The following is a 71016-nucleotide window of genomic DNA, read 5'->3' on the forward strand; positions in this document are numbered from 1 at the left end:
GCTGAGATGTCTATTCAGATGTTTTTGCCCAGTATTAGTTTAGATACGTATTTTTATGCTTAGAATTTTGTTTTCTTTATACATGTTTGATAACATCCAGTTGTCACTCATAATACACTCAAATTTTCAAACAGTTTTGGTTTTGAGAGAGACAGAGTATCACTCTGCCACCCAGGCTGGAGCCCAATGGCACCTCACACGAACATGCATTTTGGATATCTACAGCTTTGGGATGTAATTTGCTATCAAGGATTGTAAGCTCTCCAACTTAGTTTGTGTTTCTCAGGATACCTCAGATATTCAGGGCCGTTTGTGGTTTCATGTGAATATTAGCATTGTGTATTCAGATTTCTTAATTTTTTTGTGCATAATGAAGTACATTATTAGAGGGCATGCTGAGACATTTTGTTCCTCTGGGATATATTGATATATGTGTATTTTGAGTAGTGATCAAACTAGGGTACTTAGCATATCTGTTTCCAAAGATCAGGTATTATTTCTCTGTTGAGAGAACAAATTGTTCCGTTCTAGCTTTTTTGAAAAATACAACACAGTATTTTGTTAACCAGTCACCGAGCTGTGGTATAGAACACCAGAATGTATTTGTCATCTAACTGCAACTGTGTTTCCAAAATGAATCTTTCACATCCCCCTCATTCCCCCCTGCTCAGCAAACCACTACTGTACTTCTACTTCTTGAACGTAAAGATTTTGGATTCCATATAAGTGAGATGATGCTGTGCTTGTCTTTCTATGCCTGGCTTATTTTACTTAACATAATATTTTCCAGGTTCATCCATGTTGTTCGAAACGAGAAGGACATGATTTGCATGTGGCTGAGGAGTATTGTGTTGTGCGGATATCCCACTGTTTCCTCCTCCCTTTGCCTGTGGATGATCAGGTAGCTTGATTCCCTATCTTGGGTATCATGAATTGTGCTTCATTAAACACAGGAAGGCAGGTAACTCTTTAAGGGACAGGTTTCCTTTGCTGTAAATGAAAAACCGAGTATGGGAATGACTAGATGAACTGGAAGTGGTAATTTTAATTTTTTGAGGAAACTCCAACTTTTTTTCACAGTATATACACTAATTTTCAATGCCACCAATAGCATATAAGAGTTTCCATTTGCATGAATCTACATAGGTCCCTGCCTTCCAAAACTTCTATTGCTCCTTTGAGTAATGCTCATTCTCAGTGGAGTTTGACGGTATCTTAGTGTGTGTTTGGCATGAGAGTGATGAGGTGCCACTCTTCTCATAGCTGTGAGTCAATTTCATGTTTTCTTTGCAGAAGTGGCTACCGCAGGTCCTTTGCACATTTGTTGCTTGTGTATTTGTTTGTATCCTTTCCCCCCATTTAGTAGTTTTAGTTTCTTGAATAGGTTTGAAATTTATGATTTTCCGTAATTTTCTCCCAATCACCTTTTCCCCCAAGGTAGGATGCCTTCTCTTTGGGTTCGTTGTTTTCTCTCCCATGTAGAGAGGTCTAAAATGTTTCTTAGTCTCAAACGCTGATATTTGCTTTTGTTAGCAGTGATTTCTGTGTCCCACTGAGGGGGAGGTGAAGCCGTGGTATTTGTCTATGGGTACACAGATTAAAGTTTTCCCACAAAGAAACGCTGATCCTGTGTTTTCCCCTTGGAGTTTTTTGGTTTCAGGATTGAATTTGGGTGTTCAGTTGGTTTTGCATTGATTTTTTTTTTTTTTTTTTGAGACAGAGTCTTGCTCTGTTGCCCAGGCTGGAGTGCAGTGGCGCAATCTTGGCTCACTGCAAGTTCCGCCTCCCGGGTTCACGCCATTCTCATGCCTCAGCCTCCCGAATAGCTGGGACTACAGGCGCCCGCCACCACGCCCGGCTATTTTTTTTTTTTTTTTTGTATTTTTAGTGCAGATGGGGTTTCACCATGGTCTCAATCTCCTGACCTCGTGATCGGCCTGCCTCAGCCTCCCAAAGTGCTGGGATTACAGGTGTGAGCCACCGTGCCCGGCCGCATTGATTTTTATGTATTGCGCAACATAAGGGAACTGTTTCAATCTTTAGCACATGAATACCCAGTTTTCTCAACAGTTATGCCTTTGGTGAGCTTTTGCAGACTATGTTTTCACTGTGTAAAATTTTAGGTTGATTATTTGGCTCCCCAGTTTTGTCCATTCAGTGTCTTTCTCTGTTTATGCCAGTAACGAATTGTTTGGATCACTATAGGTTTCCTCTTTTCCTTTATTAAGAATTTATTTTCAGCTCCTAGCCTTGCTTTCTAAAGTGACACCTCCTTGTATTGTGAGTAAAGGGTGCAGTTTGCAGCTGGGGCATGTGGTGTATAGCAGGGAGCTGAAGCTTGGGTTCCCAGTGAACCCCATCACCCAGGCAGTGAGCACAGTAGCAGTCGAGTGGTTCTACTGCCAAGTCTCCCTGTCTTCCTCCTTTTTCCATCTGCTTGGCCTAGTGTCTGGGTTTTTGTTTTTGGTGTTCTGTCCTTGTTTTAGCTTGCTTAGCATAGTGGCCTCCAGGTCCATCCTTGTTGCTGCTGAGGGCATGATTTCTTTTTAAATCTACATAGAATTTTGCGGTGTCTATGTACCAAACTTAAAAAATAATGTAATCCACTGTTGATTTGCACATAGCTCCATCTCAGGATTTAGTTCTTGTGAATAGCACTTCTGAGAACATAGGAGTGCATGTGTCCTTTTGTTAGAAGCATTTGTTTTCCTTTGGGTAGATACCCAGTGGTGGGATTGCTGGGTCAGAGGATAGTTCTTTTGTAAGTACCCTGAGTAATCTCCAGGCCACTTCCCACATTGTGAGAGCTAGTTTGCATTCACACTGAGAGTGCAGCAGCCTTCCCTGTCCTCTGCTACCTCACCAGCATGTTATGTTTTTACTTGGATGAAGGGCCATTCTGAGTGGCATCAGATGGTGTCTCATTGTGCTTGTGAGTTGCGTTTCTCTGGTGATTAGTGATGTTGAGCGTTTTTTCATGCCTGTCGGTCACTTGTCTGTCCTGCCTTGACAAGTGTGCGTTTATGGTTTTTGCCCATTTTTAAAATTGAATTATTTGCTTTTCTGCTTTTTGATTTAAGGTCATGGTAGATTCTGGCTATAAGACCTTGGTCAGAAATAGTTTGGGAACAATTAATCGATCCTGTAGCCTGTGTATTCACCATGATGGTGATTTCTTTTGCTGTGCTGCAGATGTTTCGTTTCTTAGGCCTGACTAGTTCATTTTGGTTTTTCTTGCCATTGCTTTTGGGGACTAAGCCATGTAAATGGTTTACCAAAGCCTGTGTTGAGAAAGGTATTTCCTAGGTTTTCTGGTAGGACTTTCATAGTTTGAGGTCTTCTTCTGAAATCTTTCATTCACCTTGAGTTAGGTTTTGCATATGGTGAGAGGTAGGGCTCCAGCGTTACTCTTCTGCTAGCCACTCATCCCAGCAGCATTCATTGCACAGCGAGTCCTTCGTCCATTGCTTATTTTTGTGGATTTTGTTGAAAGCCAGATGATTGTCGTTGTGCAGGGTTACTTCTGGGTTCTCTGCTCTGTCTAGGTGGAAGTGGGTCTGTAGCTTTGGGATGAAATTGGAAAGTGGAGAATGTACTGTGTCTGACATAGTTTGGATTTCTCAGCCTGGCTTTGGAATTTCAGGGCATTTTGTGGTTGCATGAGAATTTTCACATTGTTTCTTTACATTTCTTTAAAAACAAACTTGGGGCTGGGCGCGGTGGCTCACGCCTGTAATCCCAGCACTTTGAGAGGCCGAGGTGGGTGGATCACGAGGTCAGGAAATGGAGACCATCCTGGCTTACATGGTGAAACCCTGTCTCTACTAAAAATACAAAAAATTAGCCGGGCGCGGTGGCAGGCATGTGTGTTCCCAGCTACTCAGGAGGCTGAGGCAGGAGAATGGCATGAACCCAGGAGGTGGAGCTTGCAGTGAGCCGAGATGGTGCCACTGCACTCCAGCCTGGGTGACAGAGCGAGACTCCGTCTCAAAAAACAAACAAACAAACTTGCTCCGTAGTAAAGGTGCACAACTAGAGGGTAGAGTGGGACGTTTTGGTCCACACATGCATTGTGTCATGGTGGAATCGGGATACTTAGCATTTCTTTTGCCTCATAGAGTTATTTCTTTGAGGGGAGGACATTCGGAATCCTCCTTGTTAGCTGTCCTGAAAATTATCCTCTGATAATATTATCCCTAGTCACCCTGCTGAGGAATAGAACTATGGGTTTTATTCTTCTCATAAAATGTGGAACTTTGTATCCATTTTGATTCCCTGCCCAAGGCCCACCTTCCCCCCAAACCCTGGTAAGCACTAGGGTGCTTTCTAGGTCTATGAGATAAAGATTTTTAGATGCCTCATGAGTGAAGTGATGCAATGTTTGTCTTTCTCAGTGTAGCTGATTTCATTTACTATCATTTCCTCCAGGTTCAACCATGTGGCTCTCGATGACATGATTTCAGTATCTGTGTCTGGCTGAAGAGTGTCCACGGTGAATGGACACTGTGGTTTCTGTATCCCATCATCTGTGGATGGATAGGTAGGTTGATTTCTCATCTTAGCTATTGTGAATAGTGCCACAGTCAGATGGGAAGGCAGATACCTCTTCCACAGACTGATTTCTTTTGCTTTGAATGTATACCCAGCAGTACCGTGGCTAAATGAAATGGTAGTTCTTTTTTTCAGTGTTTTGAGGAACCTCCAACTGATTCTTGTAGTGTGTATACCAAAATATTCCTACCAGCTGTGGATAAGATTTCCCCTCTCTGGAAACCCACACCAGCATTTGTCTTGTATATATATGTTCCCTTTTGGTATTTATTTCAATTAGAGTGACATGGTATCTGAGTGTTTTTTGGATTTCCATTTTTTCATAACTAGTGATGTTAACCAAGTGTTTGTAAACTTGTTTTCAATTTTATGTGTTCTTTGAAGAAAAGTTAATATTCAGGTTCTTGGCCCATTTGCAATGGTTTGGTTATCAGTTTCTCTGTTTTTTTGTTTTGTTCTTTGCTAGTTAGTGGTGTCAGTACTGTACCTTGTACCTTTTCCGAAGCAACCCCTTATCAGCTGTGTGTTTCCCCAAACCTTTCTTCTCATCTTCAGGTGCTTTTTGTTTTCTTGTTTCCTTTGTGAGTACAGGGTCTTCATTTTGATATAGTCCCACATGTGTATAATTCCCTGGTTGCCTGTGATGTTGGTGATTAATCAAGACAAAACATACTCACTACTAAGGCAATCTTTTGTCAATGATTTTTCTCCCATATTTTTGTGGTTTTCTGTTTTCAAGCTCTAAACATCCATATGCGTTGTTCTAAGTATACACACATGCCAGGTTGTCTTTTGTTTTTTTATTTTTATTTTTTTGTTGTTGTTTTTTTTAGAAGGAGTCTGGCTTTGTCGTCACCTCAACTGCCAGAATGGAGTGCAGTGGCGCGATCTCAGCTAACCTCAACCTCCACCTCCTGGATTCAAGTGATTCTCCAGCCTCAGCCTCCCGATTAGCTGAGATTACAGGCGGCATGCCACTGCGTCTGGCTAATTTTTGTATTTTTAGTAGAGAGCGGGTTTCACCATGTTGGCCAGGCTGGTCTCGAACTCCTGACCTCAGTTGACTCGCCCACCTCAACCTCCCAAAGTGCTGGGATTACAGGTATGAGCCACTGCCCTTGGCCAGGTTTTTTTTTAATAGCTTAATGATTTCAAGTTTTGTGTATATTCTGTCATCCGTTTCAAATTGTTTATGGTGTATTTTGTACCACAGGTGTCCTATCTCATTCTTTTGCATATGGATATCCAGTTTTCAGTACCATATATTGAACAGACTCTCCCTTCCCCATTGTGTTTCCTGGCATTTTTTTTAAATGTGTTTACTGTAGATGAATTTGGGTTTATTATTTGGCTCCCTCATTTTGCCCATTGCCCTGTGTTTCTGTGGGCATGCCTGTAACATATTGGTTGCGTCACTATAGCTTTGAGATGTAAATAGGAATGAGGTCTATGATGCATCCAACATAGTTTGGATTTGTAAAGATGGCTTTGGAAACCCAGGGCATTTTATGATTCCATGGGAATTTTGGTAGTGTTTATTCAAACTTTGTTGTAATTGCTGTATAGTATATGTATACAACTAGAGGATGCGAGGGACATTTTGACATAGGTATACACATTGTAATGAACAAATAGCGGGATTTAACATTCCTGTTACCTAGTATAGTTATTAGTTATTAGTGGAGAAAAAATTCAGTCTTCTCTACCTGCTATTTTAAAGATTATTCTACGATATTGTGAACCTATGAACCCTGCTCTGCAATAGAACACTGGAATTCCATCCTCTCATCTAAGTGTATCTCTATACTCATTTCAGCAGGTGTGTCTCTCTGAACACCTGCTTTGCCCTTCTGCTTGCTGCCATGCCTCAGCCTCAGTGGCATTCTGCTCACCCTTGCCATGCTCCTTTGAGCCATGGGAGGCTGCACAAGCTGTGGCCTCAGACTGGAACTCTCTTCTCCCGGCCTTTCCCACATGATTCCAATTCTCCTTCACATCCCTCCTCACATGTCGCTTCCTCAAGGAAGCTTATCCCAGATCTCTTTCACTAGATCAAATTCCCATTTCTCAATTGCATCTGGCTGACTGTGCTTCCTAACACTTGTCACTGTGACAAATTCATAGATGTGTGTGGTTATATAGCTAACCTCTGACTGTAAGATGACAGAAGTTGTGTCTGTGTTGCCTCACCATTGTATCTCCAATGCCTGGCAAGTAGTTGAAGCTTAGTGAATCTTTATAAGTATGTAACTCTCTTCAGATACCTCTACTTAAAATTGCAATTCACCATAAAGCCACGGGAAAGAAGGATTGATTGCATGGAAGGTGAATCTGCTTTAAACAGTTATCTCTCTTATAAATTCATGGGTCTCTTTCCTGTAATTCCGTGACCCCAACTAGTAGGGAGACAATGAAGCCAGAGAGTATCACAGTGGCTTCCTCCAAGGCTCTGAACTGCAGACCTGGACATACAGAAGCCAGAGTTTAAGGCAGGCCCTGAGCTCAGACTTTGGGTCTATTTCCCACCTTACTATATATATATATATATATTTTTTGAGACAGGATCTCATTCTGTCATCCAGGCTGAAGTACAGTGGTGCAATCATAGCTCCCCAAAGCCTCAAATTGCTGGGCTCAAGTGATCATCCTATCTCAGCATCCTGAGTAGCTGGGACTACAGGTCCCTGCCACAACACCCAGCCTTATTTTTTTTTGTAGACATGAGGGCTCACTCTGTTGCCCAGGCTGGTCTTGAACTCCTGGCTTCAAGCTATCCTACCACCTTGGCCTCCCAAAGTGCTGGGATTACAGGAGTGAGTTACCATGCTGGCCAGGAGTTCTGTGTATATTCTACATATAAGTCTCCTTTCAAATATTTGACTCTCAAAAATATTCTCTCCTTCTATGGTTTGTCATTTCACTTTCTTGATGATGTTCTCTGAAGCAGGAAAGTTTTGAGTTTTGTTGTAGTACAATTTATATATTTTTCTTTGTAGCTTATGCTTTTCTTGTCACATCTAAGAAAATATTGCCTGATCTAAGGTCACAAAGATTTGCACCCGTTTTTTTCAGAGTTTTATTTATTTATTTATTTATTTATTTATTTATTTATTGATTGAATGGAGTCTTGCTCTGTTGCCCAGGCTGGAGTGCAGTGGCCCAGTCTCAGCTCAGTGCAGCCTCTGTATCATGGCTTCCAGTGATTCTCCTGCCTCAGCCTCCTGGGTAGCTGGGATTATAGCCACATGCCACCACGCCCAGCTAATTTTTATATTTTTAGTAGAGACAGGATTTTGCCATGTTGGCTAGGCTGGCCTCAAACTCCTGACTTCAGGTGATCCACCTGCCTCAGCCTCCTGAAGTTCTGGGATTACAGGTGTGAGCCACTGCACCCGGCCTCTTCTTAGAGTTTTAGCTCATAATTTAGTCTATAATCCATTTTAAGTCACTTTTTGCATATGATGAGGTAGAGGTTCAACCTTATCGTCTTGTATGCGAATATCTAGTTTTCCAAGCATCATATATGGAAAAGACTATTCTTTTCCCATTTGATTGTCTCAGTTGACCATTGTTGAAAATCAATTGACCATATAAGTGAGGCTTTATTACGGGACTCTGAGTTCTCCATTGATCCATGTCTATCCTCATGCCAGCACCACATTGTCTTGGTTACTGTAGCTTTGTAGAAAGTTTTGCAATCCAGAAGTGTGAGTCCTCCACCACTGTTCTTCCTTTCAAGATTGTTTTGGCTATTTTGGGTCCTTGCATCTGTATGAATTTTTTTTTTTTTTTTTTTTTTTGAGACAGTGTAGCTGTGTCACCCAGGCTGGAGTGCAGTGGTACAATCTCAGCTCACTGCAATCTCTGCCTCCAGGGTTCAAGCAATTCTCCTGCCTCAGCCTCCTGGGTAGCTGGGATTACACATGGCCCCCACTATGCCCAGCTAATTTTTTGTATTTTTAGTAAAGACAGGGTTTCACCAGGTTTGCTGGTCTCAAACTTCTGACCCCAGGTAGTCCGTCTGCCTTGACCTCCCAAAGTGCTGGGATTACAGGTGTGAACCACTGTGCCTGTCCTCAAGTTTGTTGAGTATGTTTATCATGAAGGGGTGTTGAATTTTATCAAATGCTTTTTCTGCATCTATTGAGATTACCATGTGGCTTTTCTTCTTTATTCTGTTGATAATGGTATATTGCATAAATTGTTTTTCAGATGTTAAAGCAACCTTGCATTTCTGGGATAAATCCCATTTGGTCGTGGTGTAAAATCCTTTTTATACATTGCTGCATTCAGTTTGCCAGTGTTATGTTGAGGATTTTTGCGTATGTGTTTGTAAGAGATAATGGTCTGTGGTTTTGATGTAGTGTCTTAGATTTTGGTGTCAGGGAATACTGGCTTCACAGAATGAGTCAGGAAATGTTCATTTTTCTGGAAGAGTTTGTGAAGAATTGCTATTTTTGAGCTTGGGCTTTTTTTGTGTTTAAAATTTTAAAATTACAAATTCAATATTTTTACTTGTTATATTTCTAGTCAAGTTTTCTTTTTATTCTTGAATCAGTTTTGGTAGTTTGTGTCTTTCTAGGAATTTGTCCATTTCATCTAAATTATCTAATTTGTTGGCATGTGGTTCACAGTATTTGCTTACAATTATTATAATTATTAATGCCCTCTCTCTTATTCCTGATTTTGTTCATTGAACTCTCTCTCCTCCCCCCACTGTTTCTGATCACCTAGACTTGGTTATTGTGCTGGGCTTGTGAAAGAACAAAGTTTCCGCTTTATTAATTTTTTCCATTTCTCCTCTTTACATCACTTACTTTTGTTCTAATCCTTATTATTTTCTTCCTTCTCCTTGCTTTTGGTTTGGTCTGCTCTTCTTTTTTTCCGAAATCTTCACGTGTAAAGTTAGGTTATTGACTTTATCTTTCTTCCTTTCTGAGGTTGGTGGTTACAGCTGTAGTTTTCCTCTAAGCACTGCTTTGACTCTAGCCTATAAATTTTGATATGTTGTGTTTTCTCTATTGCTCTAGCAAAGTATTTTCTAATTTCTTTTGTGTTTTTGTCTCTGACTGGTTGGTTTTTGTTTGTTTGTTTGTTTGTTTGTTTTTTCTTGAGACAGAGTCTCGCTCTGTCACCCAGGCTGGAGTGCAGTGGCGCGATCTCAGCTCACTGCAGGCTCCGCCTCCCGGGTTCACGCCATTCTCCTACCTCAGCCTCCCGAGTAGCTGGGACTACAGGCGCCCGACACCACGCCCGGCTAATTTTTTGTATTTTTAGTAGAGACGGGGTTTCACCATGTTAGCCAGGATGGTCTCAACCTCTTGACTTACTGATCTGCCTGCCTCGGCTTCCCAGAGTGCTGGGATTACGGGCGTGAGCCACTGCGCCCGGCCATGAAGTCCTTGTTTAATGTTCAAATATCCAACATCCTCATGAGGCCCTAAGCTCCTGAGACCAAGGTAGGTATCTCTACCACCTGGGACTGTGCCAGCCATAGAGTGGGAACTTGGAAGATGTTTTCTGAATGAACAAATTCATCAGAAGAATACTTGCAAAAGAGGAAGAATACAGTGGCAAACTAATTTTAAGAAAAATGGGCTAGGCGTGGTGGCTCACACCTATAATCTTGGCACTTTCGGAGGCCAAGGTGGGAGGATCACTTTTGTCCAGGAGTTCGAGACCAGCTTGGGCAACATAGCAAGACCCTGCCTCTGAGACAAAATGTGAAGGAAAAATAGCCAGGCATGGTGATGCACACCTGTAGTCTCACCTGCTCTGGAGGCTGCGGTGGGAGGATCCCTTGAGCCCGGGAAATTGAGGCTGCAGTGAGCTGAGATCATACTATGGCACTCCAGCCCGGGCAACTGAGTGACACGCTGTCTTAAAAAAAAAGCGAGGGGGTCAAGTGGGTGGCTCATGCGTGTAATCCCAGCACTTTGGAAGGCTGAACCAGGAGGATCATTTAAACCACCTGCTACAGGATATAAGCCTGGTCATGTTTCTCAATTCCTGTGAACTTTAGTTTTCTCTTTTATAGTAGATAATATCCATCCTACAAGTTAGTTGTGTGAGTTATAAACAGTCTGGCACACAGTAGGCATTCAATAAATATTACCATAATTCTCACCATTATTATTTTAGAAGCCTGTTTCCACTCACATTGTAAGATTATCCTGGTAAAAGCAAACAGTATTGCTTTCCTTTGTGTATAAATATTGTAACCAAGAGTGAAACACATTGAACAAAAGACAATGCTTTGCCCCATATCAATTAATCCATTGAGGGCTGTCCAGCAATTTATATATAATGGTCACGTACATAGCAAGCTCTGATGTGACTTATGTGAGCACAGGTACAGAGGCATTTGGTCTGAGGGATAGGGCAAGATAATCTAGGCAGTGGTGCTTTGGTTTATTTATTCAACGAATATTTTCTTTTTTGTACTAGAGAAAACTTTTTTTCATCGCCCAGGCTGGAGTGCAGTGGCGCAATCTCTGTTCACTGCAACCTGCACCTCCCAGGCTCAGTGATTCTTGAGTCTCAGCCTCCTGAGTAGCTGAGATTACAGGTGTGTGCCACCACGCCCAGCTAATTTTTTTGTACTTGTAGCAGAGACACAGTTTCAACATGTTGGCCAGGCTGGTCCCGAAGTCCTGACCTCAGGTGATCCACCAGCCTCGGCCTCCCAAAGTGCTGAGATTACAGGCATGAGCCACCGCGCCTGGCCGAGAAACACGTTGCTGCTATTCTTACATAAAATTGGAAGGCTGCAAGACAGCTTTTCAACGAGTCTTTTCTGACCCTTACTCTGTGCCAGGTATTTTCTTAGGACATTAGATATAGTGGTAAATAACACAGTTCCTACTTCCTTTTTTTTTTTGAGACAGAGTTTCATTCTTGTTGTCCAGGCTGGAGTACAATGGCGCTAACTCAGTTCACTGCAACTTCTGCCTCCTGAGTTCAAGCAATTCTCCTGTTTCAGCCTCCCAAGTAGCTGGAATTACAGACGCCGGCCACCACACCTGGCTAATTTTTGTATTTTTGTACAGACGGGGTTTCATCATGTTGGTCAGGGTGGTCTCAAACTCCTGATCTCAAGTGATCCACCTGCCTCAGCCTCGCAAAGTACTGGGATTACAGGCATCAGCCACCATGCCTGGCTGACAGTTGCTTCCTTCAAGGAGCTCAGTCTAATGATGGGGAGGCAGAGAGCATTTTAACCCACTTACTGGTGGATTGTTAAGAGTCAGTTCCAGGACGTCAGGTGGCAACTGTTGCTCGGTTCATGGTTTAAACGTTTGCATCCCTGACCTCACGTTCTTCCTTGAACACCTTCCCCTCTCCCCTTTAGCCTGGCTGGCTCCTATTTCAAGACTCAGTGCAGATGTCACCTCCTCTTGAAGCATTCCCCATCTCCCGGCCCACCACGGGAGGCTCGCATTTCCCCTTATGCTTCTAGTATTCTGATGCTTTCCATGGATTTCATGATTGTCTGTTTAGATGTCTATCTGCCTTCTACACTAGCAATTCCTCCAGTGCAAGGAAGATCAGCTTTTTCTTTAAAACCCCAATAGCAGCCACCCTGGCCTCATGAAATTGCTAGTCCCCACCCACTCCCTGAGGCCATTTTGCAATGCTGCCCCTACTCTCTTCATCCCGTTTTGCCCGAATATGGGCAAATATAGATCAGAAGAAGACATGATATGGAATCAAACTTTATTGAAGACTTCAAATAGTGGAAGCGACTTTCAGCGAGGCAAACAAGAACAAAAATAAGAACATAGGTATCCATTATTTCATTCACATGTTTTCAAAACTTCTGTGTCATGCATGATTCCATACCTTGGTAATACTGCTGCAGTAAATGAGACGAAGTCCCTGCCTTCAGGTGCTTGCGTTCTTGTGAAGAGACCAGAGCGAATGGGTACATCTGACATTGATTGAAATGAAATGTGATTTCAGTAAGTGATAAGAGCTGTGGTTATGATCAATTAGGTTGATGAAATGGAGAGGTTCAGAAATGGGATCTTCAGTGGAGTGGGAGGAAAGATATTTGGCCAGATTTCCCTTAAACCAGGGTTTGCAGCCTGCTTTGCCAGATAGTAGTAGCTCCCGTCTCCCCCACCCCCACAGGAATTTACCTGCCTTACAAATTTTTTAGGCAAACTCCTGTGAGGGTGGGGGAAGCAGGAGCAAATGTGGGAAAAGAGGGGGTGGGCAGTGGAAATTTCACCTCACCTGCTGCCCAGATGGGTGTGAAGGAAGGTGTGGGTGCAACTTGCTAGAGTGCGGAGCATGGGGCCGCTAGACAGCTGGAGCCGGGGGGTCTGAATCACCCATCTTGCCTCACCTTTCCTGCTGAAGTGCACAAAACACCTCACACACAAGCTGCCCGGTCAGCTCCTCCCCACCACCCTGGAGGGGTCAGTGAGGGTTTTTTTTTTTTTTTTCCTTAGATGGACTCTTGCTCTGTCTCCAGGCTGGAGTGCAGTGACATGATCTTGGTTCACTGCAACCTCTGCCTCCCGGGTTCAAGTGATTCCCCTGCCTCAGCCTCCCCTGTAGCTGGGACTAGAGGCACGCGCCACCAAGCCTGGCTAATTTTTTCTATTTTAGTAGAGAAGGAGTTTCACCATGTTGGCCATGCTGGTCTCAATCTCCTGACCTGGTGATTTGCCTGCCTTGGCCTCCCAATGTTCTGGGATTACAGACGTGAGCCACCGCGCCTGGCCCACTGAGGGTTTCTTTGGGCTGTAACAGGAGATCTTGTTCTAATTAAGTATTACCTGTACGTTAATTAAAATTCTCCTTCCCCAAGAATTCGACACAGAGGGACAGAGGAAATGAGCTGGTTTTGTTCTGTTCACTATTTATGCACTGTTCCACTTAGGCAAATTGCAGTGTTTTCGCTTATAAAAATATCTTATTCTTCTGATGCCTCCAAAAATGATCCGGCCAACATTTTGCAAGGTAATATGCTTCTTACACTCAAGTCAATGATGCACCTGTGACTGTTTTTTTTTCTAATGAGAGAGAACTTTGCATTTTCTATTATTGAGGAAGGAGGGTGGACTGAGTTTGTAATCCCAGCTACTGGGGAGGCTGAGGCAGGAGGATTGTTTGAGCCCAGAGTTTGAGATCAGTCTGGGCAAGAGGGAAACCATGAACGAAAGAGAGAAAGGAAGAAATGAGAGAAATAAAGAACTAGAGGCTGGGCACGGCGGCTCACACCTGTAATCCCAGCACTTGGGGAAGCCGAGGTGGGCGGATCACGAGGTCAGGAGATCGAGACCATCCTGGCTAACACGGTGAAACCCTGTCTCTACTAAAAATACAAAAAAAATTAGCCGGACGTGGTGGTGGGTAACTAGTCCCAGCTACTCGGGAGGCTGAGGCAGGAGAATGGTGTGAACCCAGGAGCAGAGCTTGCAGTGAGAGGAGATCACGCCGCTGCACTCCAGCCTGGGGGACAGAGCGAGACTCTGTCTCAAAAAAAATAAAAAGAGGAGGAGGAGTGAAAGAAAAAGAAGAAAGAGGAAGGGAAGGAGGGAGGAAAGAAGGGAGGGGAAGAGGAAGGGGAATGGAAAGGAAAGGAAAGGGAAGGAAAGAAAAAAAAAAAAAAGAAAGTAATACCAGCCTGGACTGCAAAAGAGGATGGGTCTCTTGAGATTCAGGAATTTAGGTGTTTAACCGCTGGATCTCAAGTTGCCTCCTTTCCGCGTTAGAGAAAACAGCAGCTCTCAGAGTTTTGAGGATTAGGTGAGATACCTACCATATGGAAATTGTACCTAATGATGGCAGTGAGCTCAGAGAGTCCTGTTTATTCTACAGAAAGGATTGAGCCCCTATATACAATATAAAGTGAAATGGAGTTAGTTTTTCCAGCGACTTCCATTTATTTATTTATTTATTTATTTATTTATTTATTTATTTTTTTTTTTTTTTTTTTGAGATGGAGTGTTGCTCTGTTGCCCAGGCTGGAGTGCAGTGGCTCGATCCTGGCTCACTGCAAACTCTGCCTCCCGGGTTCACGCCAGTCTCCTGCCTCAGCCTCCCGAGTAGCTGGGACTACAGGTGCCTGCCACCACACCCGGCTAATTTTTTGTATTTTTAGTAAAGACAGGGTTTCACTGTGTTAGCTAGGATGGTCTTGATCTCCTGACCTCGTGGTCCGCCCGTCTCGGCCTCCCAGAGTGCTGGGATTACAGGCATGAGCCACCGTGCCTGGCCCTCTCCAGTGACTTCAAAAGAAAAAAGGAAGAGGTTTCTTAAAAAACTAAACACATGACCGGGTGCAGTGGCTCACACCTGTAATCCCAGCACTTTGGGAGGCCAAGGTGGGCGGATCATGAGGTCAGGAGTTGGAGACTAGCCTGGCCAACATGGTGAAACCCCATCTCTACAAAAAATAGAAAAATTAGCTGGATATGGCGACGCACACCTGTAATCCCAGCTACTTGGGAGGCTGAAGATGGAGAATCACTTGAACCCAGGAAGTAGAGGTTGCAGTGAGCTGAGATTGTACCATTGCACTCCAGCCTGACCAACAGAGTGAGACCCTGTCTCAAAAAAAAAAGAAAGAATAATATACAATTCAATATTTTAAAATATATTTAGAGTTTTATAACCATCACCAAATCTAATTGTGGAACCCTTTTATCACCCCCAAAAGAAACCTTTTATCCATCAGCAGTCACTCTGATTTTCTCACCCTCATCTTTCCTAATAATCTGTCTTATGTCCATTCATAGAAATGGAATCACACAATATGCAGGGTCTTTGCAACTGGCTTGTTTGACTTAGCAGGTTTTGAAGGCTCATTGATGCTGTAGCGCACCTCACTACTCCGTTCCTTCCTGCTACCTGAATAACGCAGTCTGTCTCCCTTATTCGTGGTTTTGTTTTCTGCAGTTTCAGTTATGCACAGTCAACAGTGGTCTCAAAATACTACAGAAGTTTCAGAAATAAAAACAATTCCAGAAATAAACAATTCGCAAGTTTTATCTTATTTATTTTGAGATGGAGTCTTGCTCTGTTGCCCAGGCTGGAGTTCAGTGGCATGATCTTGGCTCACTGCCACCTCTGCCTCCTGGGTTCAAGCAATTCTCCTGCCTCAGCCTCCAGAGTAGCTGGGATTACAGGCACATGCTACCAGGCCTGGCTAATTTTTGTATTTCCGTAGAGATGGGGTTTCACCATGTTGGTGAGGCTGGTCTTGAACTCTTGGCCTCAAGTGATCTGCCCACTTCGGCCCCCCAAAGTGCTGGGGTTACAAGCATGAGCCACTGTGCGTGGCCGCAATTCATAAGTGTTAAATTGCCCAGTGTTCTGAGGAACCTGATGAAACCTCACACCATCCTGCTTTCTCCTGTCCACGTGAGTCTTGCCTCTGTCCAGCACATCCATGCTATAAGCACTCCCTGCCATTAATCACTGAGCAGCCATCTGGGACATCAGATCGGTTGCCACGTACTATAGGGCTTGTGTTCACGACATTCTTATTTTACCTAACAGTGGCCCTAAAGCGCAAGAATAGTGATGATGTCATATTGTTGTAACTGTTCTATTTTAGTATTAGCCATTATTGTTAATCTCTTACTGTGCCCGATTTGTAAGTTAAACTTTTTCAGAGGTACGTATGTGTAGGAGAAAACAGTACAGTCACTCACTGCTTAGTGACAGGGACGCGTTCTGAGATATGTGGTCCACTGTTGACCAGAATGCCCTTATGTGGCACCTGACTGTATATATAGGGTTGGTACTGTCTGTGGTTTCAGGCATCCACTGGGGGTCTGGGAATGTATCCTCTGATGATAAGGGGGAGCTACTGTATTCGGTTGTATGGATTCACACCACATTTTATTTATTCCTTCATCCATTGATGAATATTTGGGTTCACAAAGCTTTGTGAATAGTGCTGCTATGAACATGTGTGTACATGTTTGAACACTTGTTGTCAGCACTCTTGGGTATATACCTAGGAGTGGAATTGGTGGGTCATAATGGGAGTTTTATTTATTTTTAAAATTGTGTTTATTTATTTATTTATTTATTTATTTTTGAGGCAGAGTTTCATTTCACCCTTTGGCCCAATCTGGAGGCAGTGGCGCAATTTTGCCTCATTGCAACCTCTGCCCCCACAGGTTCAAGCTATTCTTCTGCCTCAGTCTCCCGAGTGGCTGAGATTACAGGCATGCACCACCATGCCTGGCTAATTTTTGTATTTTTAGTAGAGTTGGGGTTTCGCCGTGTTGGCCAGGCTGGTCTGGAACTCCTGACCTCAGGCGATCTACTCACCTTGGCCTCCCAAAATGCTAGGATTACAGGCGTGAGTCCAGCCAAGAGTTTTATCTTTTAATTTCTAAGGAACCGCCAAATTGTTTTCCAAGAGGCTGCACCATTTTACATTCTCACCAGCAACATATGAGGATTCCAGTCTCTCCACATCCTTGCCACAGTTTGCTCTTACATCTTTTTGATTATAGCCATCCTACTGTGTGTGAAGTGGTATCTTATTGTGGCTTTGATTTGCAGTTCCTTAATGACTTCATGATGTTGAGCGACTTTTCATGTGCTTATCAGCAGTTTGTGTATCTTCTTCAGAGAAATATCTGTTTAAGTCTTTTGCCTATTTTTAATTTAGATTGTTTTTATTATTAAGTTGTAAGTGTTCTTTATGTATTCTGAATACTAGACCCATGTCAGATATATAATTTGTAAATATTTTCTTTCATTCTGTGGAAAATTTTTTTTTTGAGATAGAGTCTTGCTTTGTTGCCCAGGCTGGAGTACAGTGCTGTGCTCATAGCTCACTGCAGCCTTGAACTCCTGGGCTCAAGTGATCCTCCTGCCTCAGCCTCCTGAGCTCAAGTAGTTTGGATTACAGGTGCACACCACCATGCCTGGCTAAATTTTTAATTTTTTTGTAGAGACGGGGTCTTGCTGTATTGTCTGGCCTTCTCCTTTTTTAATGTAGGCATTTATAGCTATACTTTTTCCTCTAGGCACTGTTTTTGCTGCATTCCATAAGTTGTGGTATGTTGCATCTTCTATTTCATTTATCTGAAAGTGTTTTCTAGTTTCCTTTTTCTTCTTTGACCTATTGTTTTAGTCCATTTTGTGCCGCTATAACCGAGTACATGAGACTGGTTAATTTATAATGAATGGGAATTTATTCTCTCATAGTTCTAGAGGCTGGGAAATCCAAGATCAAGGTGCTGGCAGGTTAGGGCCTGGTTTCTCTGCTTCCAAGGTGGTGCCTTGAACACTGCGTCTTCCAGAGAGGAGAAACACCATGTTCTCACATGGCAGGAGGTGGGGGTGGGGAGAGAGAGAGAGAAACCACTTCCATGGGCCGTTTTTATAGTGGCATTTCCATTCATGAGGGCAGAGCCCTCATGACCTAAACATCTCCCATTGGTCCCCACCTCCCCATACTGTTCCACTGGGGATTAAGTTTTCAAGACATGAGTTTTGGGAGATACATTGAAACCATAGCATCCATTTGTTATTTAGGAGTGTGACATTTAATTTTTCTATGTTTGTGAATTTCCCAAATGTTCTTTTGTTATTGAATTCTAATTTCTAGTGTGGTCACAGAATGTACTTTATATGATTTCAATCCTTCTAAATTTATTGAAGTTTGTTTTACGTCCTAGCACATGTTATATCTTAGAGAATGTACTATGTGTGCTTGAGAAGAACGTGTGTTCTGCCTCTGTTGGTTGGAGTGTTCTGTAGATATTTATTAGTCTGGTTGGATTAACAGTGTTCACATCTTCCATATCCCTGTTGATCTTTCATCTAGCTGTTGTATCTGTTCCTCAAAGTTGGGTATGGAAGTCTCCAACTATCACTGTTCAGTCGTCCATTTCTCCTTTCAATTCTGTGGTTCATTTTTGCATCATGTTTTGGGTCTTTTTTGTTAGTTTCATATGTTTATAACCATGTCTTCCTGATGAATTGACACTTTATTCATTAAAAGATGTCCCTCTTTATCTCTTGTAACATTTTATTTTATTTTATTTTTTTGAGACAGGGTCTTACTCTGCCACCAAGGGTGGTGTGCAGTGGTGCCATCTCTGCTCACTGCAAGCTCCGCCTCCCAGGTTCAGTGATTGTCCTGCCTCAGCCTCCCTAGCAGCTGAGATTACAGGTGCCCACCTACCGCACCCAGATAATTTTTGTATTTTTTGTAGAGATGAGGTTTCACTATGTAGGCAAGGCTGGTCTTGAACTCCTGACCTTAAGTGATCCACCCACTTCCTCCTCCCAAAGTGCTGGGATTACAGGCGTGAGCCACCATGCCCAGCCCCTTGTAACATTTTTAAAGTCTATTTTGTCTCATATCGATATAGCCATTCCAGCTTGCTATGGTTGCTGTTTTCGTGTTATGTCTCTTTCCCATCTTTTTACTTTCAGCCTGTTTGTATCTTTGAATCTAAAGTGTGTTTCCTGTAGACAGCATATAGTTTGTTTTTTAACCAAGCCTTAATCTCTGCCTTCTAATTGGATTGTTTCATCTGTTCTCATTTAAGGATTGTATTATGTGGTTGGATCTGTGTCTGTCATTCTTGTTTTCTATGTCTCATGTCTTTCTTTCTTCCCCCCTCTCTTCATTTGCTGTATGCCCTTAGGACAATTTCCAGACACTTTATTTATTTAGAGAGAAAGTCTCCGTCACCCAGGCCGGAGTGCACTGGCACAATCTCGGCTCACCTCAGCCTTGAACTCCTGTGCTCGAGGAATCCTCTCACCTCAGCCACCTGAGTAGCTAGGACTACAGGTGCATGCCATCATGCCTGGCAAATTTTAAAAATTTTTCTAGGTAAACATTGGTCTCACTTTGTTGCCTAGGTTGGTCCCAAATTCCTGGGCTCAAGCGATCCTCGCATTTTGGCCTCCCAACATCCCGGAATTACAGGTGTGATCCACTGCACCTGGTCCCAGAGACATTAAATGGTGTGTTTTTAATAATTTTCATTGATTAAGTGCTGTTTTGCTGGGAAGAGGGTCGCGTTCCTCACACAACTATTTCTTATGCACGTGTAGATTGAGAAGCACTGCTATACTTTGTAATACCTAACAATCTGTAGCTGCTAAAACATAAACAATTATAGCTGTTAAATAAATATTAGATAATCTCGGCTCACTGCAAGCTCCGCCTCCCGGGCTCACTTCATTCTCCTGCCTCAGCCTCCAGAGTAGCTGGGACTGCAGGCGCCCGCCACCACGCCGCCCGGCTAATTTTTTTGTATTTTTAGTAGAGACGGGGTTTCACCGCGTTAGCCAGGATGGTCTCAATCTCTCGACCTCGTGATCTGCCCACCTTGGCCTCCCAAAGTGCTGGCATTACAGGCGTGGGCCACCGGGCCCGGCCTCTCTCCTAAACTTTTACCTCCTGTGTGTTTATTCACCTCGGTGAGCACACATGCCTATGCCAGAACCCTGTGAGTCATTCCTGAATCTCCCCTTACGTTTCTTCCTTCCCATGACCATTTGATGTTTAAAGTGTTGTCCAGATAGTGTGCTGAATATTCTCAAATGTGTCCTCTTCTCTCTAATCCATTACTACTTAGGTTCACCTAGTTTGGACTAGTTGTTTTTAGCTATTTGTTTCCATATGAATAGCTGGCTATTAGATTTCTTCAATAACTGCGTATCATCCGGAAGCTGCAGCTCTCTGTGGTAATTTTTAAATTATCCTGTTTTCATTAGGGTGATATTTTAAAACGTGAACAATTGTGGATCACCTCAGTGGCTGCCTTAGAGCTGAGTACTGACAATTAATTTTGGTGTCTGCCCATGCATTTTGTTTTCATTGGACCAGTGGTCATTACTATAATTATTGATAGCTTATGCAAAAAAAGACGGGAAATTCGTATCTCAAAATGAGGCATTTGGGATAGATAAAGTTCCATGAAGTCACTGTCTTTTGTTATATTAACAAAAGTTTTACCCTAGTTCAAAGAAGTAAAGCCATTCTGTGGTCTGGGTGGTGTAAGCTGCCGAATTCAAAAGTACCTGCGCTGTGACAGTCCAGTGTTTGCAGTGGAAATCTGTCTCCATACAAGTGATGTCATCGGTCACGTTGAATCAATACAGTAATTTGAATTGTATTGTTTTTGTCAGTTTATACAAATTTTTATAGTTGCAAAAGAGCTATAACCATAAGATGCTTGCACTTAATTTTAAGTTTGGATATATCTAAATAACAATATGCTAACAATATTTAAGTGGAGTTTTGCCTGTAGGATAATTTATCCTTTTAAAGAGGGTGCATTTATTACTGAAGTGGGTTAGCCCAGGGTCAGGGTCAGCAAACTTTTTCTTTTTTTTCTTTTTTGAGACAGAGTCTTGCTCTATCACCAGGCTGGAGTACAGTGGCACGATCTCAGCTCACTGCAACCTCCGCCTCCAGGGTTCAAGCGATTCTCCTGCCTCAGCCTCCCGAGTAGCTGGGACTACAAGTGCGTGCCACCATGCCCAGCTAGATTTTTGTACTTTTAGTAGAGACGAGGTTTCACCATGTTGGCCAGGATCCACCCGCCTCAGCCTCCCAAAGTGCTTGGATTACAGGCGTGAGCCACCGGGCCCAGCCAGCAAACTTTTAAGGTAAAGAGCTGGATAGTAAATATACTAGGCTTTGGTGGCCATATAGCCTCTGCCATAACTACTCAACTCTGATGTTGAAGTGTGAAGGCAGCTGAAGACAGTAAGTAAACAAATGAGCATGACTGTATTCAGTACAACTTTGTTTACAAAACCAGGCTAGATTTGGACTCCATGTGCAGTTGCCAAGCCCTGGTCTGGAGAATACAATCCAAATCCTTTGGCTTGATGTACAGTGTATTCATCTCTCTAGACTCATCTCCTACCTAGTATTCTGAACATGCCCTGTGCTCTAGCTGGACAGAACTACTTGTATTTCCCAAGCACGTCACCCTCTCCCACTATACCATGCCTTAGCAAATGCCCCCTGAGGTATCCTTCCCTGTCTTCTTAAACTTACTATCTCCGTCTCACTCTTTAAGATAAAACTTAAAAATTGCCTCCTCTTGGAAGCTTCTCTGGCCCCTTGAGCTGAGTTTCTGCTGCTTTATACTTGCTCTGTACTCCCTGAACGTTTTTGGTAAACTTACCTGTATTGCAATTCGGCCTTTACTTGATTAGTTGACAGTCTGCTGTTCTAGACAGTCTCCTTGAGAGAACTGAGAGAATCTTTTCTTTCTTTTCTGCAGCTCAGGCTGCTGTACCTGTTGCCCCCAGATTTAGGGAGTGATGGAAAGAACAGAAGGAAATAAGAGAGAGCATGAATTTCGTATTGACTTCCTATTTACCCAAAGAAACTGAGAAGCAAATCTCAGAAATGTCTGCGTTTTCCTCGAATTGGCAGTGAGGTATTTTTCCATTTGTGGAAGTGGGTCTTGTGATCTAAGTCAGTTTAAAAAAAAAATAAAGGGGGGTTTACGTTTGCACATCTGGGTTTTGGGACTGTAAAATTCATGCCTGTTACAGAAGCTATTTAACTTCAGCCGGGCGCAGTGGCTCACTATTATAATCCCAGCACTCTGGGAGGCCAAGGCAGGTGGATCATGAGGTCTGGAGTTCGAGACCAGCCTGGCCAACACAGTGAAACCCTGTCTCTACTAAAAACTACAAAAATTAGCCAGTCGTGGTGGTGGGCGCCTGTAATCCCAGCTACTCTGGAGGCTGAGACAGGAGAACCGCTTGAACCCGGGAGGTGGAGGTTTCAGTGAGCTGAGATTGCGCCACTGCTCTCCAGCCTGGGCAACAGAGTGAGACTCCATCTCAAAAAAAAAAAAAGAAAAGTTATTTAACTTCAATAAATGGTGGGACTTCGTTGAAAAATAAGAGACAAAGAAGAAGAAAAAGAAAACATGCTGTGTGTGTTTGGGGTATGGGTAGGTAGGCTAAGGTGGGGGAGACAATAATGAAAGCTGGATTTTTAAATCCCACAGCAGAAAGAAGCCCAGAGGGGACTGTTAGGGAAGCAAGCCCGTGAGTGGTGGAAAGGGCAGTAACTTCAAGTCCTGGGGAGGGTGAGATTTGAAGCCTCAGGGCCAGGGATGTGAGGCTTTCCCTCTCCCTCCACCTCTTTGCCGTTGCCTTGCTTCTCTCTGCCCCTTTCCTCTATTTCTGTCGTCTAGATGTTTATACCCTACGGTATCTTCTACTGAATATTTGGGAAATGTTAATGCTAGTCATCTAATTGTTAAAATCAAACTCTTTGCCCTACGTAGTTCTCATTAAATGATGTTGATGATTTTATACAAATGTGTTGACATTTTACCGTATTATGTTTTTAACAGTACAAACTTCAGACTACATATATATATTTTGTTTTTTGTTTTTGTTTTTGAGAAGATGGAGTCTTGCTCTCTCGCCCAGGCTGCAGTGCAGTGGCATGATCTTGGCTCACTGCACCCTCCGCCTCCCAGGTTCAAGCAGTTCTCCTGCCTCAGCCTCCCGAGTAGCTGGGACTACAGACATGCACCACCATGCCTGGCTAATTTCTGTATTTTTAGTAGAGACGGGGTTTCACCATTCGCCACGTTGTCCAGGCTGGTCTCAAACTCCTGACCTCAGGTGGTCTGCCCGCCTTGGCCTCCCAGATTTCTGGGATTACAGGCGTGAGCCACCATGCCCGGCCTCAGACAATATTTTTTTATAAAAAAAGAAAAAAACTCAGGGTCTTCCCCAATGGAACAGAACAGAGGCCTCAGAAATAACGCCACACATCTACAACCATCTGATCTCTGACAAACCTGACAAAAACAAGCAATGGGGAAAGGATTCCCTATTTAATAAATGGTGCTGGGAAAACTGGCTAGCCATATGTAGAAAGCTGAAACTGGATCCCTTCCTTACACCTTATACAAAAATTAATTCAAAGATGGATTAAAAACTTAAATGTTAGACCTAAAACCATAAAAACCCTAGAAGAAAACCTAGGCAATACCATTCAGGACATAGGTGTGAGCAAGGACTTTGTGACTAAAACACCAAAAGCAATGGCAACAAAAGCCATAACTGACAAATGGGATCTAATTAAACTGCCATCTGCCAACACCAAGTGTGTGGAAAATTTCCCCCAGTTCATGATTTCTACACTGGAAAAAGTGAGACTGACACGGACAACCAGCTTCCTCGCTCATCCTGGGTTCCTGGACAGGAGATCTGTCCCTGCCTCAACCCACAGGAAGTACCAAAAATCCCTGAAGGAAGAAATGCCCCTGAGAGAGCCAGAGACAAAGGGGGAGGCAGGACTACCATTCCCAGCTTTGGAAACCCTGCTTGGTAACTTGGCCAAAGGAGATGCCAAATCCAAGTGGCTGTTCATCAGCATTATGCTGTGAGAGGTTCATGCCACAGGTTCCCTGGTCATGAACCCCTGGCCAGCCTTCCTACACAACCAACATATCCCCTTTGGAACCTCCCCCATTTAAGGCAAGCAGCACTGTTGACCAGAACCAAGGCAAACCTGTCCCTACAGCACCGTCTAATGCTAAAAAGAAGGCAGAGTCCTACTTGCGGGGGAATAGAAACTATCAACAGGTGTCCGGGCGCGGTGGCTCACGCCTGTAATCCGAGCACTTTGGGGGGCCGAGGTGGGCGGATCACCAGGTCAGGAAATCGAGATCATCCTAGTGAACATGGTGAAACCCTGTCTCTACTAAAAATACAAAAAAAAAAAAAAAAATTAGCCAGGCGTGGTGGCAGGTGCCTGTAGTCCCAGCTACTCCAGAGGCTGAGGCAGAAGAATCACTCGAACCCGGGAGGCGGAGGTTGCAGCAAGCCGAGGTCACATCACTGCACTGCAGCCTGGCGACAGAGCGAGACTCCGTCTCAAAAAAAAAAAAACAAAACAAAACAAAAAAACTATCAAAACTATCAACAGGTAAATTACAAAGAATCTCTAAGTAAACATATCCAATAAAAATCAAAACAAGCCAGACAGAGAAGACTGGAATAAATAATCCTCCAATATAACCATATAGCTGTACGTTCACAAGAAACAACAGCAAAGAAAAGTACAGCCAATATCTCTGCTGAACACAGATGTAAAAACCCTCAACAAAACAAGAGCAAGCAGAATTCAACAACGTATTACAAAGATCATTCACCATGATCAAGTGAGATTAATCCCAGATGCAAGGATGGTTCAACATACCCAAATCAGTAAAAATGTTACATCACATTAACAGAACTAAGAACAAAAGTCGTATACTCATTTCAATAGATGCTGAAAAGCATTCAGTAAGATTCAACATCCCTTTATGATAAAAACCCTCAACAAACATGGTATGGAAGGAATATACCTCAAAATAATAGAGGCCACATATGATAAACTCACAGCTTTACACTGTGTTAGGTATTATAAGTAATCTAAAGATGACGTGAAGTATGTAGGAGGATACATATCAGTTACATGCAAATAGTATGCTATTTTATAATAAGGACTTGAGCATCATCAGGTTTTGGTATTCACGGGTATTCTGGAACCAATCCCCTGTGGATACCTGGGGCAACTGTATTGGCTGTTAGTAAGGGTCTACTTCTCAACTTGGGTGGATGGTTACAGGGGTATTATCTTTATAATCATGTGTTCTATACTTATAATCTATGTGTTCTAATTGGCTTTTTGTATGTATAGTTCATATTTTAAATAGCGTAAGTGCTGGAGTGGCTAAATCAGAAGTTTATTGATTGTGTTCCTTTCTCATTACTTCCTAAATTGATTTCCAGCTGGCTATTGAGGTCTACTTGTGATATGGTTTGATTCCGTGTCCCCACCCAAATCTCATCTTGAATGGTAGTCCCCACGTGTTGAGGGAGGGGTCTGGGGACGGCTTCCCCCGTGCTGCTTTCATGATAGTGAGTGAGTTCTCCTGAGATGTGGTTGTTTGGAACGTGTGTGGCACCTCCCTCTTTGCTCTCTCTCCTGCTTGCCATGCTAAGACATGCTTGCTTCCCCTTCACCTTCCGCCATAATTGTAAGTTTCCTGAGGCCTCCCAGTCATGATTCTTGTTAAGCCTGTGGAACTGTGAGTCAATTAAAGCTCTCTTCTTCATAAATCACCCAGTCTAGGGTAGTGTTTTTTTTGTTTGTTTTTTTTTTGGAGATGGAGTCTGGCGTGATCTTGGCCCACTGCAACCTCGGCTCACTGCAACCTCCACCTCCCGGGTTCAAGCAATTCTCCTGCCTCAGCCCCCACCAGTAGCTGGGATTACAGGGGCGCACCACTATGCCTGGCTAGTTTTTGTATTTTTAGTAGAGACGGGGTTTCTGCATGTTGGCCAGGCTGGTCTCGAACTCCTGACCTCAGGTGATCCACCTGCCTCGGCCTCCCAAAGTGCTGGGATCATAGGCGTGAGCCACTGTGCCCGGCTGGGTAGTTCTTTATAGCAGTGTGAGAACAGACTAATACAGCTTGCTAGCCAAATTTCATAAGGTCTGTATACTATAAAGTGTGGCCTTCAAATCAGAATTGTAAACACTTGAGCCTGCTTAGATATCTCTGTGGTTGAGCCAGTAGGCTGATGTTCATGAATGAACACACTGCCAAATAAGACAAAAAATATAAAATAAATAATATGAGAAGTATGATTCCATTTTTGTTTCATACACACAAATGTGTGTATGTACACAAAATAGCATTTATGAATAGATATAACAGTGTTTCTGCTGGACTTATTTCTTTATTACATGTTTCTTCACTCCATATACTACTGTGTAAATGTTTTATAATGAATGCATTATTTTCATAGTTGGGGTAAACAGAAAAGCACTTTCCTTTTTTTTTTTTTTTCCAACGGAGTCTCGCTGTGTCACCCAGGCTGGAGTGAAATGGTGCAGCGCAGTCTCAACTCACTGCATCCTCTGCCTCCCGGGGGTTCAAGTGATCCTCTTCCTGCCTCAGCCTCCCAAGTAGCTGGGATTACAGGTATGCACCACCATGCCTGGCTAATTTTTGTATTTTTAGTAGAGATGGGTTTTCACCATATTGGCCAGGCTGGTCTCAAACTCCTGACATCTCCACCTACCTTGGCCTCCCTAAGTGCTGGAATTACAGGCATTAGCCACCACTGCACCAGGCCACTTTCCTCTTTTGTTTTTTGTTTTTAAGACGGAGTTTCACTCTGTTGCCCAGGCTGGAGTGCAGTGGTGCAATCTCAGCTCATTGCAGCATCTGCCTCCTGGGTTCAAGCAATTCTTCTGCCTCACCCTCTCGAGTAGCTGGGGTTACAGGCATGTGCCACCACGCCCAGCTTTTTTTTTCTTTTTTTCTTTTTTTTTAGTAGAGATGAGGTTTTGTCATGTTGGTCAGGCTGGTCTCGAACTCCTGAAGTCAAATGATCCACATGCCTCGGCCTCCCAAAGTGCTGGGATTACAAGCGTGAGCCAGAGGTCTTCCTCTTTAAAAAATTACGTATACACACAGTATTTCAAAGTGATGCCAAAAATTTGAACATTTCAATAGGAAACATCCAACATACCAATTAACATCAGAAAATATCTGAATGATTAACAAGGATAAGGCAAATTTAACAGGTACTCAAAATCACGTATGAAAACAAGATAAACTATTTGCACTATTAAAAAATCAAAAGCATTTTAAAAATCCAGAGTGGGCAGGGGTACTAGGCACATATTGTTGTGAACTGCCTATGGAAATATAAACTAAAATATTCCAGGAAGGCAACTAAGCAGCTAGGCAACGTGCTCAGATGTCTTCAAATTCTACCAGTCCTTCATCCGGCAAGTCAATTTAAAGCGGTTTAAGAAAATAATCTTCAAAGATACAGCTGCAAGGATATTAAAGGTGTTTAAAAAAATTGAATAATGTAAACAACTAAAATATAAATTATATAAATAACTAGTTAAGTATATTGAAATAAGCTTAATTTAATTAAACTTTGTTTTGTTTTGTCGAGATGGAGTCTTGCTTTGTCCCCCATGCTGGAGTGCAGTGGCACAATCTTGGCTCACTGTAACCTCCGCCTCCCGGTTCAAGGTTCAAGCAATTCTCTGCCTCAGCCTCGAGTAGCTGGGATTACAGGCACCCGCTACCATGCCCAGCTAATTTTTGTATTTTTAGTAGAGACGGGGGCTTCACCATCTCGGCCAGGCTGGTCTTGAACTGACCTCGTGATCAGCCCGCCTTGGCCTCCCAAAGTGCTGGGATTACAGACATGAGCCACTGCCCCCAGCCAATTAGACGTTTTTTTTTTTTTTAAATAATTAAATGCAATGGAATGGAATGAAGCTATCAAAAATGCCACTGAGGGAGAATATTTATTGACAAATTCAAATGTTCAAGGCATATTCTTAAGCACGGAAGCGCCAAACTTTCTAAATGGAGCCGGTGTTCTTTTTGTAACTGAGAAGATTTAGTTAAGAAAAAATGAAAAAAAAAAAAAATACACACACACACACACACACACAACCGTTGGCCTCACGGAAGCTCCCTCCCCTTTGCTTCAGGAACTTCCTGGGAGTCCTCGTCCATTCTCACCTCAGCGACGAAACCCCTCCACATACCCTTTTTCTCCTCACATTTATCCCCCAAAATGTTATATAATCATGTGTATGGCTTATTGTCTGCTCCCTACCCTCCCAAAAAGTTCTCCAGGGCAATGACGTTTGCTTCATTCATTGATACGTTTGAAACCACTTGCAACCGTGCTTGGCACACAGCAGGTGCTCAGTGCTCCTCTGGTGAATAACTGAGGGGAAATAGGTCTGTTCTGGGCCGTTGTTTTGCTGCCGCCCACGCCCTCCCTCCCGAAATTCACACAGACACAGGGTTGCAAGTTACTGCCCTCAGCGAACCTCCCCTTATCTTTCCTATAACCAGGAATCTGGGGCCCTCCAGCTCACAGGGGCCCTCTTGTGGCATATGGGCGCCTAACAGCCAGAACACTGCCTCAAACGCATGGAACTACACTTCCTTGAATGCCGGCGTCCTCCCGTGGACTCCGTTTCCCAGCGGCCTCAGCGGCTGCCCCGCCCTTCCTAGTCCCCGGCGCGTCGCGGGGTGAGCGGCGCCGAGCCTGAGGTCGCCCAGACGCCGTCGGGGCGGAGTCGGGTCGCGAGGCTGCACCCCGGCCGGCGGTTCCGGAGCTTCCCGCCTGCGGAGTGCGGCTGGGGAGGCGCGGCCCGGGAACGCCCGAGCTTAGGGAGGTGAGCGTCCGAGGCAGGCCAGGCCGGGAGGAGGCGGCGCCCGGCGCGGGGACGGCCTGCGGCCGCCGGGGCTCCAAAAACCTTTGTGGGCGCTGGCGGGCACCCCGGCGTCTGTCACCGACCCCCGCGCTGGGATCTGGACTCCGGCCCCGCCGCGGGGTGCTCCCTCGCCATTGGCGGTGCACCCGCGTCCAGCTGGCCACCGTGGACGCCGGGCTTGGCGTTTCCTCCCGGGCCCGCCCTGCCCGCTCCGTGTGGGCCTCGCGGACTCGGGGCACCGGGACCCCGAGGGCAGGGCGGAGGCAGCCGGGCCCCGGTTTCCGAGTACGTCCCCAGGACGGCCACCCCTCCCGCCTCGGGACACCCAGCGCTTTCATCTTCAAAGCCGTTTTCTGGCCAGGCGCGGTGGTTCACGCCTGTCATTCCAGCACTTTGGGAGGCCGAGGTGGGCAGATCAGGAGATCAAGACCATCCTGGCTAACATGGTGAAACCCCATCTCTACTAAACACTCCTGTAATCCCAGCACGTTGGGAGGCCGAGGCGGGCGGATGACGAGGTCAGGAGATCGAGACCATCCTAACACGGTGAAACCCCGTCTCTACTAAAAATACAAAAAATTAGCCGGGCGTGGTGGTGGGCACTTGTAGTCCCAGCTACTTGGGAGGCTGAGGCAGGAGAATGGCGTGAACCCAGGAGGCGGAGCTTGCAGTGAGCAGAGATCAAGCCATTGCACTCCCGCCTGAGCGACAGAGCGAGACTCCGTCTCAAAAAAAATGAAGCTTGTGTTAGAAATGGGATACATGGGATCGGGCGTGGTGGCTCACACCTGTAATCCTAGATTTTTGGGATGCCAAGGTGGGCAGATCACCTGAGATCAGGAGTTCGAGATCAGCCTGGGCAACACGGTGAAACCTCGTCTCTACTAAAAATACATAAATTAGCCGGGTGTGGTAGCGGGTACTTGTAGTCCCAGCTACTTGGGAGGCTGAGGCAGGAAAATTGCTTGAACCCGGGAGGCAGAGCGCGGAGTGAGCCGAGATCACGCCACTGCGCCACTGCACTCCAGCCTGACCAACAGAGCGAGACTCCGCCTCAAAAAGCCGTTTTTTGTGGAGTCAGGAGATGATTTGTTGGCGGGAGGGAGAGGAACCAGGTGGGAAAAGGCTTGAGGCGGAGGGAAGTCGTCCCGGGGGCCGTCGTGGTGGGAGTCCCGGCCTGCCTCTCAGGGGCGTGAACGGGGCAGGTGCCCCGGTGCTGCCTCAGTTTCCTGAGCGGTGCGGTGGGTGCTGGCAGTGCCAGCTGGCGCCGAGGAACTCAGCGGCGTGGGGTGAGCCCTGGCCCTGATGGGCTCAGCGGGTCGCTGCTGCCACTGCGGGTCCAGCGTCCCCTCTGTAAGCCCCAAGCCTGTGAGGCCTGGGCCTGGCCTGGCTGCCCAGCGCTGCTCTGGTCCGCGGGCTCCTGGCTCCTCCCGAATCCCTCTGAGGGCGCGCGGGGTCTTTCTCAGCAGGAGTCGGGGTTTCAGAGCTGCGGATTCCAGGGCTGGAAAGCAGAAGGGGTTCTTCCTGGCTCCCTTTTTCTTCTCAGATCTGCCTTCTGGAGACTGCACCGTCCTCACGGGAGAGCCAGAAAGAGGACATGGCTGCCGGGCAGCGGGAAGCGAGGCCCCAGGTGAGCTCATTGCCCCTTCAGATCCTAGTGGATGGATTTTCCCCACTAACTGGAGTTCTTCACCCGGGACCATCTTCAGCCAGGATGGAGCCCAAGTCTTTTTCCTTTGGAGGAGCTGGTCTGCCCTCATGAGTGGTGGATTCTGTAGGGAGGACCACCCACCCTTCCCATCCATGTCTAGTGGTTCTCTTTTTTTTGAGTCTCGCTTTGTCGCCCAGGCAGTGGCGGGATCTCAGCTCACTGCAACCTCTGCCTCCCGGGTTGAAGCAATTTTCCTGCCTCAGCCCCCCGAGTAGCTGGGATTACAAGGCGCCCGCCATCACGCCCGGCTAAGTTTTTTTTTGTGCTTTTATTAGAGATGGGGTTTCACCACGTTGGCCAGGCTGGTCTCAAACTCCTGACCTCAGGTGATCCACCCGCCTCAGCCTCCCAAAATGCTGGGATTACAGACGTGCACCACTGCACCCAGCCCGAATAAATCATTTTTCTGTACACATTTATTTGTGTGTGTGTGTGTGTGTGTGTGTCTCTGTATGCCTGTTACCATGTATGTTACCATTTTTACCTTTTTTTATTGTGGCAAAATATATATAACATAAAATTTACCGTTTTAACTTTTTCAGTGTATAATTCAGTGGCATTTTAGGTATTTTCACATTGTTGTGCAACTATCATCGCTATCCATCTTCATTGTGTAGATTATCACATTTATTTCTTAACCCTAAGGGGCAGGCATTAAAAGGCAGTTTTACAGAGTAGTTAAGAATGGAGGCTTAGTCAGACATCTGCTGGATTTGAATTACACAAGAAAAAACAAAGTCACAGAGAGGATAAGAAATTTGTACAAGTCAGGCGGCCGCAGTGGCTCACACCTGTAATCCCAGCACTTTGGGAAGTCGAGGCCAGCAGATCACCTGAAGTTAGGAGTTCAAGACCAGCCTGACCAACATGGTGGATCCCTGTCTCTACTAAAAATACAAAAATTAGCTGGGCATGGTGTCGAGCGCCTGTAATCCCAAGTACTCAGGAGGCTGAGGCAAGAGAATCATTTGAACCCGGAAGGTGGAGGTTACAGTGAGCCGAGATCATGCCATTGCACTCCAGCCTAGGCAACAAGAGCCAAACTCCGTCTCAAAGAAAAAAAAAATGTGTACAAGTCACACAGCTGGTCAGTGACTGTGTGACCTGGACAAATTTCTTATCTTGTCTGTGACTTTGTTTTCTCTTGTGTAAAGTGGTAACAATAATAGTATCGTCTTCATAGGATTGTTGTGAATGTTAAATAAAGATTATACACTGCAAATGAACATAAAGCTCTAAGAGCAATACCTGGCCCATAGAAAGCCTTCAATAAATTATAGCTATTTTACTCTTCATCATTACTATCCTTAAGCTTGAGTAAGCACACAGAGAGTACCATTAGTTGCTTAACCTAACATCCATCATTAAGTATTTAGATTGTTCCTGGTTTTTTGCTCTTAAAAACACCATGAATATGTTTGTGTGTACTTTTGTGCACTGTTCATTTCGTACAAATAGAGTAATTGGTACTTTAAAGAGCATACTTTAAGGGTTCTAATATGTATTATCAAATCGCCATCAGAAAGAGTTTTCTAATTAACACTCCCACTAATGGCTGTAATCCCTCTACCCATCTCTTAACAGTGGCTGCACAAGGCCTGAATTTCACTGTGTGCTGCTCAGTATATATTTGTTACTGGCCAATTATTCATTAAACGAATGATCTAGAACCTTCAAAAGCTTGAATAGTATCAGAAGTGTTTCACGAGTAGCGTGTCTTCCCCACTGCTGCCCCCTCCACTCTGTGAGCGTGGTCCCGGGTGAGCTGGAACGACTTGTCCTTACAGGTGTCACTGACATTCGAGGACGTGGCTGTGCTCTTTACCCGGGATGAGTGGAGAAAGCTGGCTCCTTCTCAGAGAAACTTGTACCGGGATGTGATGCTGGAGAACTATAGGAACCTGGTCTCACTGGGTAAGGAAATTTCCCCTCTAGAAACAGAATTCAAAAATTGGGATATCTCAGCACCTCCTTCCCTGAATAAAAGCGGTTGGTCACTGAAAAATTTGAGCTGAGTTTGAGGATTGTACAAATCAGATCTTTATAAATAAACATTAAAAACATATTCCCCCTTATAGGCATGGAATTGCCCTGTGTCTGGGAATGGAAGAGGTGGTATTGATAATCATTCCTCTGCCTCCATGTAACTGCACACTCAAAGTTTGTCCATGATTCAGGCATCATTTCCCAACGATTCTGTAGTTTGCTTGTCTCCCAGCAGGGGGCTTCATTCAGCCTCTAGGCCTACCACCTGCCTTTCCCACTTGTCTTTTCCAGGGATCAGCAAACTTACTATAAAAAGCCACTTAGGGGGGCGTGGTGGCTCATGCCTGTAATCCCAGCACTTTGGGAGGCCAAGGCGGGCAGATCATGAGGTCAGGAGATAGAGACCATCCTGGCTAACATGATGAAACTGTCTTTACTGAAAAATACAAAAAAAAAATTAGCTGGGTGTGATGCTGGGCGCCTATAGTCCCCGCTACTCTGGAGGCTGAGGCAGGAGAATGGCGAGGAGCTTGCAGTGAGCCAAGTTCCCACCACTGCACTCCAGCCTGGGCGACAGCGAGACTTTGTCTAAAAAAAAAAAAAAACCCACGTAGTAAAGATGTTAGGCTTTGTGGGCTGCATAATGGTCTCTGTAACATGTTTCTCTTGTTTTTTTCCACCATTCTTTGCACAGGGCCATACATAAACAGGCAGTGGTCTGGATTTGGCCCATGACCTGTAGTTTGCTGATCACTGCCATCCTTAAAAGGGAGTAGGATAGGCCAGGTGCGGTGGCTCACGCCTGTAATCCCAGCACTTTGGGAGGCCGAGGCGGTCAGATCACAAGGTCAGGAGATCAAGACCATCCTGGCCAACATGGTGAAACCCTGTCTCTACTGAAAATACAAAACTTAGGCATGGTGGCATGCTCCTGTAGTCCCAGCTACTTGGGAGACTGAGGCAGGAGAATCACTTGAACCCGGGAGGCAGAGGTTGCAGTGAGCCGAGATTGTGCCACTGCACTCCAGCCTGGCAATAGAGTGAGGCTTCTCCTCAGAAAAAAAAAGGGGAGTCAGACAGTGTTTTTTCGTTTTAGACAAGCTACCTGGTACATAATCCTTTTCGTAGATAACCTACTTACAAAATTTAATCAGTCTCTATATCTTAACATTTCCTCTTCTGTAGAAAGCTAGTGGTATCCTATTACCAATACTGCATGTTGGTCATATTTTCTTAACCGATAATTAATTATCCCAAAGTCATGTCCTACAAGTCACTTGTCTTTTCCTCACCCTACCCCCTTACCCCCCTTACGTCCTAGGGGCACAACTGAAGCACTACACAGAAGCTCTTTGTACCATCCTATGAGTTCTGTGTTTAAATTGGGGATAACTGTATCAACACAAAACTGAGTCTGATTTGTTTTGTTTTGGTTTTTGTCTATGTGCAGGGCTCCCATTTACCAAACCAAAAGTGATCTCCCTGTTGCAGCAAGGAGAAGATCCCTGGAAGGTGGAGAAAGACAGTTCTGGCGTCTCCTCTTTAGGTAAGTGGGTGGCCCGAGGTGCTCGGGAATCGCCGCAGACAGGTCTGCTTAATGAGAGGAGGTAGGAACATTGGTTGGGAAATTCCCTTAAGGATTCTCAGGCCTCAAGAAGTGGTGGGGAAGGGGAAGCCCAGGCTCTTAGACAGGATTACTCCCTTGTAGTCACTTCCCCATGAATCTCTCAGAATCTCTTTTCTTACTCTTTCCTATTGTTTTAGAATAGGGCTGTTTTTTCATGTATTCATTCAGCAAACATAGTATATTTAAGGAATTTCAAATAATCACTCTGGCTGAAGCTCCGGGTGTATTTGGGAAAGGAGGAGGTGAGGAAGGAGATAGCCTAGAAAGCTAGGGAAGGGCCGCGTGGTAAGTGCTTGGGCACAGTTCTAAGAGGTGGAAACTGTCCCGTGGGGCACTGAAAATCATTGAAGGATTTGGGCAGGAATCATATCATCCTTAGTATCTTAGAAAAGTTGGTCTGAATCAGAAACAATTGAGTCTCCATCCGTGTAAGAACAACGAAGGGACCTGCGGCGTGTCCTTACTCTGGTGAGCATCACCACCCTGAAAACAAATCCAGGGACGTGGACAGAGCTCCCAAAAAGTTACAGAGCATTGTTAGGACGCCACCATTTATGTCTAATGAAAATTATGTGTATGTGTAATGTGCATGCACGTAAGCAGAGAGAAAGGTTAGGAGGACACACCTTAGCTGGTGACATTAGTTACACTTGGAATGGGATTGAGAATGGGTCCATGAAAGGGGATGTTATTTACATGTAATGTTTTAATTTTTCACAAAGAGAATATGTTTGTGACGTTCTTAGGTGATTTGAATTCACAAGAATGGTCACTTTGGAAGCATCGTGCTTGAAAGTGAGGCAGAACACCAGGCACGGTGGCTCACGCCTGTCATCCCAGCACTTTCGGAGGCTGAGGCAGGCGGATCACCTGAGGTCAGGAGTTTGAGACCAGCCTGGCCAACATGGCAAAACCCTGTCTCTACTAAAAATACAAAAATTAGCCAAGCGTGGTGGGGCAGGCCTGTAGTCCCAGCTACTCCGGAGGCCGAGGCAGGAAAAACGCTTGAACCCGGGAGGCGGAGGTTGCAGTGAGCCGAGATTGCGCCACTTCACTCCAGCCTGGGCGACAGAGTGAGACTCTGTCTTTAAAAAAAAAAAAAAAAAAAAAGAGGCGGGAAGCCTTGCAGAGCCATTGCAGTCATGGAGGGAGGCAGGAGGTGGAAGGGCCTGGATGAAGGCACTTGCCGTGAGTTCGTGAGGGAGGAGGCGGCGCCTGCGTGATCAGGGCACAGGAGCAGTTGGGTGTGGGATGGATTTCACTTGAGATGTGAGTGAAGTAGTCAGGTGGGGAATCCTGGTGGGCAGGTGTGTAAGTGACAGGGCCGAGACTCAAGGGAGGTCAGGGAGCCCATCAGCATGACGGGCATTAGAAGCCTGGAGCTGGCTGGGTGAGGGGGCCAAGTGGAGGCCCGAATTTCAGGAAACAGCATTTGCGAGGTGCCTAAGCAGGAGGAATCTGACAGAGCCTGAGAAGTAATCAGAGGAAACAGGGAGGGGCCATCGTAGCAGTGGGGGGCTGAGAGCTGTTGAACTAGGAGGCTCTGGCTCTAGGGGATCGAGGTTGAACCCTCGCCCACAGCTTTGTATAGCATTGGGCAGAAAGGGACGCAGGTCTCGTGCTTCTGGAGTGCACGGTCTAGTGGGGGACAAGGTGAACACGCTCATTGCACACAAGGCACAGAAGGACACGTTCCAGTGAGGACCACGTGGGAAAGACACTCGGTGCTGTGAGAGTGCAGAGCAGGCAGGTGGCGTCAGCAAAGGCTTCCCTGTGGAAGGGCCTGGGATCAAAGGACTGAAGAATTGCTCAGGCCTAAAGAATGGTGTTCATGAAGGTCCGGAGAAGCAAAGCCAGCAAGGAGAAGGTGGAACAGGCACCCAAGAGAGAGCCACGGGCCCTGTCACAGGGTTTGGTTGGTGCTTGAGAGCCAGGCACAGGCTCTGAGAGCCATAAGCAGCCCAGGGCAGGCCCAGGCCGTATTCTGCAGCTGCCAGCCCATGTGGAGTACCTGACGACCACAGTGCAGGGCCTGTCAGGTCCAGAGGGCTCAGTGACGGCCCCTCGTGCCGTGGGCCCAGCAAGGAGCTGCAGGGCAGGCAGCCTCGGTCCCCACAGCCCCTGTGCTGGGGAGAGCTTTCTCCTCCCTAAAGAAAGTTGAGATTTTTTGATATGGGAACCACACTTGTTTATCTTTTTAACTCTCCTTTGGGAGAAATACACTATGTGGTCTGGCCCTGGCTACCTCTTCACCCTCATCTCCTTCCACTCTGCCCTTCACTCGAGGCCTCTGATCACCCTTGGCCGCCCTGCGGTTTGTCAGGGGGGCCAAGCAGGCCCCCACTCAGAGCCTCTGCCCTGCTTTTTTCTGTCTGGGACTGTTCTTTGTGGCGGTCATGCGTCCATGTGGCTCACTCACTGCCTTGTGCTGCAGGGGCTTCGGCTCACACAGGCACAGATCATCTGACATGCAGCCCTGCAGCCCCCACGCTATCTCCTCAGTGTGCTTTATTTTCCCTGCCTGTGCTTAGTGCTGTGTAATAGACCTGTGTCTTCATCATCTCTCTCTGCCTCTGCATTGTAAGCTGCTGTAGGAGGGGTTGCCTCATTCATTCACTCCTGTTTTCCAAGAACCTAAAACAGTCCCTGGCCAGGGTAGGCGTCCAGTTGTATAATGAATGCATGAGTGACTTGGACTAGGTTAGTGGTGTTGGAGACAGAAAGAAGTGAACCAGTCCCAGAGATGTCCAGGAGATACAGCCAGCAGGACTGTTAGACATGGAAGATAGAGGAGATGGGGTAACAAAGAAAATAAAAGCAAACAAAAGGGAGATGGGGTTGTCAGGGATGCTTGCTTGGTTTCTGGTTTGTTCTGTGATGGTCAGTGATGTCATTCAGTGAGATAGGAACACTAGAAGGAGATCAGATTTGAAGATATAAATTTGGTTTTAGATGAATTGTTTTTGGTTGAGCTAGTTATCCCAATGGCGATGACAAACAGTGTTGATTTCAGAGTACGGTACCTCAAAATATAGACTGAGCATGAAATGTAAATTTGGGAGAACCTGATCAATAAAGGGTGATTGAAATAATAGGGGAGAGTGAGTTGGCCTAGGGAGAGCATTCATATTACAGTAAGAGTAAGAAAGAGCCTAAGATTGAATCTGGAGGGACTCCAGCATTTCAGGAAGCCAGGCAGAGAGAAATGAACCCATAGGGAAGACAGGTAAAAGCATACTATAAGGAAAATCAGGAGAGGCAGGTGACATTGGAGGCAAGGCTCATGATGGAATGGTAGCAGTAGATGGGGAAAAGTAGACACATATGAGGCAGATTTAGATGGCAGAATAAACAGGTCTTGGTAATTGATTAGATGAGCGGGCTGAGGGAGGGAGAAGTATTAAGGATAACTCTTAAGGTTTTGATTCAGAAGTGGTGCCATTTACAGAGACAAGGGATTGACCAGGTCGGAGGGAAGAATCGTGGGTGTGATTTTCGGTGTGTTGACTTTGAGGCATCTAAGCTGCTATTTTGAGTAGGTCGTCTGTAAGGGGGAGTCGAGTATAGGAGATATCTTCCTTAGAAGATGAGTCTACAATTGAAGTTGCTTGTGGAAGGATGCAGAGTGAGAAGGATTGGGGGCCTAGAACTAAAGCTAAGGCACTCCAAGGATGATAAACTGTGGTACATCCACACAGCTGTAAAGTGGAATGAGGAAGACCTCTGTAAATTCCACTATGGGGTGATCTCCAGAATGTGAGAATAAGTACAGAACAGAACAGTTAGTACTGTTATCCAAGAAAGGTGGGTGGGAATACCAAGAAAAGTGTGTATCTATTTACTTTCACTGTCATGGGCCACATAATGTTTCAGTCAGTGATGGCCTACATACATGATGATGCTCCCTTACATGATAATACTGCGTTTTTCCTGTCCCTTTTCTATGTTTTAATATGTTTAGATGCACAAATACTTACAATTGTGTTACAGTAGCCTACAGTATTCAGCTAAGTAACATGCGGTATAGGGGTTCTAGCTTAGGTGTGTAGTAGCCTATACCATCTAGATTTGTGTAACACACTCTGTGATGACTGCACATCGCCAACAATGCATATCTCAGAACATATCCCAGTCATTAAGCAGTGCAATTATTTTTTTTAGAAAGATAAAAGCAAAAGAAAAAGAAGGAGATGAATAAAAATGGTTATCTATAAGGGGAAGGAAAAAAAGGATGGAACAGGGGTAGAATCTAGAACTTTTTGAGGTCTCAAAATTTTGACTTCAGAACTATAAAAATGGTTTATAAAATTATAAAACAAAATTAAACAAAAATGAGAAAGTACCCCCTACATATTGAAAGCAGAATAAAACCACCCGAATTGTGTTCCAGGTTGGTGGCTTAGCCACAAAAAGAATTATTCGAATTGCCTTTACATTGCAGCAGTTTGACTTATTAGTGGTATGTATTCTAAGGGCAAAAGTAACCGCAAGCAATAGTGTTAATTTTAATGGATGTGATAAGAGCAGTTTCGATGTTTTTACAGATGGAATGATTGCTGTCTGGGATTTGCTTTAGCATAATCTAGTGGATGAGATGTAAGGGTTTGTATTAGTTTGCTAGGGCTCCATACTGAAGTACCACAAGCTTCGTGGCTTAAAACAGTAGAGATCTACTGTCTCACAGTTCTGAAGGTCAAAATCAAGATATTCGCAGGGCCCCACTCCCTCTGAGACTCTGCGTAGAATTCTTCCTTGCCTCTTGCTAGCTTGTAGTGATGGCCAACTTGGAGATCTCCGTGGCCTGCAACTGCATCAGTCCTATCTGTGCCTCCGTCTTCACGCTGTGTTCGCCCTGTGTCTTCACATCATCTTTCCTTCTGGATGCCTGTGTCCAAATTTCCCCAGTTTACAGGGACAACAGTCACGTTGGATTAGGACTCACCCCAATGACTTTATCTAAATTTGATTGAACCTGCAAAGACCATAGTTTAAAATAAGGTCGTGTTCTGAGGTCCTGGAAGTTAGGACTTCTACATCTCTTTTGAATGATGCAGTTCAGCCCATAACAAGGTTATAATAGTGTTGGTGGTTATTGAAACTGGCTTGGAGATTCATTGTACAATTCACATTACTTTTACATATGCTGAAAATTTCTATGTTAAAAGCTTTAAAAATAAGAGTTACCACAACAACATTTCTAGAACAGCTTTTCTCTTTTCCACCAGCACAAAGATTATGGAGGATGTTTACAAATATGCAATACTGCCCCCGTCACGGTTTATGTACGGTTCCCAGCAGATTGCTCCCTGAGTTCTCTGACTCTAGAAAACCTTGTGAGACTGCAAATGCAAATGACATTTTTATAGGTGGAGCTTTTACTCTGTCTAGTTATAGGATAAGGTGGGGATGGATACTTCAGCAGATAAGTCTGGAAAACTGACCTGCGTTCAAAGACTTGGGTGCTGCCTTCAGCCCGCGTGCTACCCCTTCATCTAGCCTGTGGCGATTCCTTTCACATCCTATCTTACATGTCAGTTCTTACAAAACACTCCAGCAATGTCCTGCTGTACCCCTTTTCTACCTGCACCCTCACTATCTAAGGACAGTTGGATATGATTCTAAGCTCATGTTCACGTCCATTTCTAGCTTATGTTTCTGTTGTAGAAATTGTCATATTGTATTGTGATTACCTATTGATGTCTTCACTTCTAATGTCTAACTATAAACTCCCTGAAGAAATCAACTGTTCCTTTTAATTACTGGATCCGTAGGGACTGTGGATCACCGATGCCTAGGATAGAACCTAATACATAGTAGGTACTTTTTAAATATTTGATAAATTAATAAAGTAAGGAGTGACCAATGCTTTTTGAAATAACATGAGCAATTCTGTGTATTAAGAGGGGTAAATCCAGTGGGAAATAATGCTGGAAAGGCGAGAAACAGGTCAAAGGAATAACTTGAGCATCAGGAGCAAGTCACTCTGCGGTGAGGAGATCCTGAGCTTAGACATATTCACGATGGCTTGTTAGAGACATTTTAGTGATGAGATTTAAGAGAATGTGCAGCCTGGGCAACACAATGAAACCCTGTCTCTACAAAAGATAAAAATATTAGCCAGGCTTGGCAGCGTGCACCTGTAGTTCCTGCTGCTCAGGAGGCTGAGGTGGGAGAATCGCTTGAGCCCCGGAGTTTGAGGCTGCAGTGAGCCATGATGGCACCACTGCATTTCAGCCTGGGCAACAGAGCAAGACCCTGTCTCTCAAAAAACAAAAAAATAAAGATTTTGATGACTGCCTAGGGAAGAGAAAATTCTAAGATAAAACTAAGAATTTATGGTAAAGTAACTGAAGAGATGATGGTGTCTTTTTGAACTGGAAAACATATAAAAAAGGTTTGAAAAGGAATGCTCTGGGTTCAGATTTGGACAGGCTGAATTTAAAAAGAAAGATACTCAAGTGGAAATTCTAGCCAGCAGTTGGAAAGACCTCTGTAAAGTGTTTTTCAGGATAGTCGCACACACAGGAGGTGTGGGAGGGAATGAAATCACCCAGGGAGAGAAGGTTGAGGAAACATTCTGCGGGTGTAGTAAGAGTCCAGGTGGAAGAGTCTAGACCTGATAGCAGGAAGTGGTCAGGGCAGTGGCCATCAGCAAGATCATTCTGGTTTCTCAACTTCTGACCTAGGTCTTCACCTTGTTTATCAGGTAGCTGAGGCCTGGGCTGGATTCTAGGAGGAAGCAAAGGTTGAACTGCACTTCCAGAGACCTATTTGTAGGCCTCTAGAAAGTTCTAAACAGATCATAAGGAAGAGTTAGGATATCCACAATCCAAAACTCATGTCTGCTTCAGTGAAAAACATGATTTCGGGACTAAAATGTTGGCACTTTAGAGTTGGGATGAGTTTTCCAGAATTGATAATGGACTTTCTAGTCGTCATCTTACCCATTAAAAAATAAAAGCTCCCCGTGTCCCATTTGGTTACTCTCCTTTAGAAACTGTGGAAAAGGGTTTCTGCTCTGGATATTTCTATTTTCTCACCTCCCATTCTTTCCTCCGTGCACTCCAGTTGGGCTTTCTTCCTTATAATTCTGCTGATAGCTCTGTTATTAAATCCCAAGCAACCTCCGTCTTGCCACAATCAGGATTAAGTTTTTAGTCCTCAAATTATTTGCCACAGTTATCATTCACTCCTCCCTGAAGTACTTCTTCCCTTGGCATCTGGAACACTGTAGTCTCCTGATATTATTCTTCTTAACCTCTTAATATTTCAGTGTCCAAGTGATTCCTTTCAGTTCTTCAGCTTTAAATCAATCCACATGCTGCTGACCCCCAAATGCCTGTCTGTAGCTCTGACCTCCCCCAGATCTCCAGAATAATAATCTAGTATTTCAATATCTTCCTGCAACTCTATTAAGGCATCTCAGCCATCACAAACATACCAGAAACAGAATGCCCCCTCAGCCTTGCCCCTTTCCTGGTCTTCCCCTTCTAGCCTTGCCCCTTTCCCGGTCTTCCCCTTCTAGCCTTGCCCCTTTCCCGGTCTTCCCCTTCTAGCCTTGCCCCTTTCCCGGTCTTCCCCTTCTAGCCTTGCCCCTTTCCTGGTCTTTCCCTTCTTGGTGGTTGTGGTGGCAGCTCTCAGAATTCTGGCTAGAAACCTAGGCATGATCCCTAACTTTCCTGTTTCCCTCTCAGCTTCCTGGGAGTCCTGAGTCTTGTTATTCTTGGTCCCGCTAGCTCTTCCTTCACAGTACAGCCTGGCGTAGTCATCTGTACCTCCAGCCCTTTCTCACCTGAAGAGCTGCAGTAGCTTCTTCAGTAGCCTCTCCCCTCCCTGCTTCCACTGGTGCCCCAGCATAGTCAGTCCACACAGCAGCCAACTCAGATGAACACATAATTCCCCAGTGGCTTCCCGTAGGCTTAAATTCCAGTCCTTACGATGACCTGGGCCTTAGAGGATTTGTCCCCCACCTCCTGCTCCACTCTTTTGTTTTTTATTTTTTGTTTACTTATTTATTTATTTATTTTTTTGAGATGGAGTCTCACTCTGTCGCCCAGGCTGGTGTGCAGTGGTGTGATCTCGGCTCACTGCAACCTCTGCCTCCCGGGTTCAAGCAATTCTCTGCCTCAGCCTCCCGAGTACCTGGGATTACGGGGGTGTGCCACCACACCCAGCTGATTTTTGTATTTTTAGTAGAGAACAGGTTTCACCATGTTGGCGAGGCTGGCCTTGAATTCCTGACCTCAGGTGATCCACCCACCTCGGCCTCCCAAAGTGCTGGGATTACAGCTGTGAGCCACTACGCCCGGCCCTGTTCCACTCTTATTTTATCATTTCACCATTTTCCCTCTTCTTGTTTTACTCTGGCCAGTCTCTCTGTTGTTCCTAAGTCAGCCACACTTTTGTGTTTGCTGGTTCCTTTGCCCAGGGAGCTCTTGAGCACTTTCTTCAGGTATCCACATGACTTTTATTTATGTACTTGTTATTTGTCCCTTCATCCCCCCTCCTTCCCCAGCATGTGCGCATGCGCACACTCCAAAGTATAAACTCCTTGAAGGCTGGAACCCTGTCTTATTGAATACATTATCTGCATTCCCCAGAACATTACCTGGCCCATAGTAGGCACTTAATGAGTATTTGTGAATGGAAAGGATGCTGCCAGCATATGTAAAGATAAACAAGTAAAGTCATGGAGTGCTCCTGAAGCTCCATGTAGTTCAGCATACCTGGCAAGAAGCCAGGGGAGGGGGGTGAGGACAGGTGGATAAAGGTCAGATCAGATAGTACTGTATTCACCATGTTAAGGACTCCTAAGAGTCTTGAAGACTCTTAAGAGACTTCAGATGTGAGTCATTGAAAATCTATTGGAGGACCTTAAGGAAGTTTGCCACATAGTAAAATATTGATCTTAGAAAGATTGGCCGGGCACGATGGCTTACACCTGTAATCCCAGCTACTTAGGAGGTGTGGTGGCGTGTACCTGTAATCCCATCTACTTAGGAGGCTGAGGCAGGAGAATCACTTGAACCTGGGAGGGGGAGGTTGCAGTGAGCCGAGATCGCGCCACTGCACTCCAGCCTGGGTGACACGGTGAGATTCCATCTCAAAAAAAAAAAAAAAAAAAACCACAGAGATTATTATGGCTGCAGTGTGGAGACTGAATTGGCAGAGGGCAAGACTAGTTAGGACATTATGGTAGAGATAGTAATGCATGGCAAACAAAATATCACTTAAGTACCTGATCCCCCTGCTCAGGGCTGTAGCAAAGGTGAGGGGCCTTTCTTTACACTAGGCCTAAGGCAGGTTCTGTATCGTTGCCTTACAAGCTAGAATCCAAGTTGCAGAATCTTGCTGCTGCCTTCTTCCCAGCACATATATTAAGCCTAGAAACAACGACCGATATTCACTTCATTTTTGCCACTGCCCCTCCATATATGTGGCCTAAATAATGTATTAAAATTTGATCACTTAATTTAGCAAGACTGAAACAAAGAAGGAACTAGGAAGGTGTTAAGCATAAAGTTAAGAAACTCTGCTTTCCCTTACAGTAAATAGTATAAAGATATAGGGCATGTGAAGTTAGTCAGGGAGGGTGTGTGGAGTGAAAAAAAAAAAACCAAAACCCTAGGGAATACCATTATTTAAAGAAGGAATGGAAGAAGAGTTATATGAAGGGAACTAGTAAGTGAACACTAATAAGGGAAAAGCAAAATGTATTGTGTTTATTAAGCAGAAGTAATTTGTAGATGTGTGAAAATGACTGTCATATAGGAATCGCAAATACAGTGAGATACAAATGGTCCCTTTAAACAGTTACCTCTACCCCAGGAGAAAATGCTAAGACTATGGGCATAACCATTCCCCTGAGAGAATTTAGTATTTATTGAATTGTGTTCTTATCCAATTTTAATATTTCTTCAATTCTGTTCTTTACTTTTCCATGTTAACCATGTTTTATCTTATATATCCATGCCTGTCTTATTGTTGATCTTTGACTCTTTTCAGCCCTCCCGTGTAGCCTCTCTTGCTTGATGCATGAGTAGGCTGCCTTCCTATCTTGCAACTCTTGGCTCTAGGCCGGCCTTGTGGCACCTCTTGTCGATTAATTCAATAACAGGGCCCTCCTGTTTGAACTGGCCCTGAAAGCTCTCTAATCACCCATGTACTGGCCTAGGAGGCAGCTTCTACAAGGGTCTGAAATGTGTGTGTGTATGTATGTATAACACATGTGCATATTTGTATATCTATGAAATGCGTAAGAATATTTGACATTGTTCGAGTTAGGAATGTATAAGTAATTAAGGCAGATTAACACAACATACAATTTTTGTATACAATTGGAGTGCTGTCGAGGATCTGCAGGAAAATAGGGCATTCTGATCTGCTTGTGAAGAACAGTTATGTTAGAAAAGGAAAGTGAGATACATACAGACATAGATATAGAACTATAATATACTATATATGTGTGTATATATTAGAAAGGTCAGTAATACATATGTTTAATATTCTGGTAAGTGCTATAGTAAGGAGAATGGACTGTGGCTGCTCAGAGTCAAAGGATTGAGAGAGTCCATTTTTGAACTGAATCTGAAGGATATGAGGGAATTTGACATGGGGTGGAGGGACTTTCCAGATTAAGAATAATTACATAAAGGCCGAGCACGGTGGCTCATGCCTGTAATCCAAGCACTTTGGGAGGCCGAGGTGGGTAGAGCACTTGAGGTCAGGAGTTCAAGACCAGCCTGGCCAACATGGTGAAACCCTGTCTCTACTGAAAATACAAAAATTAGCGAGGCATGATGGTGGGTGCCTGTAATCCCAGCTACTCAGGAGGCTGAGGCACAAGAATTGCTTGAAGCTGGGAGACAGGTTGCAGTGAGCCGAGATCGTGCCACTGCACTCCAGCCTGGGCGACAGAGTGAGACTGTCTCAAAAAAAAATTACACAAAGAAGACAAATGTAAAAAAAAAAAAAAAAAAAAATTAGGATTCCATCATGGGTTTTGGGTCCTGACCCCAAACTTCCTCTTTCAACTCATGATCCCCTTATAACCCTTTTCTCTGTTCTTCATTAGCCAATTCTTCTGGTCACTCTTTCTCACCCTCTTTAAATGGGTTTGCTTTATTTTATTCTTCACCCTAGTACTTAAATTGCTGTCAATTATATTTTATTATACTGTCTAACTGTCCTACTTTTTCTTCTTGCAGTTTTTTTCATACAGATATCAGGGCCTTATTTAAATATCACCAATATTTATTCCTTCTACACTTTTAGCCTCAGTAGTCAGATGCTATGATATCACATGAAACATTTTTGATTTTTTTTTTTCCCTCCAGGATCGAAGAGCAGTCATAAAACCACAAAGTCAACGCAAACACAAGACTCTTCATTTCAGGGACTGATACTGAAAAGATCCAACAGGAATGTACCTTGGGATTTGAAATTAGAAAAGCCTTACATATATGAAGGCAGATTAGAGAAAAAGCAGGATAAAAAGGGAAGTTTTCAGATAGGTTCAGCTACCCACAAAAAAATCCCCACTATAGAAAGAAGCCATAAAAATACTGAATTGAGCCAAAACTTCAGCCCAAAGTCAGTGCTTATTAGGCAACAGATACTTTCCAGAGAAAAAACACCACCAAAATGTGAAATACAAGGAAACAGCCTCAAACAGAATTCACATTTACTTAACCAACCAAAAATTACAGCGGATAAACGCTATAAATGTAGTCTGTGTGAAAAAACCTTCATTAACACTTCATCCCTTCGTAAACATGAGAAAAACCATAGTGGAGAGAAACTATTTAAGTGTAAAGAATGTTCAAAAGCCTTTAGCCAAAGTTCAGCTCTTATTCAACATCAAATAACGCATACTGGAGAGAAACCCTACATATGTAAAGAATGTGGGAAAGCCTTTACTCTCAGTACATCCCTTTATAAACATCTAAGAACCCATACTGTGGAGAAATCCTATAGATGTAAAGAATGTGGTAAATCCTTCAGCCGAAGGTCAGGCCTTTTTATACATCAAAAAATTCATGCTGAAGAAAACCCTTGTAAGTATAATCCAGGTAGGAAGGCATCTAGTTGCAGCACATCCCTTTCTGGATGTCAAAGAATTCATTCTAGAAAGAAGTCCTACTTATGTAATGAATGTGGCAACACCTTTAAGTCTAGCTCATCCCTTCGTTATCATCAGAGAATTCACACTGGAGAGAAACCTTTTAAATGTAGTGAATGTGGGAGGGCCTTCAGCCAGAGTGCCTCTCTTATTCAACATGAAAGAATTCACACTGGAGAAAAGCCCTATAGATGCAATGAATGTGGGAAAGGCTTTACTTCTATTTCACGACTTAATAGACACCGAATAATTCATACTGGAGAGAAGTTTTATAATTGTAATGAATGTGGTAAAGCCTTAAGCTCCCACTCAACACTTATTATTCATGAGCGAATTCATACTGGAGAAAAACCATGTAAATGTAAAGTATGTGGAAAAGCTTTCAGACAGAGTTCAGCTCTCATTCAACATCAGAGAATGCATACTGGAGAAAGACCCTATAAGTGTAATGAGTGTGGGAAAACATTCAGGTGTAACTCATCGCTTAGTAATCACCAGAGAATTCATACTGGAGAGAAACCATATCGATGTGAGGAATGTGGGATATCTTTTGGCCAAAGTTCAGCTCTTATTCAACATCGAAGGATTCATACAGGAGAAAAACCCTTTAAATGTAATACATGTGGAAAAACTTTTAGACAGAGCTCATCACGTATTGCACATCAGAGAATTCATACTGGAGAGAAACCCTATGAATGTAATACATGTGGGAAACTTTTCAACCATAGGTCATCTCTTACTAATCATTATAAAATTCATATCGAAGAGGACCCCTAGAAAGTCGATTTGTATGTGTGAAAGCCTTAAACCAAAGCTCATCAAAGAATACATCCTTGAGAGAGATGTAATAAATGTCATGGATGTGGAAAAAAAGTAATAATTTAGCCCTCATTAGGTATTCAATTCCATGGATAAACCTCAACTATATAATAGATATGAGGAAAGTGTTTGTGCCTGTCAGACACTTAAAAAAATAACCTGAGATGAAGAATTTACAATTGGAGACATTGACTTTAGCCATTTGTGAAATGGGTTTGCTTTTTCCCTTTTCCTACAGACGTATATGCTAGATGTCACGTGATCATCAGTAACAGCTATCTGGGTGGGGAGGTATGCTTTAGATTTCTCAGAAGACCACCAAACTGGTAATATTTTTATAGCATTTTAATAGCATACAAATGAATTGATCAAATTGTACCTTTTTAGAGAAAAGGACCAAAATAAAAGAAAAATGAATTATGAACTACCTCTCAGTCTCTGGGGTTCGTCCTTTTCCTACCCTGATGTCAAACTTGTGCATGGATTTCATTGAAAAAGAAAAATCTGGTGTTTTGTTCTAGTAGTTGGGAATTTTCTACTCATGGTTTTGGATTTTATTTCTCTGAAGTCATTTATTAGGAAGGTATACCAGTTATATGCCCTGAACTGTGTTAGATAGAAAAACAGGCAATAATTTCAGGTTTAAAGCTACTAAATATGTATGTATTTATTATTTTTTTTTTATTTTGAGACGGAGTCTCACTCTGTCGCCCAGGCTAGAGTGCAATGGTGCGATCTCGGCTCACTGCAACCTCTGCCTCCCAGGTTCAAGCGATTCTCCTGCCTCAGCCTCTCGAGTAGCTGGGATTACAGGCACCTGCCACCACACCCGGCTATTTTATATTTTTAGTAGAGACAGGGTTTCTCCATGTTGGCCAGGCTGGTCTCAAACTCCTGACCTCAGGTGATCCACCTGCCTCGGCCTCCCAAAGTGCTGGGATTACAGGTGTGAGCCACCGTGCCCAGCCATCCTAAATATGTATTTTTTAAATTTATAATGAACACATCAGAAGAACTTTCACAAATCTAACACCTGTGGCAAACTCTTGAAAAGGACATTGCTATGGTCTCAATGTTTATGTCTCCCCCAAATCCCTATGTCCAAATGCTAACCTCCAAGGTGATGGTATTATGAAGTGGGATGTGTGGAGAGGTGATTAGGTCATAAGGGCGGAGCCCTCAGTGCCCTTATCAGAGAGCCCCCAGGGAGCTTGTTCTGCCCTTCAGCCATGTGAGGGCACAGTGATAAGATACCTTCTTTGAATCAAGATGGCCATAACCAGACACCAAACCTGCTAGCACTTTAAATGGGTTTCCCAGCCTCCAGAACTGTGAGAAATGTTTTATTAGTTACCTAGTATGATGAGGTATTTTGTTACAGCAGCCCAAACAAGACATGTGAATTGTTTCATAAACTCTGTAGTGTGACAGATCCCCTACCAGGTTACCCAAGGGTTTATATCCACTGCTTGAGCCCTGAAGGCTGGGCAGTAAGCAAAGGCCATGGTGCCCAACCGAGGAGCAAGTGTCCCTGAGAACCCAAACATCCCAGAGTATCTGGGAACACACTAAGCAAACAGTCCAATCACACACGAGGCAAAGAGCCAGAAAATTGGCTTAAAAGCAGCTTAGAGGTGCAAGGTGGTACAGATCTCCAGAGCTGTCCTGCTGCCGTCCAGGAGTGCCCTGTATGGAAGTCTAATAAACTCACCTGCTCATCAAGCTGGATTTGTCTGAGTCATTCTTTGGTCTCTCGGCTCCTTCCCAGTTAGGGGGGACATTACAGTCCCAAGTTTTTCTCACCACAGTAAATATTTTTTAACTTTGGAGCAGGTACTATACAAGTTTACAAGTATACAAGTCTTAAAACTGTACAAGTTTTAAGACAGACACAGGCTTCAAGAAGCCATGAATTGGGAAGGGGATGGAGTTGGACTAGCAAATGAGCAAGCAGATTATTTTGCAGTTTTTGTTGTTTCAGTAGACAAGACTATGTTCCACTATGAAAATATTGCAAAGATTTGCACAGGATGAAGAAAGAGACTCATGAAGACAGCCTGGAGACATCAAAGCTTTCCAGGGGCAGTGATGCCTGAGCTATATTTGGGGAGAGTAATAGGAACTCCGAGGGAGATGGAAGCATTCCGATTAAGAGGAAACTGCCTGTGCCAAACCACAGGTGGACAATAGGACATTTGGAAAACTTAATTTAGAACTAGTGAGCAGGAAAATGACAAATGTTAAAGCTTGAGTAGAAGGCAGAAGCCAAATCACAAAAGGCCTTATTTGCCAAGCTAAGGAGTTTGGATTTTATGGTAAATCGGTGGAGTCAAAGATGGTAAGCAAGGGAAATTCCAGAGAAGCTAAGCGTAGGGGGTTGAAGAAAGCTGATGCCTGATGACTGATGCCACGCAGGAAATCTGGGCTGTTTAAATTCAACTAATAGGTAAATGAGGGTTCCAACTCAAAACAGGGACAGCATTGATGGAGAACAGGAGACAGATAATTATGTATTAGAATAAATAAGGCATGGTTTTCACAGGCAAATAGGTGAGAGTGGCGAGCGAGAAGAAAGCTGACTCAGGGTTGCCAAACGTCCTGTATTTAATGATTTTGTCCTGAATCCTGTATTAACTTTGTTAGGATGCCTTAAATGTATTCAGGGTTTCTCCCCTCATTAATGAAAAATCAACACTTTGAGCTACAGTTCTGCTTCAGTAATTGGCACTTAAATCGCTTAAGTGGCAATGCAAGCTGCAAATCATACCTCCACAAATAAAGATCTGAACAATCTCTTATGTTTTCTCCTATGTGTTTGAGGGAAGACAAAAGAGGGAAGTGAGAATAAAAGTACTTGTTTTCCATATTAAAGAAAGGAAAAGACTGTTCTTTTGGCCAAATTCCTAAGTTGTAAAATAATCCCCAATAATTAGATCTTTGGATCAGTACACATGGTCTGAAAAATCAGTGATGGCCTCACTGCCAGTAGCCATGCTTCTGAAATCCACTTAATGACAGCCTCCAGCTTCTGAGTGCCACTTAGTGCTGCTTCTAGACCACGGTCGGTCAGCAAGTCCCTCCCTCCAGTGACCGTGCTTCTGGAAATTAGCCAGTCAACAACCGTCTAATACCAGTGACCACACTAACACACTTGAAAGTCTAACAATCCATAAACAGCCCTGCCCCTGAAAATTCGCCAGTCCCGGACACCGAGCTGCTCAAAATTTTGGATAAGATCAGCTCTGGCTTTCTTCAGGTATACTGTTCCCGCAAACACACTTCTGCCTTGCAGGCATGCATAAAGTTCGATTTTTCTGTGTCACATACCAAGTTCAAGTTTATTGTTAGTTTGTAAGTTTCCAACCTTTCAATAGTTCGGCCTCAATTTATTGGTAATTATGCTTCGCTCTTGTGAGTGAGATGATCAAAATTAGTATTTTCAATTATTGTGATTACTATAATTTATTTTTTATTTTATACTTTGTGTTAAGGATACTTAATATGAGATCTACCCTATTGCCTATTTTCATTTATGTATATTTGAATCAAAATGCAAGTATAAGTTTCATGATTAATTTTTAAAACATTTGGTATCTATTAGAGAAAAGATGTTTTGAAGCTCTTTCTACAGTGCACAGTTGTTCATTCAGTATTGAAGATACTGGAAAGTCACATATAAGGCAGGTTATACTAACAGCTAAGCCTGAGCAATATGTGATTTCCTCGAACAGTGCTAAAGAAACAGATAAAGTAACAAATTTTCCGATGAAAGGAAATTCAGATAAAAATAAAACAACCATAGCAGAAATTGTAATGACTTTCCACACTCAAATCTTTTCAGCTCAAATGACCAATGGAACACACCAAAAGTATTTCTTGATTCTAAAATTGCAAATGAATTTTCAAGTGCCAGATAAAATCTGCAGTAATACAAATGTAATCTTTCTGTTTACTATTAGAGACTACATAAAAGATCTAAAATGTCCCTTTTTACAGTATAACCCCAGATGCAAATAATCACAATGAGAATTTTTTTTTTTTTGCCTCTGCAATGTTTTGAGAACTTGTGCTTATAAAACTATCTTATCCCTTCTAGATGAGACCTGGGAAATTGAAGCTTTTTGCAGAAACTGAATTGAGTTAATAAGTCAAATTGTATTCCTTTGGTTGATATAATACAAATACAAATCTATGTAGATGTGTAGATGTGCAAACAATTATTTTTTTGGGGGGGGATGGAGTCTCACACTGTCGCCTGGCCTGGAGTGTAATGGCAAGATCTCGGCTCACTGCAACCTCCGCCTCCTGGGTTCAAGCGATTCTCCTGCCTCAGCCACCCAAGTAGCTGGGATTACAGGCACCTGCCACCATGCCTGGCTAATTTTTTTTTTTTTTTTTTTTTGTATTTTTAGTAGAGACAGGCTTTCACCATGTCGGCCAGACTGGTCTCGAACTCCTGACCTCATGATCCACCCACCTCGGCCTCCCAAAGTGCTGGGATTACAGGAGTGAGCCACCACGCCCAGTCAGAAGTGCAAACAATTGTTACTCAAAATTAAAGCAAAGCCTGGAGTACGCTGTAGAAGGTGTCCTATCCATATTCTGCGTTTCTGCATGATGCTTCACAGACAACCTCTGATAGCCATTCTATTGACACTGAATTCGTCATGAAATTGTTCCCTTCCTCAGCATTTAAACTGTTTAAACTGAGCAGTTAAAGGACTTTTGTGATTCTATTGTCATTTGATATTATTCTATTATTCAATTCTCTCTTTAATTCTCTAGCACTCAGAAACTTGTTGGAACTCCCAGTTTCAACTACAACACGTAAACAGCTTGGAAGTCATCACCCCTATCCTTATAAGAAAAAGCTAGTCAAGCTGAAAATCAGTGACTTTTATCTTTCTGAGAACTGAAGTCACAGCTGTGAAATCTGAAGAGACGGGTGTATCCAGAGACACAGCTGAGATCTGTTTACTTGGAGCCTACTGGAGCCATAAACTGGTCAGAAAACTAACAGGTAATTTTGATGAATTGCTGGAGGTTGAATATGGGCTAAACTGAGAATGTGGAACTTCTGGGTCCATAGTCATAACGGGTCCCGCATACCGCCACTGCCATCAGCTCCAGGAATCCCAGCAGATTCCCAAGGTGATGATCTGAGAAATATCCCCTGAGGGCTGTGGCAGAAGGGGAATCATTGTGAAATACACCCAGAGTCTTCTCCATAAAAGCCGACACTCTAGGGAAAGGAGCTTGCCAGAGTCTTACGCTAGCTGCAGGAAGGACATTCCCCCACTCTCTCTCTCCTTCCTATCTCACCTAAGGGAGAGAAAACTGTCAACATGGCTCAGCACTTTAAGGATTCCAGTAGATTGGAATCCTGCAACCAGGAGAGGGAGGACAGGGCAAGGAGGCAAAGTTATGCCGCTGGAGAACACTTGAGTAGATCCCAGCCGTTGGACACAGGAGTACTGACAAATTTAACTGGATAATTATAGAATGCACCCCCTCTGCCACCATCCCAACAGAGCCACAGTGCAATGGCGCTGGGTTATAGCAGACAGAGCCACAGACCGTCCCTGAGGAGGACCATTTGGGGAAACTCAGTCACAAGTGGAGACCAAAGCAAGGATACTAGAGGAATTTGAAGCCCCTGGCACCTATGGCTAGGCAATTTCTTTTTTTTTTTGAGACGGAGTCTTGCTCTGTCGCCCAGGCTGGAGTGCAGTGGCGTGATCTCAGCTCACTGCAAGCTCCACCTCCCGGGTTCACGCCATTCTCCTGCCTCAGCCTCTCCGAATAGCTGGGACTACAGGCGCCCGCCACCACGCCCAGCTAATTTTTTTTTGTATTTTTAGTAGAGACGGGGTTTCACCGTGGTCTTGATCTCCTGACCTCGTGATCCGCCCGCCTCGGCCTCCCAAAGTGCTGGGATTACAAGCGTGAGACGCCGCGCCCGGCCTGGCTAGGCAATTTCCAGCCAAATTAATATAAATAAAGCAGCTAATGAAAATGATTACACATCATGAACTTCTGGGATTTATCCCAGAAGTCCAATGTTTGTTGAACATATGAAAATCAACCACACCACATTTAATAGAACGGGTAGGGGCGAACGTGTTTATCTTCATGTGGAAAAAGCATTTCACAAAATGCACCTAACTACAGTTACACCAAGGTTGGGATTTCAGCACTTCCTGTTTCACTGGAAACTCAGTGAGGTCGAAAAGAATTCAGAAATCATGGATGTTCATTCGTGCAAAATAAGACAACCTCTTTTTTTTTTTTTTTTTTTGAGATGGAGTCTCACTCTGTCACCCAGGCTGGAGTGCAGTGGCGTGATCTTGGCTCACTGCAAGCTCCGCCTCTGGGTTCATGCCATTCTCCTGCCTCAGCCTCCCAGGTAGCTGGGATTACAGGCACCCGCCACCTCGCCCGGCTAAGTTTTTGTATTTTTAGTAGAAACGGGGTTTCACCATGTTGGCCAGGATGGTCTGGATCTCCTGACCTCGTGATCCACCCACCTCGGCCTCCCAAAATGCTGGGGATTACAGGCCCAGCCAAGACAACCTCCTATTTTGCAGTTGGGGATACGGGGCCCAGAATCCTTCCAAATCCTTGTGCAAGTTGAAGGCAGTCACACCCTCACCCGGGTATCCAATCAAACCCTGGATTAGGTGCTGCCCTGAAGGGATTTGGCTGATGCCATCAAAGTCCCAAATCCTTAAGCTAATCATCAGGGAGTACATCTTGGAGGGTGAGATATAAGTTCTTCTTTTTTGCAGGGTAAGACATGGGGACCCAGAGAGAGCAGAGGATGTGCCTGAGCTCACAGAGCAAGTGAAAGTGCTGAGACTTAGTCTCAGAGTCTCAGACTGTTTCATTGAAAAGCAAGGTCTTAGGCCGGGCCTGGTGGCTCACGCCTGTAATCCCATCACTTTGGGAGGCCGAGGCGGGCAGATCATGAGGTCAGGAAATCGAGACCATCCTGGCCAACATGGCAAAACCCCATCTCTACTAAAAATACAGAAAGTAGCCAGGATTGCTGGCGCATGCCTGTAATCCAGCTACTGGGGATACTGAGGAAGGAGAATTGCTTGAACTTGGGAGGCAGATGCTGTAGTGAGCCAAGATTGTGCCACTGCACTCCAGCCTGGGTGACAGAGCAAGACTCCATCTCAAAAAAAAAAAAAAAAAAGAAAACCAAGGTCTTGATACCCGGCACCCACTGCAAGTCATGGCCTGTTCCTTGACATTGGGGCTGGCTTCTGCCCCCAGGGCCTTGCGCTCCCCTCTGGCGCAGCGATAGTCACTGCCTGGAAATGTGCCTGTGGCCCCCCGTCTCCACTCTCCAGTCTCATCCCCTGTGCCTGCCCCTCCTTCCACGGCTGGGTTGAGTGTGGAAGTTCTCTCTCTGCTCTCAACTTCTGTTTCCTGACACTTTGTTGTTATCCCTAAAATATTATATTCTTTTGTCACTAAAATAATGACTCCTTATCTGCAAAAGCAACTCTTCTGGTTCTCATCCGTAGCTCAGTGGACACTTCTGACATTTCTGTAGACATCCACAATTTCTGACTTGCTTCCCAAATCTCTTCTGTTGACAACTATTTCTGCCCAGGAACCCTGATATCACTACATACCCATTTGTTTTAGTCCATTTGGGCTACTACAGTGTAATTCCACAAACTGGCTATGTTATAAAAACAGAAATGTATTTCTCACATTGCGGAGGTTGGAAACCAAGAGGAGGCTGTGGTAGATTCAGTGTCTGCTGAGGGCCCACTTTCTGGCTCACAGAAGGTGCCTTCTAGCTCCTTCTTCAGGTGGTGAAGGGGGAATCAAGCTCTCTTTGGACTCCTGTAAGGATCGTAATCCTGTGCATGAGGGCTCCACCCTCAGGACTCAGCTCGTCTTAATCACCTCCGGGGCCTCATCCCCTCACACCATCACATTAGGCTATGCGGTTTCAACACGTGAATTTGGGGGGTACACAAGCATTCAGATGTGACACACTTAATTCTCAATGACTTTTGTCCAATGACTTCATTCCTTCCATATCCCCTTGAATTCCAAAATTGTGGCTGTGTGAATTATTTGGGATTGGTATTGAAACAATTGGCGATTTTCTTTTAAAATTTTTTTGGGGTGTATATGTGATAATTTACTACATTCATATATTTGGTAAAAATTAGATCAGTATAACTGGGATCTCGATCACCTTAAATATTTGTCTTTTTTTTGAGACAGAGTCTTGCTCTGTCCCCCAGGCTGGAGTGCAGTGGCGTGATCTCGGCTCACTGCAACCTCCACCTCCCGGGTTCAGGCAATTCTCCTGCCTCAGCCTCCCGAGCAGCTGGGACTACGGGCGCGTGCCACCATGCCCAGCTAATTTTTGTGTTTTTAGTAGAGACGGGGTTTCACCATGTTGGCCAGGATGGTCTCGATCTCCTGACATCGTGATCTACCTGCCTCAGCCTCCAAAGTGCTGGAATTACAGGCATGAGCCACTGCGCCCGGCCAAATATTTGTCTTTTCTTTATGGTCAAGATTGTCAAATTACTCTCTCCTAGCTATTTTGAAATATACAATAGATGATTGTAAACTATAGTCACCCTACTGATCTATCGAACACTAGGTCTTATTTCTTTATCAAACTGTATGTTTGTATCCATTAATCAACCTCTCTTCTCTCATCATGTTGAAAATAGAAGCAGCTCTAAACCATGGTGAAATCCACTCCCTTTATAGGCATATACTGGACCATTAGGCTTGAAAGTCGTAGGCTTTGCCCTAGAGAGGGGCCCTAGAAAGAATCCTGGGCTAGAATGGAGGACCAGGTCTCCTCAGCATTTTCTCTCCTCTGTTCCAGCTCACGCTGGTGAGGGAGTGACTTCTGCAAGCTGAGCGCATCACGCTGCGGAGCAAGCCAAGCCCAAGCACCCAGACCCGGGCCCCTGCCCGTGGGTGCCCTCCGCACACCTGCGCATAGGGCTTGCCATGGGAGCGCGCCCATGCCTCGTTGCTCCTGAGCAGCGGGTGGGCAAAGCAGCAGCCCTGAGGACCTGGCCTGGCCTCTGCTGTTCTGAGTGGACATGGCCTCTCCCTCAAGGCTGAGATCCAGAGAGGAACGTGATGTCCTCATGGAATCTGTTCTCTCGGGTGCTCTCTCGTGTGTCTTTGGCGTGGGAAAGGCTGGGCTCTGTCTGCACGGGGGAATCGCCCTGTGTGTTTGTCCCAGCTACTCAGGAGGCTGAGGCAGAAGAATCGCTTGAACCCAAGAGGCAGAGGTTGCAATGAGCCGAGATGGTGCAACTGCACTCCAGTCTGAGCAACAGAGAGAGACTCTGTCTCGAAAAAAAAGAAAAATTGGCTGGCTGCGGTGGCTCACGCCTGTATTCCCAGCCCTTTGGGAGGCCGAGGCAGGCGGATCATGAGGTCAGGAGGTCGAGACCAACCTGGCCAATATGGTGAAAGCCCATCGCTACTAAAAATACAAAAATTAGCTGGGCGTGGTGGCGGGTGCCTGTAGTCCCAGTTATTTGGGAGGCTGAGGCCGAAGAATCGCCTGAACCCAGGAGGCGGAGGTTGCAGTGAGCCAAGATAGTGCCACTGCACTCCAGCCTGGGCAACAAAGCAGGACTCCATCTCAAAAAGAAAAAAAAAAGAAAGAAAAATTGCCATGTACTCTCTCCCAACATTTCTTTCAAACTTCCTTGTTGCATAATACTTCATCTCTCTTAGGTGGTTTCCCTTCATCACTAGGGAACTGAAAAGACTCCATTTTGATTTGCAAATAAAATACTTCCTTGGTACATCAGAAACTACCACTGGCTCATCCTGTCCCGTTTCTTTCTTTCTTTTTTTTTTAATTAATCCAGGGACGTTCTTTGCAATTTTTATTATTTTAAAAAATATTCGGCCGGGTGCAGTGTCTCACGCCTGTAACCCCAGGAGTTTGGGAGGCCGAGGCGGGCAGATCACCTGAGGTCAGGAGTTTGAGACCAGCCTGACCAACATGGAGAAACCCCGTTCCTACTAAAAATACAAAATTAGCTGGGTGTGGTGGTGCATGCCTGTAATCCCAGCTACTCGGGAGGCTGAGGTTGAACCCGGGAGGCAGAGGTTCCGGTGAGCCAAGAACACACCATTGAACTCAGCCTGGACAACAAGAGCAAAACTCCGTCTCAAAAAATATATATTTTTTAATAATAAATATATATTTATAAATATATAATATATAGATATATTATATATTTGTAAATATATAATATATAGAGATATTATATATTTGTAAATATATAATATATAGAGATATTTATATATTTAAATATATGTATATATTTAAATATATATATATTTTTGAGATGGAGTTTCACTCTTGTCACCCAGGTTGGGGTGCAGTGGCACAATCTTGTCTCACTGCAACCTCCGCCTCCCAGGTTCAAGAGATTCTCCTACCTCAGCCTCCCACATAGCTGGGATTACCTGCATGCACCACCATACCTGACTAATTAAAAATATATATATTTTTAAATTAATCCAGGGAAACCTGTCCAGTGTCTGACCTGTGCAGACCCTCCTTCACATAGGCACACCCCATTACTTTAAGTCACTTTCCCCCAGTATTCTACCCTGTTGCCCTTCTAGTTTCCAAAAATCCAGCCAAAATTAATCATACATTAATTTTTTACACTGAAACTTTGAAACAGTATCCCCTAGATTAGATGATTTTCCCAAATGTTTAAAACTGAACACCCAGCTGGGCATAGTGGTTCACGCTTGTAATCCCAGCACTTTGGGAGGCCGAGGAAGGCGGATCACGAGGTCAGGAGATGGAGAGCATCCTGGCTAAGACAGTGAAACCCCGTCTCTACTAAAAAAATACAAAAAAAATTAGCCAGGCATGGTGGTGGGCGCCTGTAGTCCCAGATACTTGGGAGGCTGAGGCAGGAGAATGGCATGAACCTGGGAGGCAGAGCTTGCAGTGAGCCAAGATCACGCCACTGCACTCCAGCCTGGGTGACAGTGCGAGACTCCGTCTCAAAAAAAAAAAAAACAAAAAAAAAAACCATGTTTCCTCACCCTTGAAAAGAGAAGCAGCCTTGAAAATGTGTGAAAACTATTTCTTTTAAAGTCATACTCTCCTGTCTAATAAATCTCAAAGCTCAAGAAGTCTTTCCTAAATCAGGTCCCAATCTCCTGCCCTAGGCCCCAGAGATTCTGTGGTACTTACATCTGTTGTCAGAAATAAAAAGGTCCCTGGCCTTCGGAGCCTCATCAAGCTCAGCCTGTCAGCCCGGATTGTGCATCAAACCCACCTGGGACCCTCTGAGCTCCTGGTGCTCGGGATCAACCTGGATGGTCACACTGGAATCTCTGAGAAGGGACTCTCAGGATGGTCACAGCCTTTCTTGGGAGTGCTGGCCTGCAGCCTGGGCAGTTCTAATCTAATCTAATCTAATCTAATCTCCCACCTCCCAGGGGTCCAGTGAGGTGGGGCAGGACCAAGGTGGCCCCTGGACTCAGTGTAGTTCATGGCAAAGCCCATGAAACTCCTTTAAGGCAAAGAGCTCATGCCAGACTAGTGTTAGAATCACCAGAGGACTTTTCACCACACAGTGACCAGCCCAGGATAACTAAATTTGAATGATAGGAATTGGCCTTTGAGAAAGCCTTCCAGCTGATTCCATTGTAGAGTCAGGGCTGGGAAGCTGTCCTATCACGGGACTCACCTGTAGACAAGATCCACAACTTCACTGAACGCATAGGCTGGTGGAAGAGCTAGACTTGACCAGGGAGTTGTGTTGAAATGTACTGTGTCCAAGTTGAGGACAGCATGGTGAGGCAGCACCTGTGAGGAGTGCCAGGGATGGAGAAGGCCCCCATGCCCAGGGCAACGGGGGCCTGCAGGAGGAGCGGGCCTGCCGGGTGACTAGTGATGGGAGCAGAGCAACGAGCAGAAGCAGCAAAGGCCCCGAGGCCACACGGTGCCCAGTGTGTTCAGGAAATGGGAGAAGGCTGGAGCCCCGACAAACAGAGAAAATCAGCTTGATCTGAAGCTGCCCCATGGCCATGGAATGAAGAATGTCTGCGCTGAAAAACCACAGAAACAGGCTTGGTGCATACCGAGGACAAGATAAGCAGGGTCCCCATTAGAATGCAACAGCTGTTGTCCATGGAAGTAACCTTGATGCCTGCACTATTTTAATTTCAGCATGAATAAAAAGTCAGTTAATGGTGCTTATTTAGAAAATAGGGTATCAGGCTGGTTGCAGTGGCTCAGGCCTGTAATCCCAGCATTTTGGGAGGCTGAGGTGGGTGGATCACCTGAGGCCAGGAGTTCAAGACCAGCCTGGCCAACATGGTGAAACCCTTCTCTACTAGAAATACAAAAATAAGCCAGGTGTGGTGGCACGCGCCTGTCATCCCAGCTACTTGGGAGGCTGAGGCAGGAGAATTGCTTGAAGCCAGGAGGCAGAGGTTGCACCACTGTACTCCAGCTTGGGTGAGAGAGTAAGACTCTATCACAAAAAAAAAAAAGAAGGAAAGAAAATAGGCTAGCAATCATTTCTGCTTGAGAAGAAGCTGTCCTTGGGAAGATAAAGAATTCAGGAATTATTTCTGCATTTCTGTTTTTGAAACAGCCTGGATGCAGTTGCCATTTATACCAAGGCAGAAACCCTGAAGATGAGTTGAATGGGAGGTGACGCTGGGGGTGAATACACTGAGTAGAGGCTCCTGACAGACATAGAGCTGAGGTGCCTAAAGTTTCTATTTGCCTCCAACAAGACAGAGGGCTCAAGCCTGGGGAAGAAGATGGTGTTCATTAACATTTGGGGGAGAGGAAGGAATAACTTGGTTTGATTTTTGTCTCAGATGGTCCCTGAGGCAGAGTGGGGGGTGTATTAGACAGGCCCAAAGTGGGAAGCACAGAGCAGTTTCCTGGCCATATGGGCATCAGGAAATGGAGGCCTGAATCTGTCTGTGGAAATGAAGAGAATGTGATATTTTTAGATGACACGGAAAGAAGCAAAGATTAGTCTTAAGCCACATGGAATTTGTTCTGACTTAACAAGGTACCACTAGGCCCAGCATGGTGGCTCACACCTGCAGTCTCAGCACTTTGGGAGGCCAAGGCAGGAGGATTGCTTGAAATGAAGAGTTTGCAACCAGCCTGAGCAACGTAGTGAGACCCTGTCTCTACAAAAAAAAAAAAAAAAAAAAAAAGCCAAGCATGGTGGCACAAGAACCTGTAGTAATCCTAGCTACCTAAGAGGCTGAGGCAGTAGGATCACTTGAGCCCAGGAGTTTGAGGCTGCAGTGAGCTATGATCATGCCACTGCACCCCAGCCTGGGCAGCAGAGCAAGACCCTGGCTCTAAAAATAAAAACATGGGTAGAAATAAAGTACCATTCACTGTAAAGCCCCCTTCCCTGTCTTCTCAGACGCTATCATGAGCTAAAAGCCATGAATCTTAGGATCGTGCCGAGTAGAGTTACGATTTATTCTGAGGGGCATGCCTAATCCTGGGCTGCATCTGAGACTCTGAAGCCAAAACCAACCTAGGCATTGTTTCCCTCACACACTGGGAACTCGGCACCCTCCTTCTCGGTGCCCACTGTCACTTACTCGCCCAAACTATTAACCACCCTCCAATATCCCTCTCTGCTTCCTCATTTCTGTATATGCAAATCTCAAGTCTGTCCTCTTGTAAAGAGAAAGCTCTGTTCGCCTCTCTCTTCCCTACCCTAAACTCCTTTTTAATCTAAGCTTCTCATAGAGGGTCCCACATCCGTAACTGCCATCCATGACCATCCATTCACCCTCAACCAGCTGAAGCCTAGTCTCTTCCCCTAATCCTCACATCACAATTAATCCTCAGAGGTCAAACCCTAAGGACATCGCTGACCATTCAGCGCCAACTCAGGGGGAAGGGGTAATTTATCTATAGGAATGTAACAACCCATCCCTTTGCGTTTGGAGATGCTGGTCTCAGAGACCCTTAGAACCCCTGACGAGTTGATCTCCAATTTCCCGGTCGCAGTTATTCAATCAAATTCTAGTCTGGATGAAGGGATTTTGCAGATGTTATTAAAGTACTAAATTAGTTTATCTTTAGTTAATCCAAAGTCTCAAGGTTGGGTGGGTCTAACCCAATCACATTTAAGATATTTAAACATGTCCAATCTGCATTGGCTTCAGAGACCTCCAGAAGCCGAGAGAAGCAAACACATTTCCACACTCCGGACTCCCCAGTTCCTCCCGACTCTCCTAGGTTCCACTGGAGGAGAGTAAGTGGCGGTGTTCCGCCAACTCAGGAACGGACCAGACCCTGCAGGCGCAGTGAGAAGACTCCCGGGAGAAAACTCAGGAGTGAAAATAGAGGTAAGTTGAAGGGAGCCCGCTTCCTGTTTCGTGGGAGGATGGCTGGGGTTGGCTTTCATTTCATTTCACAAGAATTTTTGCAGCTTTTTGTGTGCTGTTCCTTTTTATTTGTTTATTTGAGACAGAGTCTCGCTCTGTCGCCCAGGCTGGAGTGCAGTGGCGCGATCTCGGCTCACTGCAAGCTCCGCCTCCCGGGTTCAAACCATTCTCCTGCCTCAGCCTCCCGAGTAGCTGGGACTACAGGCGCCCACCACCACGCCCAGCTAATTTTTTATATTTTTAGTAGAGACGGAGTTTCACCCTGTTAGCCAGGATGGTCTCGATCTCTTGACCTCGTGATCCGCCCGCCTCGGCCTCCCAAAGTGCTGGGATTACAGGCATGAGCCATCTTATCCTCTTAGGCACCCGCTTCCTTTGTATGTTCAGCCACAGGCAGCCTTTGGAGTTAGAATGATGCTTTGGGGGATCACTTTGAATCTTTGTTAGTTGGTATGGGAAGAAACTTCAGTCTGTGGGTAATTTGACCCCACTGCTGAGGCGCTACTCCCCTAGCACTCTCTTCAAAGCCCCTTGGACTAGGCAGACTTTTCACTCCAGCTGTGGAGACTCAGATTCTTCACCGCCCAGAGTGACCCCAGGAATTTTCCAGCCTGCTCCTTTCTCGCGCCGCTTTCCCAGCCCAGGCAGTTTCCTCTCATTGATGCTCTGATCTGTGCTTGGACAGGGGACTTCCCACAGAGCTCTCTCTGCTTCCCTCTCTCCACCCCCTCCCCAGTACTGCTTCTGTGTCCTATACTTGTCACTGTGAGGTCCAGCAGACTCTCCCCAAGTTCTCAACTCAGGAGAACATATACGCTCTGCTTGATTTCCCTCTCCCTGCTCTCCAGCCTGGAAACTCCGTGCAGGTTTGAGCTGGGTACTTATAGGAGCCCCAACCCTTGTTTCCTGCCTTCACTCCACTGTCCCATGCACCCTTGTCCAGTGTCTAAAACCACTGGGTTCATATCGTTCATCTGGCAGTTTACTTTTTATTTGTTTTTTATTTTTTATTTTATTTATTTATTTATTTTTTGAGATGGAGTCTCGCTCTGTCGCCCAGGCTGGAGTGCAGTGGCGCAATCTCGGCTCACTGCAAGCTCCGCCTCCCGGGTTCACGCCATTCTCCTGCCTCAGCCTCTCCGAGTAGCTGGGACTACAGGCGCCCGCCACCACGCCCGGCTAATTTTTTGTATTTTTAGTAGAGACGGGGTTTCACCGTGGTCTCGATCTCCTGACCTCGTGATCCGCCCGCCTCGGCCTCCCAAAGTGCTGGAATTACAAGCATGAGCCACCGCGCCCGGCCGCAGTTTACTTTTTAAATACAAGGGAGGCCGGTCGCAGTGGCTCACGCCTGTAATCCCAGCACTTTGGGAGGCCAAGACATGCGGATCACTTGAGGTCAGGGGTTCAAGACCAGCCTGACGAACATGGTGAAACAATGTCTCTACTAAAAAAACACCAAATATTAGCCAGGTGTGGTGGTGCGTGCCTGTAATCCCAGCTACTTGGGAGGCTGAAGCAGGAGAATCACTTGAACCCAGGAGGCAGAAGTTGCAGTGAGCTGAGATCATGCCACTGCACTCCAGCCTGGCGACAGAGCAAGACTCTGTCTCAAAAAAATATATATATATATGTATTTATCTTTTTTATTAGAAAGTAATACTTCCCACTGAAACTACCAGAAACATCCAGAAAATGGAGCAGAAAAACGCAGCCCAGGGATCAGAAAAACCCTCAGGTACAGTGTCCTCAGAGCCTTACATGTAGTAGAGAAAATTTTCCAGCCCATCTCCATCTTCTCGAGTCTGATATGCTCATCCAAGCCCCAAGAGGGGGCATCTCAGGGGATTCCAGGGCTGCCCTCAGCATCCCCCAAGCTCCCTGCCCACAGCTCAGGTGACAGTAAAAGGCCCCACAGGGGTGGGATGTGAGTCCCCACATCAGGGGAGCACTCCCAGGCAGCAAATATGCCATCACATCCAGTCAGTATCCTCTGAAACATTTTAAGGAACTTGAGCAAGACCCAGGCTCTCAGATGTTTCCTTGCCTGTCTCAGTGACTGGATGTGTCAGGCATCAGGACTCAGGCAGATGCTGAATCTCTCACTTCTCATTTAAGGTCCTATTATCTTCCATAACTGAATAAAGTCAAGTTTGGACCTGTCCATGCAGAGGCAGGATCCTGCACATGGGCAGGTGAGTTATGCCAAAGTATGTCCATATTCCTCTTTCCTTCCAGTCCACTCAATTAAACCTTGGAGTGACCAGGAAATCCAGAGTTTCCTGCAAGAATGGGAATTTCTTGAGCGTGAGGTGTACAGGGTGAAGAAGAAGTATCACATAGTATCAAAAACAATTGCTGTGCGTCTCAAGGAGAGGGGTATGAATAAGAGCTGGAAGGAATGTCTCCAGATGCTGATAAGCTTGCAGGACTTATACTTCACTATTCAGGAGGCCAACCAGAGGCCAATGTGCCAACCCTTGCCATGTCCTTATGGCGAGGCCCTGCACAGGATTCTGGGGTACAGATGGAAGATCAGCGTCTTCTCAGGTTTGTGTCTTTTGTGTTCGTCTCCATGGTCCTTTAGTGAGTGCCATTGTCTTCCCCCACCCCACCCCCACCATCCTCGTGCCCTGAGTAGAGCAGAGAATGACGGGACAGGCCCCTGCCCAGAGTCCCTCGACACACAGCACAGGGGACTTGCTGCTCTGATGGGCTGCCTGCCTCTATTTTTCCTTTTTGTTCTTCCCCAAAGTAATAATTCTGAGGACTTTGTTCATGGACTTGTTCAGAATGGACATGGCCCGGGGCTGGGCGAGGTCACAGGCAAGGATTCAGGTACAGGGTGGGTGATGCCTTCATGAGCCCTCCATGTGTCTTCTCTCTCTCAGGTCCTCCCTGTGCAGATGTGGTTCACCTCGCACCTCCCGGGCACCAGCCCCAGGCCCATGGCGTTCCCATAGTCTTTCAGGAGCCAATGTGGGCCCCAACACCTGTGATCTTTGTGGAAAATCCTCAGGTACCCAGATGGGAGCCCTGGAACATGAATGGTCATGTTCCATATATGTATCCTGCTTTTCCCCCAGCAGCCCCAGGCCCCCTACCACAGTGGGCCATCTCTACTGACTGATCCAGATCTCGAAGACAATTAGAATCTGGATCCTGATTGTTCAGAAAGACTGAAAAACAGCACAATCTGTGTGTAGTGAATGACTCCTTCCTCTCCTCACCTGGTGCTTTCAGTTACTCATTGGTGCAGTGAGAATAAATGTGAAATAATGAATGACCATGACCTTATCCCTTTCTGGCTCATGCTTGTGGCTTGGGTTGAACCTCTAATTGTAGAAAGACTATGGGACAGGGCGGGAGCTCAGCCCCCCGGTGACCTTGGACCCGTCCTTTCATTCCTGCATCATGCTTCCTGCATGGAAACTCCTTTGTAGTAAGGGATAACTTTTACCCCAGAGGTAACTGCTCCATCCTGCCTTTATTTCCTGGCTGTGTGATCATAGTTCCTTTTTTTTTTTTTTTTTTTTTTTTGGGATGGAGTCTCACTTGGTTGCCCAGGCTGGAGTACAGTGGTGTGATCTCGGCTCACTGCAACCTCTGCCTCCTGGATTCAAGCAATTCTCTGCCTCAGCCTCCTGAGTAGCTGGGATTACAGGCACCCGCCACCATGCCCAGCTAATTTTTGTATTTTTAGTAGAAATGGAGTTTCACCATCTTGGCCAGGCTGGTCTTGAACTCCTGACCTCAGGTGATCCACTCATCTTGGCCTCCCAAAGTGCTGGGATTACAGGCATGAGCCACCACGCCCAGCCAGAACTTTTATTCCATGTTTCTGAGCCTCCAGATCCTCGTGTTAAAATTGAAGCTGATATCTTACTTCAGGAGATAGTTTTTGGATAAAAACACATAGGTGGCATAATTGCTGTGTGTTAAGTTCATTTTTCCACATTTGTGGGTGGTCTCATTGAGAGGTGAACCCAGTTGGGCTTCTGGGTCCAGTGGGGACTTGGAGAACTTTTTGACTAGCTAGAGGATTGTAAATGCACCAATCAATCAGCATTCTGTAAAAATGGACCAATCAGCACTCTGTAAAATGGACCAATCAGCACTCTTTAAAATAGACCAATCAGCAGGACATGGGCAGGGCCAAATAAGGGAATAAAAGCTGGCCACCAGCGCCAGCAGGTGCAAGGTGCTCAGGTCATCTTTCGTGTTGTGGGAGGTTTGTTCTTTCTTTGCTCTTAACAATAAATTCTTGCTGCTGCTCACCCTTTGCGTCTGCACCACCTTTAAGAGCGTAACACTCGCCGTGAAGGTAGGTGGCTTCATTGTTGAAGTCAGCGAGACCAAGAACCCACCGGAAGGAAGAAACTCCGGACATATCTGAAGGAACAGACTCCGGCCACACCATCTTTAAGAGCTGCAACACTCACCGCGAAGGTAATGTGGCTTCGTTCCTGAAGTCAGCGAGACCAAGTGCCCACCAGAAAGAATAAATTCCGGACACATTATTATATTTTTTTGAGACGGAGTCTCGCTCTTGTCCCAGTTTGGAGTATGGTGGCACAATCTTAGCTCACCGCAACCTCCGCCACCTGGGTCCAAGCAATTCTCCTGCCTCAGCCTCTCAAGTAGCTGGGATTACAGGCATGCACCACCATGTCTGGTTACTTTTTTGTATTTTTTAGTAGAGACGGGGTTTCTCTATGTTGGTCAGGCTGGTCTGGAACTCCCAACCTCAGGTGATCCGCCCGCCTCAGCCTCCCAAAGTGCTGGGATTACAGACGTGAGCTACGAACCCAGCCCGTGGTCTTATTTTTTTAGGAAACATTATTTTGAGATAATTGTAGTTTTACATGCCGTTGTAACAAGTAGTACAGAGGGACTCTAGAGAGATCCTTTAGGCCCAATGTCCAGGTCCCCCCAGCGGTAACAGCTCAGAAAACACAGTAGCATAACCAGGATATTGACATCGACACAGTCAAGAGAGTCACCGGAAGAAACCCTCCACTGCCCTTTATGAGGGACATGCACGTCCCTCCCCTGCCGCCCTCAACCCCTCCTTAACTCCTGGCAACCACTGAAATACACTTCCTTTTTATAAGTTTGTTATTTCAACAATGTTATATAAATGGAATTGTACGGTATGTAGCCTTTTGGGAATAGCTTTTTTCAGTTACTCAGTAGAGATTCCTCCAGGTTGTTGCATGCATCAATTGTTAATTCCTTTTTCTTGCCATGTAGTGTTCCACTGTGTGGATGTACCAGAATTTGTTGAACCATTTGCCCATCGAATGACATCCGGGATGTTTCCAGTTTGGACTCTTGTGAATAAAGCTGTTATAAACTTCCAGATACAGGTTTTGTGTAAACACAAGACTTCCTTTAGGATAAATACCCAGGGGTACAATTTCTGGGTGTATAATAATTGCATGTTTAATTTTTGTTTTTTTTTTTTTGAGATGGAGTCTTGCTCTGTCATCCAGGCTAGAGTGCAGTGGTGCAATCTCGGCTTACTGCAACCTCTGCCCCTGGGGTTCAAGCAACTCTCCTGCCTCAGCCTCCCCTGTAGCTGGGATTACAGGCGCATGCCACCATGCCTAGCTAATTTTTGTATTTTTAGTAGAGCAAGGGTTTCACCGTATTGGCCAGGCTGGTCTCGAACTCTTGAGCTCAGGTGATCCACCCACCTTGGCCTCCCCAAGTGCTGGGATTACGTGCATGAGCCACCACGCCTGGCCTAATTTTTTTTTTTTTTTTAAGAAACTGCCAAGCTGTTTACCAGATGGCCATGTCATTCTACATCCCCACCAGCAATGTATGAGTGAAACAGTTTCTCCACATCCTCACCAGCATTTTGTTTTGTCACTATTCATGAAAAGGCGAATAGAATGGCCTTCAGAGTGTCCGTCACAGAGGGCCTGAGCAGAGCTTAGAATGACGGGACTGGCCTCTGCCCAGGGCCCCTCTGCACAGCATGACAAAGCAGTGATATCTAATTACGGCTTCCATTTTCGGTTCCCTGGTGGCTGATGATACAGAACATGTTGTGCGCTTATTTGCCATCTGCATATCCTCTGCAGTGACATGGCTCTTCACGGTTTTGGCCATTTTCTAATTGGATTTTTGTTTTTACTGTTACTATTTGAGAGTTTTTAAAATATATTCTAGATATTCGTTTTATGGGATAGGGGTGTTGCAGATACTTTCTGCCTGTTTGTAGCTTGTCTTTTCATGCCCTTCTTATGGGCTTTCACAAAGAAAAGACTTTGTGAGGTACAATTTATCAACATTTTAATAGGTAGTGCTTTGGGCGTCAAATCTAAGAACCCTTGGTTAGTCCTAGATCCTGAAGACTTTTTCCTATATTTTTCTTTTCTTTTTTTCTTTTTTTTCTTTTTGAGATGGAGTCTCGCTCTGTCTCCCAGGCTGGAGTGCAGTGGCGCGATCTCGGCTCACTGCAAGCTCCGCCTCCTGGGTTCACACCATTCTCCTGCCTCAGCCTCTCAAGTAGCTGGGACTACAGGCACCTGCCACCACGCCCGGCTAATTTTTTTTTTTTTTTTTAGTAGAAATGGGGTTTCATTGTGTTAGCCAGGACGGTCTGTATCTCCTGACCTCGTGATCCGCCCACCTTGGCCTCCCAAAGTGCAGGGATTACAGGCGTGAGCCACCGCGCCCGGCTGTAAAATGCTTTTTCTGTTTCTATGAGTTCAACTTTAAAAATTCCACATACAAGTGATATATTTAGTCAGGGTTCCCCAGAGATCAAGAATCAATAAGTGTGTGAGAGACAGACATATAAGAGGGGATTTATTAGGGGCATTGGCTCATGCAGTGAACACCAAGTCCCATGCAGGCCTTCTGCAAGCTGGAGATTGTGAGGTGCTGGTCGTGTGACTCAGTCCAAGTCCGAAGGCCTCAGAACCAGAGAAACTGATGATGTAACTCTCAGATCAGAGGTCAAAGACCTGAGAAACTTGAGGGCTGCTTGTCAGGGAGCCTGGAGTTATCCCAGGATAAGAGAGGATGAGAGTGTCTCAGCTGTAGCTGATGGATAAACATATCTGCCTTTTCTCCATTTTTGTTCTCTCCAAACCCCCAGCATTGGGCGGTGCCCACCCACATTGAGACTGGATATTTCCCACCTAGTCCACTTAGACTCACATGCTAATCTCCTCTGTAAACACCCCCAAAAACATACCCAAAAATAATGCTTTACCAGGTTACTAGGCATTCCTTAATCCAGTAAACTTGACAACTAAAGTTGATTAGGTGTCAAGCTAAAATTAAGTGTAATTGCAAGTCTCTCCCTTGTCAACTTGGCACCAATACACATTTCCTTAAACCGTACTTAATCTCCAAATAAGACAGCAACAGGGAAAATTGTTCTGCCTATCATGATGCAAATATCCTGCATACAACAAAAAATGCGTTAATCCCTTCTCCAAAAGAAAAGATAAAAGTTTATTCCTCTCCTGATATCCCATGACTTCATACTATAATGCAAAATTAACAATACTGAAATGGTTATATAAATTCAGTAAGTCTAATATAAATTCAGTAAGTCTAATGTTACATGATAAAGTAATAAGAGAGGAATGGAAACAAAGATATTTGCTTAATATATGTATATATACACACAGACAGTCTTGACATAATAAGGAGGAAATACTTATAACAATTACAGTTCTTGTTTCTCTAACTGGTCACGTGGGCATAGCTGGTATTGATAACTACCTTCTACTACCCATTCTGTATTCCCTTTGCCTTCAGCAGGCACCTCAGCTGGTTGTTGTTCTTTACCTGGAAGGGCGACCCAAACCTTTGTTCCTGAAGAGTCTGGACCATTCGTAGTCTTGCCTGGATTGGGTTGCTATAATTTTCCATTGACTTAACCATGGGGCATGGTAGTACTAAGAGACTCCCTAAGGGATCGTCTATATTCCAGACGAGCACTTTCATACCTCCACTGTGGAGCAGTAGTCCAGCCGTCCCAGCCAACACTGTAACTTCCTTCTTAGCCTGTTGGCATGAGGAATAATAGGCCGGCAGATTCCTCTCAGAAGAGGAGTGGGTACCTGCAGGTGGTGGTGGGGCTTGCTCCAAAACTGCAAGGGCCTCTGCTGTGATTCACCTGTAGGGGCCCATCAAAGACTTCACACAACATCCCTGTCTGCCACTGACACGTCAGGCACCGTTGGATCTCCTGGGTCATATGGCCCAAGTGGCAGAGCAGCCTGCACGGCAGTCTGGACGTGTTGCAGAGCCTTCTGCCGTTCCGGGCCCCACTCAAAACTAGCAGCTTTTCAGGTCACTTGGTAAATGGGCTGGAGTAACTCTCCCAAATAAGGAATATGTTGCCTGCAAAATTCAAGTAGGCCCACTAGCCATTGTGCCTTTTTCTTGGTTGCAGGAGGGGCCAGATGTAACAACTTATCCTTCATTTAGAAGAGATATCTCGACGGGCCCCATACCACTGGACCCCTAGAAATTTCACTGAGGTAGAAGGCCCCTGCATTTTAGATTTTAGTTGGATTTATTTCCCATCCTCTGACACACAAATGTTTCACCAGCAAGCCCAGAGTAGTCGCTACTTCACACTCACTAGGTTCAGTCAGCATAATGTCATCAATATAAAGGATCAGTTTTTTGTTTTGTTTTTTTTTTTTTTTTTTTTTTTTTTTTTTTTTGAGACGGAGTCTTGCTCTGTTGCCCAGGCTGGAGTGCAGTGGCACAATCTCGGCTCACTGCAAGCTCCGCCTCCCGGGTTCACGGCATTCTCCTGCCTCAGCCTCTCCGAGTAGCTGGGACTACAGGCGCCCACCACCACGCCCGGCTAATTTTTTGTATTTTTAGTAGAGACGGGGTTTCACCGTGGTCTCGATCTCCTGACCTCGTGATCCGCCCGCCTCGGCCTCCCAAAGTGCTGGGATTACAAGCGTGAGCCACCGCGCCCGGCCTTGTTTTGTTTTTTCTTGAGACGAAGTCTTATTCTGTCGCCCAGGCTGGAGTGCAGTGGCTCTATCCCGGCTCACTGCAACCTCCGCCTCCTGGGTTCAAGCGATTCTCCTGCCTCAGCCTCCCGCGTAGCTGGGACTACAGATGTGTGCCATCACGCCTGGCTAATTTTTTGTATTTTTAGTAGAGACGGGGTTTCACCGTGTTAGCCAGGATAGTCTCGATCTCCCAACCTCGTGATCTGCCTGCCTCGGCCTCCCGAAGTGCTGGGATTACAGATGTGAGCCACCACGCCCGGCCCAGGATTAGTATATCTTATGGAAGAAAGAGGCCATGAAGATCCCTGCAAACTGAATTGTGACATGGGGCTGGAGAGTTGATCTAAAACTGGGGGAGGACAGTTGGGGGTGTATTGCTGGCCTGGCCAGCTGAAGGCAAACGGCTTCAGGTGGGCCTTCTGGACAGGGATGGAGAAGAAGGTGTGTGCCAGATCAATAGTTACATACCATGTACCAGCATATGTGTTAATTTGCTCAAGCAATGAAACCACATCT

General features: G+C 45.0%; 2 protein-coding genes across 12 annotated transcripts; both read left to right on the forward strand.

The window, feature by feature from the left end:
• Positions 1 to 789: 789 nt before the first annotated feature.
• ZNF354A (zinc finger protein 354A) lies at positions 790 to 47489 on the forward strand. Of its 11 annotated transcripts, XM_055285016.2 has the most exons (7): positions 790 to 901; positions 4429 to 4540; positions 19408 to 19474; positions 30345 to 30428; positions 32297 to 32423; positions 33946 to 34041; positions 45459 to 47489. In XM_055285016.2, the coding sequence occupies exons 2-7, from the start codon at positions 4497 to 4499 to the stop codon at positions 47018 to 47020; spliced, it is 1980 nt and encodes a 659-aa protein (XP_055140991.1). In that variant the 5' UTR covers positions 790 to 901; positions 4429 to 4496; the 3' UTR covers positions 47021 to 47489. The 11 variants fall into 11 exon arrangements, with proteins under 11 accessions (XP_055140991.1, XP_063498503.1, XP_055140992.1 ...); XM_055285017.2 differs by lacking the exons at positions 790 to 901; positions 4429 to 4540; positions 19408 to 19474 and adding exons at positions 28614 to 28759; positions 29160 to 29344; XM_063642428.1 differs by lacking the exons at positions 790 to 901; positions 4429 to 4540; positions 19408 to 19474 and adding exons at positions 28614 to 28759; positions 29160 to 29316 and having other exon boundaries at positions 30268 to 30428.
• A 13779-nt stretch (positions 47490 to 61268) lies between these two features.
• On the forward strand, positions 61269 to 64850 carry MSANTD5 (Myb/SANT DNA binding domain containing 5). The gene is made up of 4 exons (XM_055285057.2): positions 61269 to 61453; positions 63146 to 63230; positions 63731 to 64042; positions 64384 to 64850. Exons 2-4 carry the CDS (start codon positions 63188 to 63190, stop codon positions 64620 to 64622), a joined length of 594 nt encoding a protein of 197 aa, XP_055141032.1. The 5' UTR covers positions 61269 to 61453; positions 63146 to 63187; the 3' UTR covers positions 64623 to 64850.
• Positions 64851 to 71016: the final 6166 nt, after the last annotated feature.

Source organism: Symphalangus syndactylus, chromosome 7, assembly GCF_028878055.3.
Source record: "Symphalangus syndactylus isolate Jambi chromosome 7, NHGRI_mSymSyn1-v2.1_pri, whole genome shotgun sequence".
In the NCBI taxonomy this organism is placed as follows: Eukaryota; Metazoa; Chordata; class Mammalia; order Primates; family Hylobatidae; genus Symphalangus; species Symphalangus syndactylus.

Excerpts from the sequence above, each read along its gene's own strand:
- MSANTD5 (XM_055285057.2), top strand. The coding sequence starts at position 63,188 with ATGGAGCAGAAAAACGCAGCCCAGGGATCAGAAAAACCCTCAG. Across the intron at positions 63,231-63,730 it reads GGGATCAGAAAAACCCTCAG|TCCACTCAATTAAACCTTGG; the intron begins GTACAGTGTCCT and ends CTTTCCTTCCAG. Across the intron at positions 64,043-64,383 it reads GAAGATCAGCGTCTTCTCAG|GTCCTCCCTGTGCAGATGTG; the intron begins GTTTGTGTCTTT and ends TCTCTCTCTCAG.
- ZNF354A (XM_055285016.2), top strand. The coding sequence starts at position 4,497 with ATGGACACTGTGGTTTCTGTATCCCATCATCTGTGGATGGATAG. Across the intron at positions 32,424-33,945 it reads TAGGAACCTGGTCTCACTGG|GGCTCCCATTTACCAAACCA; the intron begins GTAAGGAAATTT and ends GTCTATGTGCAG. Across the intron at positions 34,042-45,458 it reads TTCTGGCGTCTCCTCTTTAG|GATCGAAGAGCAGTCATAAA; the intron begins GTAAGTGGGTGG and ends TTTTCCCTCCAG.